The sequence below is a fragment of the Haemaphysalis longicornis genome, unplaced genomic scaffold (genome assembly GCF_048455015.1).
Source record: "Haemaphysalis longicornis isolate Haplotype H1 unplaced genomic scaffold, Haemaphysalis longicornis Haplotype H1 scaffold_10, whole genome shotgun sequence".
Lineage (NCBI taxonomy): Eukaryota > Metazoa > Arthropoda > Arachnida > Ixodida > Ixodidae > Haemaphysalis > Haemaphysalis longicornis.
Window position 1 is genome coordinate 143,319,943 of NW_027526204.1, and position 62,083 is coordinate 143,382,025.

At 45.8% G+C, this 62,083-nt stretch overlaps 3 long non-coding RNA genes across 3 annotated transcripts; 1 reads left to right on the forward strand and 2 right to left on the reverse strand.

The window, feature by feature from the left end:
- Positions 1–5,091: 5,091 nt before the first annotated feature.
- Positions 5,092–23,695, reverse strand: LOC144157982 (uncharacterized). Its single transcript, XR_013319921.1, has 3 exons — positions 23,548–23,695; positions 17,122–17,356; positions 5,092–5,266 (listed from the first exon to the last, which is right to left on the reverse strand). It is a non-coding gene; the product is annotated as an uncharacterized LOC144157982 (long non-coding RNA).
- Positions 23,696–31,357: 7,662 nt separating this feature from the next.
- LOC144157984 (uncharacterized) lies at positions 31,358–51,011 on the reverse strand. Its single transcript, XR_013319922.1, has 3 exons — positions 50,747–51,011; positions 39,011–39,245; positions 31,358–31,671 (listed from the first exon to the last, which is right to left on the reverse strand). It is a non-coding gene; the product is annotated as an uncharacterized LOC144157984 (long non-coding RNA).
- On the forward strand, positions 41,072–46,437 carry LOC144159550 (uncharacterized). Its single transcript, XR_013320326.1, has 4 exons — positions 41,072–41,177; positions 43,944–44,063; positions 46,214–46,290; positions 46,378–46,437. It is a non-coding gene; the product is annotated as an uncharacterized LOC144159550 (long non-coding RNA).
- Positions 51,012–62,083: the final 11,072 nt, after the last annotated feature.

The window sequence follows — 62,083 nt, forward strand, 5'->3', positions numbered from 1 at the left end:
TAAACGAACTGCAGCAGAAAGATCACACGCGCTCAGGAAACTACTTGATATGTATAGAACATTAGTTTTCATACAGCAGTAATATGTCAATAATATACAGCCTACAATCAAACCCGGGTATAAGCAACATGGTGATTCAACGCGATCTGTTCACTATACGAAGTACTTAGAATAACTGAACTTGCTTATAACAAAATTCAGTATCAAATTTGTTATAAACAATATGAATAGTTGATGGAAAACGCGATCACTATAGAAAGACCATGCCACTCATCATGAATAATAATTTACTCCAAAATAATTTTTTTAGGTTTGGTTACGTTCATTGTCCCATGTATCCAACAGTTTCTGCAAAGATAGGGGTGTCTGATATAGCAGAATAACATGGATTGAAGGCACTCCAATTGGTACATAACTGAGTTACAAAACAGAGCGGGAAATGGGACTACAGAAAGGGCAGACAGACACGGCGCGGACTAACAACTGGATTTATTGTCACTAAAAGGAAAATAAATCGGAACAAATAAACAACACGCGATATCGGACTCTAGGAAAGAAATAAAAACAACAAAAGTCTATCAAAGCACAAAAAATGTACACTCAATTTAATGAGGTGCACTACATTGCTCTAATATCATATTTGAAGCAGCTAGCTTGCCATGTATCAAAGCGCCCTTACTCCTCCTTATATCCTTGGCGAATCGGTACTTTTAGAAGTGAATTTGCCCTGTTTGCGGATACGTTCTTATCACTAGCCTAATCGCTACTTCGGGAGGAGCACTCCTAAATAAATTACTTATGTATGCCGAAATATATGCGTCTAACGCAAAAGTCTTAGAAGGCCACGGTGCAATTATTATAGGTCCACATTTATTCGTATGGAAAAAAGGAGCCGTGGTGTTGGGAATGCCTGCACGTTTCGCATTCCGGTGACCCTCGTTTCCATTCCAATCTAGACACATTGATTTGAAATATCTTTATTCAAAAGAAACGACAAAAAGAGGGAGGAAAGAAGGTGGCTATCCCAATTCCAGAATTCCAGTGGACTTCAACGCCGCTATGGCTCTCTCTACCAGCCATCGCTGTAAGGGAGGGTCATCGCTGCGCAGGTTGGCCGCCCAGTGCTCCCTTGACGTGTTGGCGAGTAGGTATACTGTTGGTGTGTACTGGCATGCCCATACTGTGTGGTACACATCCGCCCCGTCCCGGCAGTGCGGGTAAAAAGGAGAATATAGCGTGGGGTACCTGCCGTGTAGTATAGCCAGTGGGGGCAGTGCGTCTCTTTCTAATCTCCTGAGAGTGTGCTCTTCTTCTTTAGTGAGGCTACTGTCCGGGGTGGAAATTTTCCTCTGTTAAGTCTCAATATGGTTAAATATTCGATGAAGGTTACGCTTACCATGTCCGAAGACGGGGATTAGTACAAGGCGGCCAAGATAAGAAGGCCTCCGTCTGTGGAATCGGCGGCCTCGTTCCCCTTTTGACACGCCTGTACTGGCGTCCATATCATGAGTACAATTTCCGGTGGGTGTTTACGAAGAATTTGGTGAGTGATTTTGGAGATTGCCCTGTATGAAGTTTCTGCAGGCCTTTTGCGAATCAGTTAAAATTATTTCTCTGGGGTTGGAAGTGATGGTTGGGGCGATGACTGCTTCTTCCCCCTTAGTGGCGACTTTTGCCTTTAGGTAGCCCAATTTTCAGGTCTTCCATTCGGTGCCATAACTGCCGCTACCATCTTTGTCTTTTTAGGCCCAGCAGCGTCCAAATAAAGGGTGTTCCGGTTGCTGTTCCATAGTCGCCCCAGGGACTCAGCCCTGTCTTTTCTCGTCTCGGCGTTATGTATGGGGTGCATATTCCTCGATATCTGGCTGATTGTAATGTTTGCTCTCATGTCTAGAGGAAGATCTTTTAGCGGCTCTGGCTGCCCGCTGAACATGGTGATACCTAGTTGCTCCAACAGCAACTTTCCATTGGATGTTTGGCTTAGCCGCTATTAATTTGGGCTATCTTCTGAGCTTCCCACAGCTCCTCCATTGTGTTATGAACCCCGAGCTCCAGACGTCTGATGGTAGATGTGGAGTTTGGAATCCCCAGGGCCGTCTTGTACGCTTTTCTAATTTAAATGTTTAGTTTTTCTACCTCGCCATTGGTGAATGTGAGGTACGCCATCCCGCAGATGATACGTGATACAACAAAAGCTTGTACTAGGCGTGTAGCCTCCCGTTCACCAAACCCGTGGTGTTCATTCATGATTCTTCTTATCATCCTGGGGACTGGTTCTGTTGCTACCCCGATTATTTTTAATGTAGCCCCATTTCCCATTCCTTGTGGAATGTGTTGTCCCTGAATTCTGATACAGTTGGGTAGAGGGACCAGCTCGTCATTGATTTGAACTTCGAAGTGATCCCTTGTTTCTCTTCTGGGGCTCTAAGATTAGTAGAGTAGGCTTTTCCGAGGCTAATTGCAAATTCCTGCTTTTAGCATCGGCATCAACAACATTGGAAGCTCTTTGGAAGCTGTCCTCCACTTGTGCGCCGCTCCCTGTTCTGCACCATACCGTGATATAGTTTGCATATATGGCGTGACAAATTTCGGGAGTGCTGTCCAGTGCGGCGGGGCGATCTCTCATTGCCAAGTTGAAGAGAAGGGGAGGGAAAACCGCTCCTTGCGGAATACCCCTAGAACCTAGAGTTATCGGCCCCGATTTGATGTTTTCAAGGGATATAGTAGCTCGTGATGTTGTGAGAAAGCGTCTGATGTACCTGTAAGTCTTCTGCCCGTATGTCATGCCCGTTAGCCCCTGGAGTATACTGCTGTGCAGCACATTATCAAACGCCACCATTAAGTCGAGAGCTAGGATACACCTAGCCTGGACTCTGGTTGGCTTCTCGTAGAGATCTTTGTACACCCACAGCAGTATGTCTTGGGTAGACATGCGTGGCCAAAATCCGAATTGTGTGTTTGGCAATAACGAGTTATTCTCAATAAATTTAGTGATCCTCATGTTTATTATCCTCTCGAATATCTTCCCTAGACACGAGGTAAGTGATATTGGTCTCAGGTTTTCTAGCTTTAGTGCCATGTTGAGCTTCGGCATAAATCTGATTTCGGCTTTCTTCCAGGTCGGTGGTGTGATTCGCAGATCCGAATATTCCCGCTTACAGTGTTCCAAGAGTTGGGCGATCGTGTCCTCATCCTGGTCGAATAGTTGTCGAGCTGTAATAGAGCCCGGTCTAGGAGCTGCCATTTTTTTAATGAGTGTTAGTTCCGCTCTGAATTCTTCAGTGGTTATCAGTTTGTCTAGTTCCTCCTTCGGCTCACCTTCTTATTCGGGCTGATCTTCTGGGGAATCGGTACAGAGGTATTTGCCTGAGGAGCGCTTTATAACATACCTTTTCATCTGACCCTTCTGTTAGATGCATAAGTTTGAGGCTGTCTTTGTTGAGGCTGTCTTGCGTGGCCGTTCTTGTCCCTTTCGGGTATGTCAAGGCCCATAACAGCTTCCTAGTTATTCACACGCTTAATTTTCCTCTAATTTGATCGCAGAGTGCATTCCAGTTTTGTTTCCTTAGGCTGATGCAGTACCTCTCGGATTCTTGATTGAGCACTTCTATTCTCTTCTTCGACTTCTTATGTTCGTGTTTTTCCACCACCTAGCGAGGGTTGTTCTGGCTACCCATATATGCAGGAGAGGGGAATCTACGGCAGAGGTATCCTCCGTAGTATTTGCGATTTTAGTGTATGACTTCATCTCTTCAATTATGTTTCTCATCCATTCTTGGATGCGTCGTATAGAGATCACCTTATTAACTCTAATTTCTCTCCATTTGTCCCATTCAGTGCTTCTGGCTTCTCCAATTATTCTTTTGCATCGAATACTGTCAACACAAACTCCATAATTTTAATGCCAGAGCATTAGGGGACTACGTTGTTCGGAAATGTGGCCTCCACGACGGACAAAATAACCGACAGATGGTACACAAAATAGTCGACGGATAAAAAATGGCCGCATATCTTCTCCTTAGGTTACAAATGTCGACGAAAAACAATACTCGACTGGCGCCCCTGGCAAGTAAAAAACTCCCTTCCTTTTCCCGCTCACCTCTCATGCTTTTCCTCTCCATTCTCATTCCTTCCAAGATAACATGCTAGAGGTTTACTGAAGTCAATTTAAATTTACCATGTTTCAGTGCTCCAAGTCGGGTGTCTTGATACCAGCGACGCCGTACGGCGGAGACGCGCGTGGATTGAGGCATCCTACTACAACGTTTATAGAACCACCTTGACTTACTCCAAGAGAGTTCCAAGAGGTACGTGGATTTTATCTAGTGGAACTTTTCGTTGGTATTACCATTTGATTTTAAATGCCACGAGGGGTTAGCGCGGGAAACACACCCGAAAAGAAAGTATTTCGGGCCTAATAAGCTTTAGTTCATGGCCTAAGCAGCGCTAGTATTAAACCAAGAGTGTAAAACATGGTTATATTAGTCCTTTTTGGTAAGATCACATGTCATCACCTCGCTTCAAAGGGGAAACCAATAGGATTCATCATCATCATCATCACCGGTGGTTTTCTGCAGTTGATCAGTATTTCATTTGCTATCGCAAAAACCAAGCATACATGAATTGTTTAGTAAAGGAAAACTGCAAATGTTACTCATATATTGATTTGCTGCCTTATCCTTATATTTGCGGAATGTCTTGTTCTTGCTCAACAATGTTCACTAGTGTAAACATTGACACCGCACTTAGACGTTTACATTTGGCTGTGGGTATATCAGACTATTGCGCAAATCTTGTTTAACTTTGGCCGGGTGGCTGAATCGAGTCACAGACAGACAAACAGACATACAGACAGACCAAAATAATTGCGTTTTAGTAGCCCAAGACTATCGTCTCTAAAACGGTATCAATGGATACTCCGAATGACGCTATATTTCGTATGGAAACTGATGTGAACAAAGTAACTCATTGAGGTGAAAAAGAAAATTGGTAAATTGTTTTATTTTGCGGGATTCTATACACGGGATTCCAAAAGTTGAAATTGTTTTAATGATTGCAGTATTGTACCTACAAACCAGAGAAGAAGGAAAAACAGGCGCATAATTTCACTTTCTTGAGGACTGTCAATGCTTCGATGGAGGTGTGCATCTGCCGAGTGGAATTTTGTTAAACATGTCTTCCTGCAGCCTCTCTTCTTCATTTTCGGGCTGATACTTTGATGGTGGTGGCCGAGGTTGGGGAGTCTGATCGAGCACGCATTCAAACCCTGAAAAAAAAAGAAGAGGTCTTCCACAATGAATTCAGCAGAAATGAAGAGGCGCATGCCCGAAATTAGAAAGACAAGGAAGAAAATTAATTATAAAAATGTAGCTAATGATTAAGCTACTCCCTAGAGCAGTATTTTAGCGCAGTTGCTTGGCTGTTTGGATTGTTCAAAATTTATTGAGGCAAAGTATTTCAGACAGACATATATGTATGGCTACAGACCACTTTATTCTTCACAGGTTACTCCTTCAAGCAAAACTCCTTTTCCAGTACTTGTTTCTCATGAAGGAGGACTTGTGGTGGGAGAAATAGACGAATATAGTGTGTCCGACATGCTCAACCAATGCTCGGATCTCGAAGACAAGCTCTATGCTTGTCTTCGAGATCCGAATTTAACGAGGTGGTGACAGTCTTTAGAGGCATTGCAACAGAGATTAACGGCATATTCCCGCACACAGGAGTAGGAAATTTTTGTTAGCCTTAATATAAAGTCCCCCACTTCTAACACTGGTTCACAAGAACGGGAAGATAATGCGAGGCACGGGAAGGGCACTACGTCTTTGGTAAGCGCGTTAAGCGAGAAGTAGACAGCCACTATCAGAGAAGACGTGGCCCAACTTTGTGGAACACGGCTCGCCAACTTAATCAGACGTACCAAATACTTTGACGGTGATTGACCCACAAGCAACTAGAAAGCAACTACCTCGGCTCTCTTGTGATCTCTTCGAGGTGCAGAACTGCTGTTTCAGATGAGCTGTTTTTCTTGGTGGTGACCCGGTGGAGACCCGGTGCGAGGCAACACCAGAGTAGCGCGTGCCATCGTGTGCTCGATGATGACGCTATTGATGACTAAGAAATGTTTCATCAGCTGCTGCACCCAAAACAAGCCACCCGAGCAGAGGTTTAGTGCCGCCGACGCCAGAATCGAGGAGTGCGCCCCGCTGAAACAGCAGTTCTGCACCTCGCAGAGACCGCAATAGAGCCGCGGCAGTGGCGATCTATTTGTGTAATGGTCTTCCAGAAATGAGTCCTGTTCCTGCGCTGTTTTTACCTCAGCTATGTAAATACTGGCCCACCTACAATCTGTGTTGGTTTCAGAAATGCCCAGCGAAATCTCTTGTATGTCTAATTAAGTAGAAGAGTTGTGCGCCGCAAAGTGGGACAGCTGCTTGCTTGTAGTGACCGTCTAATTCTCGCATACTGCGCTCACAAAAGACGTAGAGCACTCCCTGCGCCTCCTTACTAACTGCCGATGTCAGTACTGGGGGATTTATATTGGGACAAACAGAGCCAACCTATTGCCTATTGTGTGCGAGAACATCCGGTTCCTCTCCATCGTGACGTTTCCCAAGATTGCCAGCATTTCGTGAAATACATTCATAGACCTCGTCATTGAGAACTAGGCAGTGGGTTCAGGAACCTGGACATATATTCGTCCATGTCTCCGATAACAAGGCCTCCTTCATGATATTCAAGGACTGGGAAAAGAGTGTATCTTGAAGAACGAATAATATGTGAAGAATAAAAGTGGTCTGCGACCTCCATGTATACCTCAAAATTTTTGCCTCAACGTATTTTGCACGGTCAAAACATCTATACTGCTGCGTTCAAATTCCGTGTCAGTCTGTATCGTAATAGACATCCATTTTTTTTTTTGTTTTTTGGGGTCGCAGACCCTCTTGTCAAACACGAAAATTTTAGATGCAGAGCATCTCATTCACTCGCCTTGTCCCTCCAGCGTCGTCGGCGTTGTCCGCCCCTCCCCCATTCTCCTCGCCGCGCCAGCTGCGCTCTCCGCCGCTCACCCCCTCTCCTCTCCGATAGCGAACGCTCTCTCGCGAGGGGCATTGGATTGGATTCGATTGGATTGGCTTGGATTGGATTAGATTGTCTTGGCTTGGCTTGGCTTGGCTTGGATTGGATTGAATTTGAATGGATTTGGATTGGATTGGATTAAAGTGGATTGTGTTGGATTGTGTTGCGTCATAGCCGCGGCACGTTGCGTCATAGCCGCGGCAGACGCGCTGGGGCCGGCGCATGTGCAGTACTCTCTCTTCCGCGGGTTCCTCTCCTTCGGGCGTGCTGCGCATATAACCGGTGTGCCGTTCTCCGGCGAAACAACATCCACGCTTGGCTCAAACACCTAGAGTCCACGCCGCTTTACAAGTACGCCAACGTCGTCGTCGACTGGGATCGGCTTACGCAGTCCCCTCAACGTTATGCGCGCTATAAAACGCGGTCCCTTCGCCGCTCCGCCAATGAGTCGCATCTACACAGGGGTTCCCGCGAGGGGAGGTGGGAGTTTTCTTTTGGTCTACTTGTCACCCGAATAAGTCGGAAAGCTCACATGCGTGCCTGCTGTCTTGTGACTCCTATGCCAAATGGCATTGGTCTGCCAAATGGCAAATGTCAAATGCCAAATGGCATCACTGGTGCCCTAACAGTGATGGCCATGCAGTCAGTGAACCAGAGATTAGTAGTGACCGACCGATGGCACGACCGGGTAACATGTTTTCCACAGGACCACACAGCTCTGAAAACGCGGGGATGAGCTATCTACCCTACCGGCCCTTGGGGACTTCGCCTATGAAACACCACTCGGCCATAATACAGAACGTTGTTGTCTGAGGGTGCAACAACCCCGGCGAGGTATTGACGTTCGCCTCAACGGGCGAATACTGGCTGTTTTTGCCATGGCGAGCATCTTCTTGGGGCCACATCAGAGTTGGAAATTCAGCCCTCAAGCGGCGGATAGTGACAGCCACTATGCCAATTGGAAGGAACACAATAAGCATTATGTAAACTAATGAGAGTAATACAACTCAACGTGTACGACGCCCCTTTGCATCCAGGACACCATACATAGAGACAACTTCACTACAGTCTCACCGCTCTCCACGTAGTACACGAAGGAAACCCCGAAGCGTTATGAGGAAGTACACAGCCTATTCTCAATTTTACTCAACGTTTGTATTTAACTGCGATTCAAAACTGCAGGCCAACAGAAGCCCCATGCATAGCTAATTGTCTAGTGTGCTACTTCACTGTGCATTAAAAAAAATAACATCCAATGTCTTGAAAGAATGCAACGTTTCCACTATTTGTGAATTTCAGTCTATTATATGATTTTCGTCAGAAAATTATGACATTAGACTTCAATATGTTAACGTTTAGTAAATAAATGCCTGGTGACGCTGGCAAGTATACCAATAAAATGGTTTCGCACAGAAGCATAATACTGAAGACTCGCTTGCCTCGTCCGCATAGATGACACAACGGGTTCTGTGTTCAACTTTGCAATGCCTTTCATATGGAGGTTAAATATTCATGGTTCTATTATACTACCCTCATATGCATCACTATACGTGGGTCTTGTAGCGGAATTGACGTTATTTTTCAGAACATACTCTTCAGAGGAACAATAAATATAATCTATTGAGAAACAGAGCTTAGCCTCTACTTTCACACTGATTTAGATTAGAAAGCAAAATGTTGCGGTTTGTACTGTAGAACGTTGGAATAAATATGTATGATTATAACTCAAGCTTTCTTACTGCTCGGGACTTGCTGTTCTTGGCTCAAAAACTTTTGCCTTTCTTTGACAACTTATTTTTACAAACTGTGATTTGTGCTCAATTCTGGAGCAGTGATTTCCTTGTTAATCATGTACCTGCAAGACCATTACGACACCATATGCGCTTCGATGTACCCAGATGCTTCACCTGATTTGGACACTTCGTTAGAAAATATTTTGTTCCCGCCACCTTCAATTCACTTCCTGATACCATATTTGCTGTGCAATCAAAACGATCTTTGAAATTATTTATCCGTGGTAACCTGTTTTGAAATGTGAAATGCTTCCTGTCCTAGGTGTTGGTTCAGTGTTATTATATTTTTGTTCTTGTTACCGGCAGGGATTACAGTGCACTGATGTATACGCCTTCTGTTTCTACCTCTGACTGCCAGGTACAGCCCGACAAGCCTTTCTGGCTTGGGTTGACCCGACAATAACTGTATTACCACTATGGATCAATAAACAAATTATTATTATTATTATTATTATTGTTATTCTTAAAATGCAACAGCTATCTATTTCAAACACTTGGTTCGAGCCACTCTACGGATAGTAGGTCCTCTAGAGAAGTGTTATTCTAATCGTTGATTGTCCGTGGGTAGAAGTAAAATTTGAACGAATCGGTCAGAGCAAAAACAAAATGGGGTGAGAGATAAACCGTGTGAATGACGACTTCGCCGTGTTGATAGAGGGGTTACGAGGCGTAAGGGGTCCGACCGAGCTTGCTGTTTGTAATAGAGTAAATTTAAGGCGAATAAACTTTAGCCGTGATTCTAAGGTTACAACTTCATGTTTTTTATTGCTTCGGTAAGAGACATTTTTGCCACATAATGAATAAATGAAGCGCACCGCACGTCGCTGAATTTTTCAACTGAGTTAGTGTTCTTTTTTGTAGCGAAAGCTAGAGTACGCTACCTCCGGAAGTCTTCGCGGAGTGACCAGTTTTGACCTTGAGAGCTAGAGGTCAAACTACACCCTCTTCTGCAAGGGCCCGGATTGGAGAAGCGCTCGATGGCGGGGAGAAATAGGCGAGGTGGGAACGGAGAAGCGTGCGGGACTTGTGCCGCCACCTGGCGGAGGAAGGCGACAACGCCACCGCCCCAGCGATAAGTGCGCGCAACGAAGGAAGGCGACGTGCGCGCAGAGCCGTGTGCGATGGAGTACGACGAGCATCCAGCTGTGGTCGCTCGTACAGCGGCGACCATTTAACAATGCCGTGAGGCGAAAAAGCGAAAGCACGCTATTGTTGCGTCTAGCTTCACTACCTTCAAGTCTTACGCGTTACTGTGAGCGCCTTTCGTTTTCTGTATGTGGGTCTTAGAAAACGCGCGCGTATGCCATTTTAAAGCAGATGAGTGTGTTGCGCCATAGCCTCCTGTATAACCGACTATTATACAGGAGGCTATGGTTCTGCGCTAGAAGCTTGACCTGTGGCGGAGCTTCTCTAAGTTTATGCCTCAAAAGGCACAATTTGCGAAAAGCGGACGAAGCGACATTAGCAATGTGCGTATTCCAGTTTAGGGTGTTTGTTAACGTTATCCCAAACAAACTATATTCTTTAACTTCAATTAAGGGCTGCTTTGCAACAGAATATTGAGGCAAGAGTAGCTTTTTTTGTTTGAAATGCGAAGAAAGACTGATTTGTCCTAAATAAGTCTCATACCCCATTTATTACACCATGCAAGAACATTGGCAAGTTTTGTATTTAGAGTGAATTGATTATCTTGGGATTGACTATTAGAAAAAAGCATGCTATCGCCAGGAAAGAGGCGGATTTGAACTAAGTCATTAATATTGACCATAATATTTCCGCGCAGCATGCATTGGATTTGTTTATGTTATTGCTTTTACCGCCCGGCTGCGCCGGGCTGGGTTATCTGTGTACCCAGTGAAGCGCATGTTCCATTCTTTCTTTCATATGCCGCACGGATTATCATTTGATAGGTATAACGTCTCCCACTAGCCTAGAATAGTCTTCTTTCATTTACGCTGTTCTCGATGTAACTCGACGGTTCGAGAAACACACGCGCCCAAAGATAAATGTTCTCAGAGCAGATGCCGGGGCATTCGATTCACCGACACTCGCCTGCGCACGTCACTTTATTGACTGCTGCTTCGCCACCTGTGTATTCCTTGAGTTGTTAAGGGAGCGCAAGTTCTCTCCAATAAACTTGTTTTTCCTTCAAGACAACTGCGTGGCCTTTGGCTACGTGAGAATGTACTTGAAATAAATAAAAAAAGCTACGGCCCTGGTACACTCCGCTACGGGATTCCAGAACTGAAATGAAGAGGGTCGCAATATCGCCCATTTACGTCAACATATTTTCTACGGTCCCTTAGATATCTAAAGAAATGAAGAACGGAACTAATTGAGTAACGGTAGAAAGCCCTTTTCTGAAACCATGCTGAAATGGTGATAAGAAGTGATGTGCATCAAGAAAGTAATGTATGTTGCAATTATATGTTGCTGCATTTCACACCAGGAGGAAGCCAAAAAAAATCGGTCGATGGTTCGAAATAGGTTGAGGGTCGCCCTTTTTTAATATCTGCAAAATACGGCCCACTTTCCAGTCTATTAGCAGGGAGGCTGATTTGATGGAACATTTATATATCACCACTAGAAACTTGGACAGGGGTTCGGCGTAGCGCCGCAAAAACGCATTTAGTATGCAATCAGGACAAGGTGGAGGTTTTACTTAAAGTCGCAGGAGCAAACTGAGGACACCATTCTTGGATATAAAGTTTACGTATGGAGTTAAAAAGCGGATTCCGGTGATTTAGTGGCAAGAGGAATTTAAAAAAACACTGCGCAGGTATTGCTTAAAGGAGCCATGAAGACAAAATACAAGTTGGGTTTATTATAAAGACTGCTTAGTTCCGATAACAATAATACGAATATCATCGCGATCGTCGAACAAATAACGGAGATATGAAAGAAAACTTGTGAAGCAGTCGCGACCCCCTAGCCAATTTCCCGCAACTTTTCTGTGACGTCACGGAACCTTGTTTGTGCGATTGGCGGCCGCCTAACTGACATGTCGCGACGACACATGACTGGACGTCTGTAATGGGGCCTCTAGTTCCATTTGACCGCCTCACTTGAATGCTAACGTGTAGCTAACGCACTGAAAATTATGTTTCATTGTTGGCCCGTGTGACGTCATTCTTGCTCATAACACGTCACTGTGGCGCAAAATTTGAAAGTTTTTATATACTTCTTGCTTTTTTTCGTTAAAAAAGCATCTTTTGTGGCTGCAATGGAGCTGACTGAGATACTGAATCCTAGTTCTTTCAAATTAAACAAAGTTGTATTTTCTCTTCATGGCTCCTTGAAGTCATGTGCAGTAGCGTCCGCAGTCACAATGACAAGGTCGTCCAGTGAAACTTGATTTATAGTGGGCTTACGCTCTCTAACAAAGTCCCAAAACTTCTGATGATTCTAAAGTGAAGTGTTAAAGTGAAAGACTTTAGCTTACTCAATGGCTTCTGAAATGGAGACTCGAACTCCGGACATAATGCCAGGGGAGGAACCTTTTTTCCTGAGCCGTTTGGCTTTTTGTTTAAAGTGTATAATTGACCTAGTATATGGCGTCCGATTTACAGGTTTTTTGGAAGAAATAAATTTTTAAATGCAATAAAAAAGGTTTGCTGAAATATATCTCACAACAGAGTAACGTCATTTGCATAAAAATCCCAAATTGTGTTCGAGATTATCTACCATGCTAGTGTCCTCAGCGTGCGAAAAATCTCCAACAGTTTTTCGAGCCTGCGCTGGTTTCGCCGATCTGTCCGGCACCGAAAAAAAACCGTGAAACATTTTATGGTCAAAAATACCAGTCTGTACAAGTATATCGTACGCAGTGACCGTGCGGGGAGTAAAAGCAAGGTCAAGTAAAGAGCATGAGGAGGTATTTAAACGAGTAGGGTGTTGAACAACTTGGGTAAGATTGTGGCAAAGTACAATATGGGGCAGCCCACTAGAACCTACAGGATCGGTCTGAGAAAAAACAATTTGCTCCAATTGATCCCGGGATAATTAAAGTAGCCTGCAATAATTACTTTTTCATTCACATATGCTAGAATATGCGCTTGTAAAATCACCAAACAATCAGTTGCTGCGTTTCGTGCTCTGTAACCTGTGTACGGGACAAAATAACAACCAAATATTGAGTGCCTGAGGCACACACTTTCATTGTCCACCAACTTCAGGGAAGCGGGTGGCTTGAATGGTACTTTTAATTAGGAGGGCAGCTCCGCCACCTCTAGTGGAGCTGTTCTTTCGAAAAAAAAACTTGCAAGAAGGAACCAAGTATTTATCACGAATTTCACCATTTGGCCCAATTACAATGTACTGATTAAAGGTTAAGAGAAGTGCTTCAAGTTGGTCCCTTTTGTTAACAATGCTACGAGCGTTACTGTTGACAATTCTAAGCTGTTTTTGGGTAGCAGTTTAAGACTCGCTATGTTGGCCTCCTGGGACCGTGCTATCGGCACTGTTCCTTAATAGCTCTAATTCACTTCGAAAGCTTTTTAATATTTCATGCGGGTTCGTCACATCATTCCAAAAAAACTGATCATCGTCAACACGCAACTTGTCATGTACCAAAAAAGTGCGGGAAGATCCACCTTGTGGAGGTGGTTGAGGAGCGAAGCGTTTTATAGACCATCTATGACGGGTGACTACGGCCAGGTGGCGTTAATCACACGTTACACTGTGCCTCTAACACGTTCCTTACTATTTCACTTCAACACAAAGTTCTGAAGGCCTGTGATCGGTGTGATACACACTCACACTCACCGCAGTTGTATTGTTCGGGAACGTTAAGTGAATGCACGTTCCACGGATGATAGCCGGCTGTTTGGTATCGGTGCTGCACACGAGTCCAAACTTTTCGAGGAAGAAGTGTACAAAGCACTGCCGCGCACCCTGCCGCTACACTTGCCGTGGGTGGAGTGCGCAGTGGCGCGAGAGGTCGCTTGAGGCTATCACGTGCCATTCAGTGAGAACCCAGGGGTAAACCCGCAGCGGTACACCGTCTGCCTCCCCTTTCTCCGTGTGCCCTCGTAGCTCAATTGGTAAGACAACAGGCTCTCGATACGTTTCTCTATTCGGTGCAGGTTCGATTCGAGGCCGTGCGACTCATTTTTTTATTAGTGGGAGTTTTGTTGGAGTTTTACAGACGCCGATGGTCGCGACAGATCCCTTGGTTCGTAGAGGTACAAAGCGTCGCTTTAAAAGCCTTCTTAGCCTTTGTTTTATCGGCTTTCACGCAATCCCAAAGTAACTTCTGCCGCATTGTTGTTTGTTCTGAGCAATCATTCTGGACGTTCCATTCAGTGCCCCTTAGTTTGCTACAATTTTCTAATCCTGCTTGTTTCTCGGCAAAGTCTTGAAAATACAAGATAACCGGGCGTTTAGGTCCGGGTTTGCCAAGTCTGTAAATTCTGACGACAGATTTTTGCACACCTAGTTTGACTTTAAAAAATTTCGAAATACCTTTTCGTTAAGTTCTAGGTCGGTTTCACGAGCTTCCTCGGAGATACCAAAAACGATTAAATTGGAACACCTTCCTCGATCCTCAGATTATGTTAGTTTCCTGGCCTGAAAGAAAATCAATTTTTGTACAGTTTCGGGAGGTTTTCAATGTCATTCAACCCAGCTGTTTTTGCGCTTAGTTCCGCCACATGTTTTTCCATTTCAGTAAACCTTCTTGTAATGTCAGTAATTGCATTCTTCTAATTTTGTTTTTAAGGCTTGATACTTCCCTATGTCGAAGGTTTTGCCCTTCGAAAAGTTCAGCCAACACTTCCTCGGCAGTAGGACCGGAATTCAGTTCCACGTCACCACATAATATGATTCAAGAACACAAAAAGAATCGTCGGCAGTCTCATACTTCCGTGCTACCAAACAATGAATAATTTTTTGTCTGCTAAAATATCTAGAACTTATGGAGCTGCAATATTTATGAACAGATGTTGCTGTAGACAACGCATTTGTTAAATCCAGCAAACTAACTATCTCCGACTTGTTTCTTAGCCAATATTTTTCTTTAGCGTCTTCTTGTTCGGGCGTGGACACGCACTGATGTTAGTTTTCGAGGTGCTCAATGAAGCCGCTGTTGTTTTCGAATGGCGCCGTGTCTTGCTAACGTCGTACCGAAATACTCTTGGGATGATCACCCAGCGAAGGCATCTACAGTACCGAACGGCGGACGACCTTTGAAGGCGACCGTGATGCCCCTGCTTGACCTTCTGAACACCTCGGCCGGAACCATCATGGATCAGTTGCCTTCAGAAACCGAGGCTGCCTTGGCTCAAAATGGGATGAGTCTGAGTGACTACCCTAGCCTCCATGAACGCATTGGGGCGTTGTGCACAGAGCTGAAGCAAAGAAATTGGGACATCAAGCCTTACTTGTCGGCATTGGACATGTAGTGCCTGCGATTTGATCTAAATGTGGTGTTCTATTAACTAAGACGTTGTAGTCGCAAAATAGTGGTGCCGAAATCACGTAGGATGAGATTAAAACAGTACGTACTCCAGCGGTCGTGTCCAATGCTTGAAAACAATTGCAATTACGTTATCATGCATACACTATGACTGGAGCCTACTGGAGGTCAACTTCACTGCAAGCTAAGAGTTCAACTAGCGAGAGCTTGATGTTGTTCATTCGGTTCGACATGAGTGAAGTGTTCAACACGCCACAGACACGAGTCGGGTCTCACAGTTATTTTGAGCACGGATGCAATAAATGAAAAGGTTTCCGCCACTGGCGGTCGTCTTAACTACGAATCCAGCCAACTACGCAAGACTGGCGGTCGTCTTAACTACGAATCCAGCCAACTACGCAAGACCGATCGCGATATTGAACCCTTGCTGACGGGCGGCTAAGCTGAGCAAGAGTTTGTGTACATTTTTGGGCTTTGTGAAACCATCGTTACTTGGCAATCCCTCTTAAAGTAACCAATGCTGTTTCCACGAACGCAACCTTATGCCGCTTGTCTCAGATATGTGGTACTCGCGTCACAGCTACTTGCGCTTACTGACAAACGAAACATTATTTGACGCAGTGACACATCAGAGGCCAATACGCCATTCCAAGCCTCAAGTAGCTGTGTGACTACATCCAACTGTAGCGAGGACTGCAGCAACGACACCGGCATTCCTAAAACAGCACTTACTGCTACCATCCCACCTGAATCGGATGCGGGAGATATACTTGTGGAGGAGAGTCCACATCCTAATATTGAACCTGATCTCATTGTACTGACCTACACTGACACGGCCGAAACTCAGTTCCAAAGCGAAGTTAAGAGCGCACTGAATCCCGGTATTTCTAGTTGAGGCTTACCCATCCATTTTTAAAGTAGCCACTCTGGACGGAAAGAACCCTTAGCGAAATCGAATCTACACTTTTCTTCTGACAGCAAGAAAAGTTGAGGGAACTGCGCAGAAGAAGAAGACTACCCACTGACCATTGGTTGGATAGCGACAACCGAGCCGGGTGTGCAGACATTATTGATAACGAAGTGCTTTCAAAACAGTTTAAATGTGCTTCTCACTTGAATTGATTCTCATCGACGGATGAATTAAATAAGGGAAGGCCGATAAACCGGATACGGAGAAAGAAAGAACACAAGACCTAAAAACCACATTTACTATGATCTACAGCGTAGCCTGCAAAAAGTTTCAACGCCGACACGCGAACGTGAACGACACATTTGCGCCGCAAAAGCCGTACCTCATTGACACCGGGCTGATCGCCGCGACCGGAACAACATCCACTTCCGCGTGGAAAAGGGTGTAAATGGCGACAACCACAGAAATGCTTTTCCTACACTTAACCATACTTACTGTTGGCCCCAATCGACTGGAAAAGGACCATGCAGGAAACCCTACCGCTTGTGGAAGTAGAACGGAAACAACAAATGCAACAACAATCCCCCAGGCGTTCCCTCTTTTATGTTTTTTGAACCACGGGAGGAGATTTAAGAACTTTTTTTGCCGCGGCGACACAGACATCACAAATATTGGTGTAGACGAGGATGACAGAAAACGGCGGCAGCCAGAGGACCCGTTCAGTATGTAACCTTACGGAAATACAGTCCCTTTCCCATCGCGAAGGCGTTGTAGTCGCGACACTTGGTTTTGCACATTTGCATAAAAGCCATAATTGTTCCCGAAGCAACTTTTGGAGAACAGCATTGCCCAGCTTGATAAAGACGCTTCACCAAATCCTGAACGGAACTGTGGAGAAACAATTCCTGTTAGTAGAACCTTACCTTCGCCACATGGGCAGTATCTAAGATATGGTGGCGTATAAATCGAAGACCTTTCTTCTAATTTTCTGCAGTAAGGAATTGGCACCTCGGGAAGTTCATTCGTGGTTAGCAGCGAGCAGGATTCATGGGCGTATCCAAGAGTGCTGCACACTGTTCCCTCGAAATAGTCATAAAGCACACAGCACAATCCGACGCCGCATTCTTCGTTATTATCGCATGATTCACCAAAGTTCTTCTGTAAGCAAAAAGAGATAGCGCGCTTCTGCCTTAGTCGGAACTTTGCATTTCCAATTGCTGAAAACTTTCACATTGCTGTACATAATTCAGTACCGTCGACACAATGGCAGCGCCGCAATGCTCAGGAAGTACATTTTTTACGAGCAGTGTGTGCTCTGGTGGCGGGGACGTATACCTTTGGCCCCCCAAGGGGCTCCGATTTCTTATAAACGACAATCTTTTTTGGGCATCCTGAACCAGAAAATGTCTGTCTGTCTGTTCGTCTGTCTGCCCTCGATTCAGCCGTGCGGCCTAAAGATAAAATAATTCTTGAACGCGACGTCTATATAGACAACACATTTCGAAACTACTACAGTAAACGCTCATTAATTCTAACCACAAGGGGTTGCCGTCTCAGTTCGAAATAATGAAAGGGAACAATAACTACAGCACTCGGAAGGTGGGAATCAGTAGGGCATGTCAATACTTTGACGCTTGAAAATGCCCGTGATTGCGGCCTGCCTCTTGTCCCTGAAGGCGACTCAGGGTATTTTTTCTCCAAGGAATGTACCGGGTAGCCTCTTATCCACCTATTTGAACACCGAAGAAGAGACGGGCGGAATTCCATGGTTCCAGCCATGACGTCATAACGGACGGGCGCACTGTGCTTCGTTCTTGTCCTCCTTGGCGTCGTTGGCAGCGACAGGTTCGGTGCTTCTGACCTGATATACGCTGCCCTCATCTATAAGCGCACCACACACACCACTGCGTCCTTGTCAAGTAGTTCACAATGAATCCGTCTTCCAAAACGCCCGTTATGTGTGATATAGATTGACTTTACACCATTGTAACTTTCCCGTTCTACACAGCGTCGTGTGTGAGCACATGGTGCGTTTCTCTGGCCGAGTGCCAAACGGCAAGGCGCTTGTGCGGTGGCATTCGTTTTAAAAAGAGTTACAGCGCGAATATAACCCAGGACGCAGATAGACGACGAGACGAGCGCTATCGCTTCGTGTGTTGTTGTTTATATTCGCGCTGTAGCTATTTTTAAAAGTAATTACCAAGTCACCCAACAGTACATCTTGGTGGCATTTAGTTCAAAGGAGCCGTGGTGTAACCTACTCGTGCTTGAATTAACCGGCTTCTTTTTACATAAGCTTCTATGGAGCCTTGGTCTGACCAAATCGTACAGTTCGAATTATCCATAAATTCGAATTAGTGATGTTCGAATTAACGAGATTTCACTGTACTAATGTACTAAATCAGGCGGCAATGTTCATAATCGGTGACATTGTTGAGCAAGATGAAAAAAGTTGGCATATTTGAGGCAAAACGTCAATATATAAGTACTACTTGCAATGCCAATTCATAAAATTGCATGGCTCGTCGATTTTCGCGCTAGGATTTAAAAAAAAATACGCATTGAAAACAACGTTTTCGTCCAAAAATACAAAAACGCCCTCGTTGCGGCAGTACAAGAAGTCCGAAAGTAAGAAAATGTTCCAGTAGACGGAGCGCGAGCCGTGGAAGGCGTGAAAATTGAATTCAATTGAACAAACCTCCTCCGTGTTTATCGCAGGTGCAGCAAGTGCGAGGGAACGAGCGTGAGAGGGGGGGTGGGCGAGACAAAAAAAATTTCACCGTCTTCCCGTAGGGGAACCCTGAGTAGTATGCGAAGCAGCCATGGGGTCGACTCAAGTCGACTGCGTTTAGGTTGTCCGCAGACATCATACTCACCTCGTCTATGATCACGCATTTCACGTTGCGGAAGGCCACGCGGAAGGTGTTCAACTCGCTGGCGCTGAGGCCTCCGTTCTTGTTGGGCCCGGTGGTCTTCCGAGAGAGCTTGAAAGCCTTTCCGGTGCTCGCGCAGATGACGAACGCGTTGCAGGTGGTGGTGTTGCCGGTGTTGCTGTACCGGTTGTAGAGGTCCATGGCAAGCCGGAGGACGAACGTCTTGCCGCAACCGGCCGGTCCGGTGAAGAAAACCCGTAACGCAGGTGCTGATGGCGTCGTCTGGCGGTGGATGATCTCGCGCAGTAGCTCATGTTCCGCGATTGTCATCCTCATCCAGTTGTTGTAGTCGTCCCGGTTCATGATGTCCTGGCGCTTGCGCACGGCCACGCACGGACTCGCGTGTTTGATAAGGCGCACCAAGTCTTGTCTCGGGATGAGGTCGGCGTTTTCTTGTTCCGGGTGGACGATCACGGCAGGAGGAGGTGCTGCTTCTTCGTCTTGTTCTTCTTCTTATTGTGCCCTCTTCGCGTCGTTGTCCGGGACGCTGACACTGGCGTTTACGCTGGCGTTGCACGTGGCGTTACCGGCGGTGTTGCCCGTGGCACTCATCGCGGCGTTGCGGGAGGAGATTCTCCTACGGGAAGATGACGACAGTGGTTGAACGCGAAGCTATCTCGTGACGGATTCTTTGGTTGGCAAATCCCTAGGGGCATCCTGCCACAATCATCATCAGCGGTGACTGGCCAGGCATACGCAGTGGGGGTGTGGACGCCGCACGCCGGAGGGAGGGACATAGCCCCGACCATAAGATGCTTCGCATCTAAAAAGGCATTTATAGATTGCAGGGGGGGTCGAAGACTATCATATTTTGACAGAATTTGCTCCCATATGAGCAGATATGCGGCCAAGTTTTCTTTTAGAAGCAGCGCCTGAAAAAAGGGCTGCTATGAATTTCTAACGAACAGCGGCGACACCACCACCCCCCCCCCCTCTCCCCTCGCTTGGCTCCTCTATGGTGAATTCAAAATCTGGTAGATATAGCTAAATGGCAAGCTCCGAGATCTCAAGCAAAGGTCAACTTTAACGAAACATTGTGCGCATCTTTGTGTGTTCTCTACTCTAAAACCCCTCATGTATACAGAATTTCTCAAAATGAACGCAAGCTCAGGATGCCGCACCACATATAGTACGAGCGCGCTGTTCCACCCGTTCATGACGACGCTTGTGAGGAGAACACAAGCGTGGTAGCCCATAAGCAAAATTTTAAATCATTCACCAGCAGTATTTTTTTAGAGCGAGCGATTTTTTTTAATATTATGATAGCGTCAACCTGTGGGCAGGTCAGAACCTTACATGGCAGAAAGCCGCGAAACAAGTCAGGGTAGATCGCATGCGCAGGCCGATCTTGCCAGTTCAACCGTTGTCTGCTAGGCTGTTCCTGTAAGCACAACACAGCCATCGTCCACTTCTAATCAGCTGTGTATATTCACTGATGTGAGCAAGGCGAACGCAAAGACAGTCTCCTTTAACTACCTGCTTGTCTGCCAACCTTTGCAAAGGCGGCCGTCGTCTGTAAGGTTGCCACAGATGAAATACGGATATGTTTTATCTGTAAATGCTACCTGTCAGGGTACCTTGCTTCGCGCGTTCCTAGCTCTGGGAGTATACACTTAACATTTGCTCACGGAAACACCTCAACCGCGTGTTAGGACATATCAGAATACGCGAAAAGTAAAACAAACAAACCACTCATCAAGACGAACCATCCCGTCAAAACAGCATCGTCGTCGTGTTCGGGAGAAAGCACTGGCGCAGATGTTCGAACTGACCGTTACCGGTTCTTTGAGGAACTAAAGTAAACTATCAGCTTTTACCCAGCGTTAACAAAGTGCGCTTGCAAGGGCTTTCCAGCATGCCGACCGCACGTCGAGTAAAGCGTCAACAGTTAGGCTTGTGAGCGCAAATGAATAACAACCGTAATTACTTACATGGGGCTATATGACACCTCGCTTCTCACCTCGTAGTCTTCCAGAACAAACGTAAAGGCGAAACATCGGCCCCAATAGCCCCGCTTCAGTCGCATGCCATCACCGACTCGAATTCAAAAAAAAAAAAAAAAAAACTCGTTACCGGCTCCGCTGTTCTCACCCGTGTATACAGTTTATGAGTATCTTCCCGTCTAATGAAATAAGACTACTAAACCTCAATTCAAAGTAAACATAACGCACAAGTTGTTTACACGACTAATAATTTATACACTAATCAACAGTAGTTATTCCTCTTGCGTTTCAGAAAAGTACTTTGAGGCAGAGAGAGGGAAACACGTTTTATTCCAGGCCAGGCTTAGTACGGACGGTGGAGCTGCGGAAGCACAGCTTTATAGGCCCGAGCCCTGTCGACCAGGGCGCACTGGGACGAAGCGTCCGAGTGCGCGAGGGCAGACAGCCAGGAGTCGGGGGGGGTTGGTTAGGGGAAGAGAAAGCAGGGTGGGGCAGTGGCAGATGGCGTGGGTGTGTCTTCGTAGTCCCCGCAGTGGGGACAAGTGGGAGTGGGAAAGAGAAATGGCGATATGTGGGTGAGAATTGATCGAGTGGGGAGGGAATGGGTTTGGATCTGTCTCCAGAGGGATGATTCCACGGGGGATAACGAGGGGTGAGGGGGTGGAAGGGTGGTGCTTGAAAGCCTGTGATGGAGGGTGACTTCACGGAAGGTGAGCAGTGGCTCTGGTGAGGAGGGGGATGTGAAGCGAGGAGGGGGCTCTGCTGAGGGGTCCGGTGTATCAAAGCTCGGGCCGCCTCGTGTGCCTTCTCCGCGCCGTCAAAGCCCATATGGCCAGGAGTTCACAAAAGGGAGATGGTGCGGTCAGGAGGGGGGTGGGAGCATAGAATTTTGTGGGCGAGGGGCGAAATGATGCGCCTGCAGAAATGTCTAACGGCGGCTTAGTCGAGCCGAGCTCGAAAATCATGCATCCTTAATGCATGAGCGCCTCAATGGGGGCTGAACCCGCTATTTGGCGGCTGGTATATACACCAACGCCAGTGTCCCCTGTACCGTATATTATCATAAAACTATAGGAAGATTACAGCCTTGCACCGTGCATGCAATGCACCAACAAGGCACCTAGGGTGACACCAGTGAAGCTATTGTAACTAGACATATTTATGACCCATAAGCCAACGCGGGACTCGGCTTCCTGGCACGGTTGGCTATTTATGATCTCAAATTAATGCACTTTTCAAATCGTTTTTCTTGGTCGTGACACAGAACTTGTAGAGCAAAACGCATTTCTAAATGAATGCACAATCTGCACATCTCTGTTTAATGAACTTTTATCTCAGCACGGTATCATTGCGAGTACGGGTATCCGAAAACAGCTTGAATTTGCGTATGCAATAAACCTATTAGCATCCTCGATTAACCGCACCGGTGCGCACCGGTGTGCACCGGGGCGCCTTTTCATCCTCGATAAACCGCACCCGTGCGCACCATCTGTTCTCGATAAACTGGGGCGCCCCGTCGCGGGGCAGTTTTTGGTTGCCCCCTCGCGCACCGTGAGAGTTGACGGTGCGACGGAGTGCAATCCCGAGATGCATCGCGGACGACGCCGGCGAAGTGGCTTCATCCGCCGTCTGCTGCAGCGTCGGCGCATCGGTACAGTGAATTGTAGCAACGGTACACTCGTGTGAAGGCGGAACGGGCTGTATATTGTTGCTGACAAGCATGAATTTCTTGCGAATTAATCAGACAGCGATGCGAAGGACTCATAACGGGTGTTAATAAGGGCCGGAGATTGAAAATGAGGACGCGAACTTCGTGTACTGCAAAGAAGGTTCAATGCATGGCCAGCCAGTTAGAGCTTTGCATTCGTTTTGTTCGATTGAATTACACGAACAGTTACGGGAGTGCATAGACCACGAAGACCTACATGCTTTGCTGTGGCGGAAGGGCGGAACATAACAGGCACTCGCGTTATGGCTTTCAGAACGAAGATGAGAAGCAGCTTGTAGGCAGCTATTCAGTGGAAGCCGTGAAGTGAGTTGTCGCGCATGTGTGACGGATATGGCTTGCGTGTACATATAATCATCAGATTTCAATAAATATCACTTTGTAGTGACGCTGTGTCATATTACGCTGCTTTTTAGCCACTTGTGAACGTTTTGATGAGTTGCTTTCACAGCCTAAGAGATGGCGCTAGGGTAGAACCGCTCAGTTTGTCCTCGATCAATGCACCGTGCCGGTGCGCACCATCGTTGGGCACCGTGCACCGCGCCGGTTTTGGGGGCAACCCCGGTGCGTGTTTATCGAGGATGCTATAAGTTAACATTTGTATGTGTTGCCTGTTTTCTTCCTGCCTCCATCACGATACAGAAATTCCGGGTTGGAACTACAATTACTTATATGCTATTTCCGCAACGTAGAGTAGAACGCGTGCATATCCATGCCTGTAGATATCAAAAATCTTACTGCGCTTACCGATTCGAAAGCTGTGGCTGAAGATTCGTCACAAAAAGGGGACAGAAGCAGAAACGCTGCTGGGAACATGAGCATACGGATGCCATGCATCGTTATGAGGTCCCTGGGATGGAAACTAATAGTACAATAGTCTTACGCTTGGGAAAGGGTACCACAAAACAAAACGTATAGTTATAGCTTCGGAGCAATTAGATTTCTTCTTTGTTTTTGGAAAGTGTCAAAGATCAAATATGATGCGGATTTGGCATCGTTTCCGTGCTTCCAACATCTGTCGAAAAATATGTGGCATATTTTCTTTCGGGCCCTGCGCCAGTACACCTGCTAGTTTTGACACGTGTCAATATTTTAGTGCTGCGAGAAAATAGCCATTGTTTTCCACATGATCTCCCAAACAGGACATAATAGAAAACAATGTGTCGTTTTCTTTTCCTTTTGGCGGGTGCCGTTTTCTGCAACAACACATGCAAGTATCCAACGAGTCAACAGTGCACACCAGCCAACCATCTAATGCGAGTGATAGAAGAAACTGTGGATATGTATCACACTGGAAAGAAAACATGGAACTATATTCTTCATTTCCATTTTGTATTCTAGGAAGCCGTACAGGCACGCTGAACAATTAATAGTAAAGAGCTTAACGGGTGTGCAAAGAGTGGAATGAACCTCGGCCTGTCTCCAAGGAATGGCGTCTTTGAATTCCAAGTTTTATATGTTTGAACAATCAATCTTCTATAATATTGCACTATTTCTCGCATTTCTTGAAATTTTCCGGACGCTATTTTTATCCCTTGAATTTCAGGCGCCGACATTCATTCGTTGCGTACGTGGATTGTTTTAATGTCCAGTTTCAGTAAGAATCAGCGATGGCAAGTAACATCTGTAGGAACCCACTTTGCTAATCTACGCTCGGATACGTGTTTGTGTTTACGTGCGAGTGTGGAAGCAGCGCGAGCGGTGTATCTACAGGATCGCGCCCACGAGGGAGCATTGCGCGATGACTACTGCGCAGAACTATGCGCGGTGGCCCGAAGAATATGTACATTGTCCGGGCAGTATTTATACTGACCAGGGGCTCCCTTATTTCAGAGACAGCTGCTGGCGATTGCACCGGACATCACACCCGCGGAGCACGAGCCACGGACGGCACCCTGCGGTAATTCTGCCTTCTGTAAAGACACCCGGGACTTGGGAGGTCATCTGTGACACGGGTCTACCGCCAGACGGGCTGGGTCGTGGGAGACGCTGTGGACGGTGCCTGTCCTCACGCATGGGTTCCTAACGAGAGCACCGGTGGCCGCAGCTGAAAGTAGCCAGCGTCCGCCGTGGACGAGCTGTTGTCGTTACTCGGGAAGGATCACCCGGTCTTCGAAGACCGTTCCTGGCACCGGTGTTCAACCGGCAGGATTCAATTGTTGCAAGGGGGATGTTAAGGAAAGAGGAGACAGGCAGCGGGGTTCGGTGTCATGGCTAAGAGGAAGGGGGTTCTGCGCTTTAATGACAGGATTATGTACACGATGATGATAATGATGTTGACTGCGCTTACTCCAGCGGGGGATTCAAGATCCTCCCGTGGCCGCAACATGCGTGTGCCACAAACAGCTACAGACATGAAACGGACAGCGAGGTCAGTCTTGCTGGCAGTCGGACCCTTTTTTTTCTGCTGGCGCTGCATATCGGTTATGTCCGGGCGTTTGAGGCTCTTGTAAGCTCTTTTCAGAACGACTCTATAGCCCAGCCAGTTCTGCAGTTCGTCGAAACGCCTGAGTTAAATGTCAGGCTCCTCGTAGCGGCTCGCGCTGATGCACCGCTCTTTATGTGCGCATTGTGTATCTTTCATCGGCAAGCATGCGAGTCACCTTGCTTGTCAAATGAATATCGACGCTGCTGTTTTGGTTAAACGTCTGCTGCTTCTGCTGCTGCATCTTGCGAGTCGAGCTACACCCTGACAAAAGGACGATTGGTTCTTTGTCGACATCTTGAGACACGTTCACCGTTGTCGGCCGCTTCGTCATTGTTCTGTTTGAACAGCCCCAGTAGAAAATCGGCGGTCTTGTTTTGTCACATCTTTTACTTCCAACCGCGAAAAAAAATCGTTCAAGCGATGCACAATTGATCCGAAATATTAAATTTTCTTGTATGTTTTCACGTCGGCAACGTCACGTAACATCAGTGGCATTCTTAGTTCTCGCTTCCATCGGTGCCTCAGCCTTCGTTGCAGCTTCAGAAGGGCCGAGCGGCGTAACGAGGGCGCGAAGGACAGATGATCCACACGACGAGGCGGCAGGTTTTCACGATTTCGATGCCAGTGGGGCATATTCCTAGGAGATGGAAGTTTGGCCTTCTGCAGTTTACATATGAGCCCTCTTGTGCGGCGGTTGGTCTTCATAGGCAGGCTTCGAGTGTAGCGGTGGTTTGCTGGTTTTCTGCTACGCGTTTTGCTCTTGATTTGATTGATTGTAAGGATTAACGCGCCGACACAACGCAGGCGACGAGGCGCGCCGTAGTGGAGGGCTCCGGATTAATTTTGACCACCTGGGCATCTTTAACGTGCGCCGAAATCTCGTACACACGGGCGTTTTCGCTTTTCTCCTCCATCAGAAAAGCGGCCGCCGCGGCCGGGAATCGAACGGTGAACGGTTCCGGGTCTTACTTTCCCGAAACCACTGGCATCCCTGCTGCTCTCCCCGTCAGTCCCTGATCTTCTTCCCGGGTTTGTCGGCACCAAGTGTAGGGCAAGAGGAGACAGGCAGCGGGGTTCGGTGTCATGGCTGACAGGAACGGGGTTCTGCGCTTTAATGACAGGACTTTGTACACGATGATGATAACGATGTTGACATACCCCAGCTTGGGATTCAACACGGGGAATAAACCGCTGAGTAGTTGAACCACTGCTTCAGCGTACGCTGGTTGCCGGTAGCAGCAAGGCCGAACCGCTTCACATAAACGCAGAATTTGCAGCAGGGCCACATCTGGACTTTTCTCGAATTTACCCATGCTTCAATATGAACATTGTATTGTCCGGAAAAGATGAGAAGTAGCCCTCGCATCAATTGTACGAGGCATGTTACATGCCACCTTTTTCCTCCCATCGTCAAAACGCCAATACTTTTGCCTTTTGTGCTTGTCCTACCTTTGGTGTATTCTCCTGTATGCATGGCTGTGTATTGCCCTCGTATTGTCGTTACGTGACTGTATAATACCACACAACAACAAAAAAATGTTGCAGTAGGACAGAAGTCAGACTCCAAACAGGAGAGACCCAAGTTGAACCCCGGCCGGCGGAAGCGATTTACTTTTCACAGCCTCTGCTCGTGCTAGGCTTAGCATTCTGCCTACGTCATTGGTCACTTGAAGGGGTAAGTAATCAATTAGTTAGGACTGTGTTGATCGCAAACTGCACCTCGCCGACACTTCGACAGATGGCGCCACTCTGATTTGAAAGGTTATTTGTACCTGGAGAGGGCACTTGGGTAGGTGAGCTTCTCCCATTCATTTATGGATGGAGCCAGACAGCACTGATCATGATGATTAGCAGCAGTCCCAAGCCAACCTTTTACCGGTTTCAAATTGTCCGCGCACATTCGGGCAAGCATCGCGGCCGGTCGATGGTAATGACTGCTGTGACGTAGCTTCTTGCTCTGAGGTAAAAGGTCACGAGATTCATAAATTGGTACGCATGCCATGACGTAAAACATTTAGGATATTTTAGGGGGAAACATAACGGAACATATTGATACCGACGGACCGTTTATTGTAGTGGAAGTCTCCAACTGCGTGATTTCTTCCCTCGATAACAAAATTAACAAGTCGAATAAAATGCCAGTACTAATTAGTTGACCAAAAGTGGGGCACAATATTGCGTCAACGATGCGGGAGAATACATAAAGCGGAAACATTACGTGCGACGCGTATATTCAAGCCTACAGCCACGCGTGGATGGGACATACGTTTCGTTGAATTTGGTATACGAATGCCAAAGCTATGAAACCAATGCAGTATCTTTTTGCAATAGTTATTTCGTAAAATGCAGAGATAGTGGTAACAAAGAAAAGGTGCCTTTATATTTCAAATTTAATAATCAAATTGTAGACTCTTGCAAGACGAATTAGTTACGATATCTGTTAGAGAGCAAAATGCGAAACTTTGAGGGATAGGTATTAAGTGTCGTGGGGGTCAAGTAAGCAAACAATAAAAAGCAAAAAGTTGAAAAGTGTCGATGCTTTATATAAGATGGCACCCTCAAAAACCTTTAAGGCAACTTAAAAAAGTTATTAGGTGAGGGCAGATTGCCCTCAGCGTTTAACCATGACGTGACGCAGATAAAGCAGAACCTTTAACTTAGCGGCGGAGACGGGAATCGTCGTTAGCTTGTCTGTGCGAGAGCGAAGCAATGAGTCCTAGGGGAGGCGCCCACAAAACGACATTCAAAATATTAAAAAACCCCGTAGTATGCACTGAGACCACGGAAATGCCTTGGATGGGTAGAGTAACGTCTCGGAAAAGTGAAGTCAATCATAGGCTCCTTCCCAGAATACGCTGTCAAAGCCTAAAATATTTCCTGATCCACTTAAACGCGAAACTTTTGGTGCTTGCCTCAAATAAACCGCCTGGCCAAAAGTTAAAAAATATTGAATCGTACGCATATACAGCAAAACAGTTTCAAACTACTAAATTTAGGGACATTCTATATTCTTATCGACATTGTTCAGCAAAACGAGAACATTGGGAATAATTGAGGCCGAACAGTACTGCATAGGCTACTAGCAGGGTTGTTTTAATTTAAAATAGTCGTGTTCGTAACTTTTCGACATCAAACAAAATAATTGTCGCAGCTTGCACTACTGGTGCAATTTTGGAGAAACAGAAGAGCTGCGGTTCATCCTAGCCTCTCGGCACGCTGACAGCGGATCGCAGGAGAGAGGGAGCAGCCAGACCCAAGCAGTGCAAAGGCGTTTTTGACGGCAATGTAAAGCAAGGACTATTTAAACAGAGAGAGAGAGGGGGACAGATAGAATGGAGTTTAATAATACAGACGATGCCTGTTCAGCGGAGAGCCTAATATGCTGCGTCAGGTAGGTGAAATGTGATGAGTGGAAAAAAAGAAAGAAAGAAGAAAAGAAAGGAAAACACGGAGTGGACCGAGTTCAGTTCTGGAGGGAGAGCTCAGTAATTCAGTGCAAAAACTAAATGGTGAAATATACTCGAGAAAAAGCGCGCTTTCAATTTTAAAAGAGTTCTGGAACCGCAGAGTAGCCACACGGGAGCACGGAACGTTCAACTCTGGCGCAGCAAACATACTGAAGACACACACGAAATTCTCACTGTACAGTACACTGTACAGCGTGTTCAGCTTACAGTGAGTTCACTGTACAGCTGAACTCGCTGTACAGTGTACTGTACATTGTTCGCTGTACAGTGATCTGTACGGTGAGCAGTGAGTTCAGTGTACAGTGGACTGTGTACAGTAAGTATGTAGTGTTTATTGAGTAGCAATCTACGGTGTCCCTTTCTTCGTCGTCGCCCGACGGCACAGCCGCTTAGGGTAAATCCTCTTGTAGCGCGTCCTCGCCCCAATGGACCTCCACTTGTCAGCGTGTCCGGTGGCCATCTCAACGTGTAAATTGTGAATAGCTGGCTTCACAGATTTGTTGTTATCTTGTTCGGCGCGGCGGACCCGTGGCGCACCGGTTGCTACATGAGGACGAAGAGGGCGTTTCTCACGTGGCACAAGCCAACGCACAAGCCTGAACGACTTTGGGAGCTCCTAACGAGGCGCACACTCACGTGCGTGCGGCATTTTTTGCTGAGGCCTCTGCACGAAGGTTGTGGCGGGTGCCTCGCACCTGAGGAGTTTTTTTTGTAGTTTTTTGCTAACGCCAACGGACCCAGCTCAAAGCTATACAACTCTGCTGCTAAATAATCACCTTGAAAAACATAAAAATGGCTCGCATTCAATCCTTGGGATTGTGGATACAGCGCCAACAGCAACAGTACCAAACGGTTCTAGGAGATACTGCACGAGCAGTGCGAACACTAAAAAATTTAATTGGATTCCGCAAAGTTGCATTTTGTTTATTATGGGAGGACTAAGGTAGGTGGAGGACAGCGGGGGGGGGGGGGCGGGGGAAAGAGGACAGACACCTAGTTCCAGGGGCTGCAGAAGGCTATGGTCTTTGAAGAATTCTGGGGCGAAGCTATGAGATATACTTTGGTAAAATGATTCTCTGGGGTGTTCTTTATAGGACTCTTCATATAGAATCTTCGCTGAGCCCCCATGGTAGACTTTGTACTTGTGGACAACGAGGGGGCCCACCCTGTGACCTCAATATGTTGCTGACTTCAATATATTGCTGGCCCTACATAATAAATGGCGTTACCGCGTGGCTTGACTCCGCAGTGAAGCGACGTGCGCCCTGTGGGGCAACGGTTTCGGAAATTCATACCGCCGTGTGTTTAAGCCCAGAGTACCACAGTCTGTGTTCCTGACTGGCTGTCAAGAATAGCAGCCTTCCTCATACTTGGGGTTATTAAAGAGACAGCACCAGCTTACACTGGGTTGGTGTATTTTCGCATGATTTGTTATCGTATATAACACGGTGTTCTGGGTTTTTGTTTTGTGTGGAACACCGGCAGTACAGAAGAAGAAACATCCTTTGGCCAGCCTGAACATGTGACTATGGAGCCATACTTGGAAACTGGCCATGGGCAGCAAAGTTTTCTTTCACACCCAGCCCCAGGTCTACGAGCTACCGCGTAACGCGTACGACAAAAGTAATTGGTGAGGAGCTTAAGAGCTTTTCACGTAACCAGCAATAGCACCGAAATGTGACAAGCGTTCTGAGAAACGGCGGAACGCTATTATGATCGCATTTTGGTTGTTGCGGTGCCACGGAAGCCTTGTAGGTCTCGTTAAGCTGATGTGTGAGATAGATTCGCTTTCATGCGGGTGTAATTTCTGTTATTAGACACTTACTTTTCAGAAAGGAACAGTGCCACCCACAGAAAAAGTGTTCATGCAGGAGGTCTTCTGAAACGAGCTGCTGGCATTTGCGATGTTCGTGATGTCTCGTATAATATAAAGCAGATTGCAAATCTAGATGGTACACGCATTATCCTCAGTACCCGCTTCAAGCAAAGTAGCTGCTTTTGTGCCACGTTCGGACTCCGTACAAAGCATGTAGACATTCTGTTACAGAAGTCAAAAAGCGTTGCCTAATGTAATCCGGTTTTATATGACGCCATAGTTTGAAACTGCTATGAACGTAGCGGTAACGCTTTGACCCTAGCTTGAGGCTGGAAATCTTCGTATAGGCCAAATGGGTGGAGGTAACGCTTCCTGTTGGCCCCAAAAAGCTAGTGTCATTCTTCTGGTGATACAAGCGAGGATTTGACATGTTTTCCTTATAAATAGGACAAAAGTAATAAAAATACATAAACACTGTGAAATTCTTTTTAATTAAGAGCTCCTCATGCATGTGCATCATTGTGTACATGCATAAGCAGCAATCTTCGAGAGCGACAAAATTGCTTTTCAGAAAAATACATGAAACATCCAAAGAAGCTCCTCAACTGAATTTTCCACACTTACCACGGCTTTTAATCACGTTAAAACGGTAGACAGTTTGGTTTCTGTACGATTTTACGCCTTGCCTGTACCGACGCCTGTTGCTTTTTTACGTGCTGTGTTGTCGTTCGCTGTTTTGATGCCAGTCCTTCCCAGGCTGTCGAACCAATGAAGGCGATGCTATCAAGTTTGCACAGATGAGTTTTTGGTATAGTTTGAACCAATTGTTTCTGTTAGATGAATTTGCGAAAGGAAATATCTCGGTGTCTGCGCCGTGTGCTCGCTTTAGCGTGGACCCTTAACAATGAAAATTTAATACTTTAATTATTGTACCACTGTATCTACAAACCAGTGAGTAAGGAAAAGCAGTCATGGAAGCTTCTGCCAAGGCGCATGAGTTCCCCTTCCTTAAGACTGTCAATGTCACTCTCGTAGTGAGCATCTGCCGATCGGAAGCTTGTTAAACATGTCTTCTTGCAGTCTCTCTTCTTCATTTTCCGGCGAATACTTTGACGGTCGGGGTCGTGGTTGTGGAGACAGATCGATTATGCAATTATATTCTGAAAAAAAGTTGTTCTATAATCAATTCCGTAGCAATGAAAAGACACAGGCCCGCAATTTATGAAACATACAAGGAAACAATTTTGCGAAGATTGCTAAGAGCAATGTTTATGAAATGAAAGAGAGAAATAATGGCGCTGTGTTCTCTCCAGCAGCTGCCTTCTGCATGTTGAGGTCACGTCCGAGGCGCCTGCTCACCTGTGAGTGCAAGCTGCAAAACTAGCTTTGTGCAAAGTGGTATAGGCGTCACTTTAAGACTTTGTAACTGGTTTCAGCGATGGTTTTTTTGTATTTTTGATGAGGCCGAACATACCGAAAAACCCCGAGAAGCAACGAAATAATTGTGTCGCATTACCTGTTTTTTTACACCCATAGACTCGCAAACGCGGAAATCCTCGTCATTCTTTAACCTAAACCGGTCAGAAACCTTACGGACTGGTCCGCTGGCTTCTGACTCTCTTGCTGACTAACACTGAATTAGTCACTAGTTGCCTTACAGTGGCTGCGGGGAAATCATGGTTCCATAAATTAGCAGTGACCTACAGATGCCCACAAGGGAAGTACACATTGTGCACCTGTTTCTACAAGGCCATGCAGCTATCCAGAACATTGGTGTCCGGCGGTAAAGCCACGACGGAGAGATGTATAATTGTGTCTCACGGACGAATGCTAGCTGTTCTTGCCTCGGCGAGCGTTTCCTAGGACTGCCCCAGAGATACAAACGCTGCCCCAAAGCGACGAATAGTTCCAGCCAGTCTGGCGGTGGGAAGGCGCACAATACGAGTTACGTGAATTAAAAATAGGAATGGAAAACACCCCTGCAACCACCCTTTCCTTTCGGCATACCTTCCCTACGGGAGATGTGATTTTCTTTCAAAAATATACCTCTGTGATCCTCCATTAAAATACCAGTTGATAGTCGGCGCTTGTGCGTCTTTCTTTGCTCAGTCCGCGTGTGTTTGCGTTATTTTACGAGATATTGACCAACTCCACTGCGGTTCCGCGTATTACACGGGAAAAGTACAAACTACCATTTGTAGAATAAGAAGCCCACTGACAATCTTGCTCAACGTTTGCAATTAATTGCGATTTAGAACTACAGGTCAACAAGTGCGTGATGCATGGTTATTCCACTTGAGCAAAACGGAATTCCACTATGACAGTTCATGTGTCAACAATGGTGTACTAGCCGTGCATAATGTTTACACGCATTCTGTCGTTTAAACAAGGAAGTGCCTCTTGAAAAAACCAACAGCAGTTAGCCCACGCAACAGCTTTTTAAAATACCTATAAATAAATGTTTTCTGTTATGCAGGATGTCAGCACATACAGTGACCGACCTCAATAACCAAACGAGTCTTTTCAAGAGAGATGGGACAGGCATGCCCGCGCGACGTGCTCAATTTTGATGAATATTTTATATATAGCTCTTTGTGTACAAGGGGAAACGTGTCTGAAGGTATTTGGTCGAGAAAAACATTTCCCTTTCTCAAAGAGTCCTCAAAGCCGGTTCGGGTCACTGGTGCGTTGCACAGCTCGCGGAAAACGTGAAACTTCTACTAATGTAAAACAAAAACTACTGCATCTATCTTCCTGGGTATTTTATGGAAATACTTTTGATACTCTCTCTCAAACGAGTTAACATACTCGCGTTGGGCTTGCGGAGGTGATTCTTTTTAAATAAAATACCCACCTTAAAAAAAACTTGAAAATTATCCACACGTATGGCGTTTTTCTTTGAATCAGACAAAGTAGGTATTTTAAATTCTTTGGTGGGATTTTTCTATTCTTGTCCACTCTCCGTACCAATTTTGGAATATGTGGTAAAGATGGTTATATTTGAAAAAAGCACTGTTCTGCAGCTAGGTATATAATGGCTAAAGCCTAATGCTTGGCTAGGAATTTTGGTATGTCTTGAAAGCAAATAAAAAAAAAAGGCCATCTTCGAGTTTCTCAACCTTTCCCAATATAAAGCACGGTTGCTCCCTATCAAGGACATCACAAACATGTTGCACTATTCTTCTTGGTTTTGCAGCTACAAAGTTCCAAATGTGGCCTCATTAGCGATACTATGGTGGCATACTCAAGTCGTTTGTAAGAAGCTTATCACACAGATAAAATCAATAAAAAACATTGCGGTGAACATGCTTTGTTGCAATTAAGCGGGAACAAAGTATCCTGCATGCTAACAAGCTTTAGAAAAGCACCCCAATTCAGTCGTTCAAGCTGGCGCACTCGCTCTTCCCTATGCATCTCTTCATGCACTGTTCACCTTTTTGTGTGCGCATTGTGTAGGCCCACTCGCATATACAGAGATGATAAGGTGAGGTCCGGACCTCTCGAGAACGACCGGGGAGCGTAGGCTATGCAAGAGCTGGGTCTAATTTGCAGCGTCGGGAAGCATTGTGTGAAGTAAATGAGTACTGAAGGAAGGCCACCGAACTTCCTGCTCAGTTTCAGTAAGATATGATCTCATGGTTTCCTGCAAAACAGAAAGTATTAAACAAACGTATAACCATCACCTTAGCCGATGCGAGCGGTATCAGGAGGCGGCGGCTTGAAAAAAACGCCCCAGTTAGGAATAGCTTTTGCATAATCACAGCCTCCGAAGATTCGCGCATATCGACGAGCCACAGAAGGATCAATAGTGCTTTGTGCTGATTATCTATTTGTGAGAGCGTAAGAAAAAAAAGTCAAGCATTTCCCAAGTAAGAGGGAAGATGGCAAAGTACGAATGCCCGAGTTTGCCCGAAGTTACCCGAAGTTACCCGATTTGATCCGGAGGGGCGCTATGTTAAAGTCTTTGGCATTCGCACGTTACGTACCTCTCACTTAAGAAATGCTTGGGAAAGCGCCCTCGAGCGTCGGAATGCGGAGCCGACGAGCGAGCGCCCTCACGCGGACGGAACGCGAAGCGAACCGGCACAGCGGCGCGCCGCCCTCAGCTAAGCCGAGCAGGAGACCGTTGCTACGCCGAGACCGTTGCTACGCACGCTCTCTCTCCTCCTCCGCGCCGTTGCTAGGGGAGAGGGGGAGCGCGGACGGCGGGAGAGACGCGCGCGAAGGCGCAGTACCGGCGAGGGGGAGATCTCACGCGAGGGGGAGAGGCACGCGCCGAGGATGAGTGCAAACCTAGCGGGGGGAGAGGCGCGCCAGCTGCAGAGCACGTGATGTCACGGCGCGAGGGGGAGGGGGGAGCAGACGGCAAAGGCGCCAGCGCGCGGTCACGTGGAGTGTGACGTCACGGCGCGAGGAGCGGTGCGGAGCCGGTGCGGGGCACGCGCAGCCACGGCGCGGGAGGGCGGAGCGCGCGCAGTCACGTGGGGTGTGACGTCGCTGCGCCGTTGCTACCGACGCTCCCCTCCGCTCCTCGCGCCGTTGCTAGGGGAGAGGAGGAGGCGCACTGCGGACGGCGGAAGGTTCGGGGTCGCTTATAAAGTACATTCGTACTTAAAATTGTATCAAGAAGACACTTCGTTAGCATGAAACATCTGGACACTCGAACAAAAGATACTGCTCAGCCGAGAAAAGAGCATGCACATCCTGGCCTCTACTTAAATTCGCTAGACGGCTACCACCTTCCGATTGTTAGCACAAAAACGCTTTGGTTGTCGAAAACCGGTTTTGTTCACTTGCATCAGACACTGCCTTGGTGCTTCATGCTCAAAAGAACCGCAGGGAACGCGTACAGTCTCGTCGGTGCCAAGTGATCTGCAGAAACGTGTGGTTCCACAAAGATACTCGGGAACCGGTTCATGTGGATTCAAAACTAGAGGCAACAGGCAATTACACAGAAGTGTTATTCCCGGAGTTAGAAGAAAGCGCGAGTACCAGATCAGGCAACTGAAATTGATATAGTGCGGAAAAAAAACGATAATTTGCAGCCTTCGATCGTAATCCTCACCAGTTCCGTCTGTTTCATATAAAATATTACGGCAATCATTTAAACGCCAGAGGTCCTTAACAGGCACGTCTCGAAATGCGTAGTTGAGACGAAACCGGTCGATAATTACATACACGTAAAAACATGAGCTCGGAAGCCGGAGCTTCAACATGAGATTCAGATGCTTTGTACTTTATACACTTTTAATTCCAGCAAAGCATTGTCACCGCAATGTCTCTTCAATGATTTTATTTTTGTAACGGCCGTATCTCGCCCTACACTGCGGTCATAAGCCTCTTGCAAAGCACTTCAGAATGTCACCGTAATACTGCTATCAAGGTCATATATGGCGCTTTGTAGCTAGAAAACAACAAGAAAGGTGCTACGTGTTTTTGATGTCCGTGATACAAAGAAAACTTGGTTTGTTTTGGGAAAGGTTGAAAGAAAAGGAAGATAGTCTTTTTTTTGCTTTCAAAATACGTCAAAATGCGTCGCCTTTATTCAGTACAGTGTTTTTTTTCGAATATAACCGCCTTGACCACATAAACTAAAATTGGTTCGAAGATGGGACAGCCATAGAAAAATAGCACCAATAATTTGAACTAAATACTTTGTCTAGATGCAGAGAAAACAAAGCTCCACATTCGAGAAATTTCCAAAATTTTTTTCTGATTTGAGAATTTTTATTACAAAGAATTCCTTTTGCAAGCCCAACATGAAAATGTTAACTCATTTGAGAGTATCCAAAGTCTTTACATAAAAATAACTAGGACCACAGATGCAGTAGATTTCTTTTACAGTAGTAGAAGTTCCAAGTTTTCCGCGAGCCGCTGAACGCGCGAGAGACCCTGCCCGAATTTAGGAATTTTTAAGTGCGAATGCACTTCTTAAGCGAGCCTGAATCGTCCGCCGCCGTTGTCCGCATAGCAACAGCTGCGGGTGCGCGCGCTCCTCGTCTTCCTCCTCGTCTTCCCTAGCAACGGGGGGAGATGGGCGCGCGCTACTCTCCTCCTCCTCTCTCCGCTTAGTGACTGCGGGTGTTGGGCGCCTCCTCTCCACTTCGGGCGGGAGAGTTCTCGCTCGCGTAGCGGGCGCTCCGCATTCCGACGCGTGAGGGCGCTCGTGTAGCCTCTCTCCGCTCAGTGACTGCGGGTGTTGGGCGCCTCCTCTCCACTCCAAGATCACGATATCCACCGTAATCGCGCAATCAACAACCGTGCATTCGCACTTACACACTCTCCCCCTCGGGGAAGTGCGAGGGAATTTTTTTCGAGAAAGGGAAAATTTGTCCCACAAAATAACTTCAGATCTTTTTTACCCTGTGCACAAGGAGCTCTGTATAAAACGTATGTCAAAATTAAAGATGTCGACCGGACACACCTGTCCCATCTCTCATAAAAACACCCAACCAGACATTTCGCGACTGAAATTAGCTTCTGCCAAGCAAACTGCTTGAAAGGTAATCTATTATATAAACAATATCAAAGGCCTTCATCAGAGACTTTGTTTATTTTAGTGTGTAATCGAAAGGAAATTCGTGAGGATTGTTTGTGCGCACTGATGGAAATCGCCAATGGGGTTAATGCCGCAGTGGTTATGCTGTTTCAAGGTGTAGTAGTGTCAGCCTAGACAGAGTATTTAGACCTGTTTATATTTTATTTACTGCGGGTTTAATGGATACCAAGACTGTCTGATTGCAGTTACGACGTCAACTTGTAACTAAATGTTTGTTAAAAGCCTGTGTGGTGAAGCATCTATTTTTCTGAAAAGCATCTATGCGGAGCATCCATTTTTCTGAACAGCTCGCCTATCTAAATTTGATGTTGTGGTGGTTTCCCATGCAAGGGTGAAATAAATTAAGTGTGAAGAGAGCAGAGCCTGACTCTTTACCGCAAAATGTTTTGTGTAGCGGAACGTGAAACGTACAAATCAGGAACTTTTCTTCCGTCACATGGCATACCATCATGGGCCAGTGTAAAGCGAACACAAAACGTTTAACCAAAACATGCAAAATTTAAAATTCTGGTTGTTGAGGTACAATAATGACCCGCTATTGCCACATTTCGTTACCCATTTCGTTACCCACATTTCGTTACACATTTCGCTGTAAAGCCACATTTCGCAACTTTGTTTTGTAACTAAGCTACGCGTGATTCTGATTTTCTTCGAAGGAAATCGCTCTCTTTGTTTGTTATGGCTCATAATTTTGTGATAGCGGTTCATTTGTCCATGCTTGTAATTTTATGCCCAGTGTATATTTTCTGATAAAATAGCTACTAGTGTTTTGAAAATTTGATATACTGCTAGTGTTGGTAAATAATAGCAATGTTTATTATGTGTAATCTATTAATTTTTTCGACTGCCATATTTCGCCCTTAGACGACCATCTTAACCGCTGATAAATTAACACCTCACCAAGCTGTTAATTTTGCCTATAATGTATACGCAGTAAGAAGACTCACTAGACACTAAAATACTTGCATAGACCGTATAGATTATGCAAAAACCCTTGGATTTGAGCTGGACAATGAATTAAGACTTCACATTTATATACTCCCGTAGCGGGGGCTCAGTCAATATGGCGTTGTGCTACTGAGCCCGAAGTCGCGGGTTCGATTCTCGACCACGGCGGCCGCTTTTCTGCTAGATGCAAAATCCAAAACGCCCGTGTGTTCGCTATTTCGGTGCACGTTAAACAACCCCAGGTGGTCATAATTAATCCGGAGCCCTTCACTATGGCGCGCCTCATCGCCTGTGTAGCGTCAGCGCGTTAAACCTAATAATATTTCAATTACATTTATATAGTGGGAAATAACGGTACTAAAATACTCCACAGAAGTAAGCCACTATTGTGGATATTGTAGCAGAAATGGTTAAACATTTGAATGTACTGCTTTTGCCATGATATTCACGACGTAATAAAACCTCGAGCTTCGGCTTACATTACATACTGCTTTAACTTATTTCACTGTTTGCAATGCCGGACGCACTACACAATTTAAAAAAAAATTACAATTTCAGCTTTCCCAATATTTGGGACATGATTTTTTAGAGGGGAATTGAAAACAATGTATTTGAATGCGTCAACTGAAGCTGAAAGGTATAAATGGCTTATTTGTTGAAATAAAATGTATGCAGGTGTCCATGGTTTCTGTAATGAATGATGCATTTGATGCTGCAAACAAATTATTATCACCTATCGATTAAAGCTCTATAATTTGCAATACGTATCTACAACTATCCCAGTTGGCCACACATTTGTTAAATCTACCAAACTTTAGCATTCTCCAATTTGTTTTTCGGCCAGATTTCTTTAGGCCGCAAACATAAAAACTCATATTTTTTCCATAAGCAACTTTCTAGACACCAGCTTTTCCAAACTTGGTAAAAACGCTTGATAAGGACCAATTCCTGAACGGAACTGGGATACACAATTCTTCTTGGCAAAATCTTACCAGACCGGCAATCGCAGTATCTCAAATATGGAGAGGTATAAAACGAGGACCTTTCGGATAATTTTCTGCAATAAGGAACAGCCACTTGGGGAAGTTCGTCCATTGTTAGCCGCGAGCAGGATTCATGGAGGTGTCCAAGAACGCTGCACACTGATCCCTCCCAAAAGTCATAAAGCACGCAGCACAATCCGGCGTCGCACTCTTCATTATTATCGCAGGGCTCTCCAAATCCTTTCTGCAAGCAAAATACACCATGTGCAGTTGCATCATTCGAAACTTTGGGGTATAAAGTTTGGGAAACTTTCTTATTCTTATGCATACTTGATAACTTTCTACACAACCCTATTGAAAATTCCATCAACCAACCATCAAGATTCATTGCTGGAAAGGTTGATTGCGTTTGATGGTCGCCTTGGAAAGCTTGATGTACGTAAGAAACTGTAATGGAAGCTGCTGGAAGGAGACGCTGGAAGGTGCTGGCAGGCATGATGGCATGCCTGCCAGCACCTTTCAGCACCTTCCAGCACCTTCCTCCATGCTGGCAGGCTTGCGGCGCAATGGCGGCAGATGTTTGCGTGACGGCAAGCTTGACTGCTGAATTGACGATGGAAAGGCATCTTCTGAATGAATGACGGCAGAAAGCCAAGAAGCGCTTGTAATAACAGAAACATAGCTTTGGCATTGACCGTTGCGAGAAAATTACAAAAGCTGCCTTTTTCAAAAGGTGTTGACGAAAACTTGGCACGCACGCTGCGCGATGACGGCAGATGTTCGCGTGACGGCAAGCTTGACTGCTGTACTGATGATGGAAAGGCATTTTCCGAACGAATGCTGGCAGCAAGCCAAAATTCATTCGATAGCGAAGGACTGATATAATAACAGAAACATAGCGGTGGCATTGGGAATTTCGAGAAGAAAAACAATAACTGCATTTTTGATAAGGTGCTGCTGAAAACTTGGCATATTAGAGAAAAGCTACTTTCATTAGCGCTTCTTGTTTTTAAGCCAGAACTTGGAGGGCTGGTATGAAACTGTATGCCCTTTATTCGCCGTTTTTGGTGTAAGGATGGCAGTGCGGACACTTACGTTGAAAACATGGGCAGCTTTTTTTCGCTGCGACAGGGTCAAACCGTCAAACCGTACGTGTTCATTTTCGCTGCGCTGAGCCCGCGGACAGAACCGTCCGTGGCATGGCTTAAATTGTACGCGGCAGACTACGGGTCTAGCGCTTCGCCGATCCTCCTTAGTTGTAATCAGCTGCCTTGAGACAGATCTAAGCACGGTATTATTACACAACATAATTTTAATTCCGGGCGCGCATGCCATTTCCCTCTATGCCATTTCACTCATAGCTACGTTGGCTTTCGTCGGGGAGAACGGGGATGTGCGATATCTCTTTTAGGTTGAGATAGCTGGCTACACTTCTCAAGGTCAGCCTCGTTTCGGAGACTGGTGCGTGCCCAAGAAGCGGTATGACTGCCGGAATGGGTTATATACGGGAAGCAGTAAACATAACTCACAATAGTTATGCATTCATGGGCGATTTAGATTGACAAACCAACTAAATGGCACTTGTTCGGGCGCGATTTCCGATTGTAGCGGTGGTGCAGTGGTAACGCGCTCGTTTTTTGTTGCAAAGTTGGTGGTTCGATCCTCCGGTGGTCTGTTTCTTCTTTTTTTTTTTTTTTTTTGCTGACAGCACGATATGATTTTTTTTAAAACGAAAAATGTGCCTGTTCTTGGTAGTTTTTAACCAAAAGTGATTTCTCCGAAAGTGATGTCGGAGGTTTATTCCACAACTCAATCGCTCATATACAGGATAGCCCAACAAACTCAACTTTTTGCTGGGTATGGCAACCTTATCTTTCTATTTACATTGCTTTATGTGTCTATGTTCAAGCCAGAATTTGTTTCGACGCATTTTGTTCACTTCGCGCCGTGTATGAACTGCGTTACGAAAACACCAAGGCACAACCGAAACCGAAACCCGGCCTCAGTACTCCACTGCTCCATCCAGCAACATCGCCACGCCATCACGCCGCCGCATTCCTTTCTTCCTGGCCGCCGAGACGGTGGAGTTGAACGCGCTTGTCGAGTGGCTTTGTTGTGGTTGTTTTGAAGACAGCGGATTATTGTTTCGACGAAGATATGTCGCCTGTGATTTAAGGTAAGTGACTAGTCAACTTTTTGCACTTTACTTGTGTATTTAACAGGGCAGGGCTCTTCCGTTCCGTGTTAGACGTTTGCGTCGTCGGTTAGCCCTAATGTTTTTTGACAGCGACTGATTTTGAGGGTTACGTACATCTGCCTTTCGACCGCGGATATTGCGTGAGGGACTAGAAACAGTAGGGCTGTTCGATTTACAGTCCCGGACTCACCGCCGATTTCCTGAAAGCAGTCAGGCATTCGATTTTCTTGTGTATCCTTATGGCTTCGGGGAATCATCGGACTCCGGCGGAATATCCGCGGTGAATTCGAGTCTGTAAATCGAAGAGCCCTATTGTTTGTGCCGTTTGTAGGCTTTTTGTTGAGCGAAGTAGGACCATACTGCTACGTTGGCTAAACGGTTTGGTGCTCGCAACAACCGATCGCCAATACGCGCGGTCGACCGGTCCAGGTTGAGTTCGCAAGTTTTTTTTTTTTTTTTTTTTGGTGGGTAGTTCTTTTTAAGGAATTGCAAATTGTTCTTCGCATCATTTTTCGTACCTGGACTGGAGTGGTACGCTTTAGGTAACTTTTAGCCGAGGCACATAGCAGTCTACACTACACTGCAGGGATTGTCATTTTTCAAAGCGGTCACTCAGAAAAGTGCACTGGTACAAACAAGGCTCTCTGCGTTCAGATTGAGGGTACGATGGCTGAAATTGGCGTCACACTCGCAAGCCCCGCATGTGCAGTGAATGTTTGAGTGTTCCAATCGTTCGATAATCGCATATATGTTTGTGCATGTGCATCAGTAGCACCAAAAACGTTCATTCAACCCGAATTTGCTACCACGTCGAAACTACATGCGTATCGTGCGTCTGGTGCAGAGGTATAAGCAATGCTGGCCGCACGTGGGGAGCGTTTAAGCACTGCAACATTCACTACCGTCTCCGAATAATTCGCGGCCACGCGTGTTGCTCAGTTAAATTTTGTATTGGGCTCTCATTCTGTGGATGAGTGCACCCCGCACAAGAGCAAATGCTTCAAAAAAAAAAAAGTGGGTCTCCTCTGGACTGGTTAAGGCCGAAGGTCTCTTTCTAGTAGCTTGTGTACATAATTGCACAGCAAATAATACACTCTGTTAAAAACACGACTTGATGTAAATAAATATAGTTCTAGAAAATATGCCGCTAGAGAATAGATGGGAGAACAGCCTTTTCTAGATGGTTAGATCACACTGAAAGTTTTTTCTTAATTTTTCAGAAAAGGATAACCTCTTTCTCATCGCAATAATTTTTTAAGCACTGGCTATTGTCATTATTGGCAGTAATGCATTATTGTCATGTTTCAAATTTTGCGGCCTATACCAATGTGTATCATTTTTGAAAATCGTTTCAATGGGTTTGATGTCAATGTGAGCACAACCTTAAATCTGGTTCCCTATGCTTCCCTAAGACATCGCGGCCATTATTAAGGACTAATTAGATTCATGTTTTGAAGGAAAAAAATTGTTGCCATGATATTGACGGTACCAGCTGAAAACATGCACCGACGCATCATGTGGGCTTCAAGCACTGCATGGGAAGAAGAATTGAACCTGGTTTAGCTGCAATCACCTAGAAGAGACTTTAGAAACAAAAAAATTGCTTAACTTGTATTGTTGTTCAGCAGTTCATCACAGCCTTTCCAGCCTCCTTTGGCAGAATTGTTAGGCTGTGTATAGCGTTCCATCTAGACGGAACGGCAACTGTCACTAAAGTTCCGTCCGGAGGAGACACAACTCGCGTTGAGAGCAGTCTTTCTTGATTTTTACCCATCCAGCAAAACAGCTACCGCTCACTGACTAGCCAGAATCACTGATAATTATTAATCATTATTAATAATTACAGATGATCGGACTAACTCTAGCTCAATCTGGACAGATCTCCAAGTCGCCACCCGACGCCTGCTTCACAATATTTCAGCGAGAGCAGTCGGTCTTGATTTTTACCTAACCGGCCAAACCGCTTCCGCTCACTGACTAGCCAGAGTCACTGTTAATTATTAATCACTGGTAATAATTAGAGGAGATTGGGTGTAACTGGCGATGGCTACGTCGGCCTTGGCTCCAGTGAGCGGGAGCGGCTCAGCCGCTTGAGTAAAAAACCAAGACCTACTGCTCTCATCGCGTGAATTGTAAAGCGGGCGGGAAGTTTTGCTGTTACAAAACGCTAACCACGGCCACACACACACACACACACAAAAAATGGTGCGAGAATCGAACCAGGGCCTACAACGTTCGTAGTCAGCCGCGGAACCACTACACCAAATCCCAGAATGAGAAATGGCGGCTAATTGGCTGGTTTTGATTTGGCGTTCAGTCTGGACGGAACTTTAGCAGTTTTTAGCATTCCGGCTGGACGGAACGCTAGGCACTCCCTAATTGTTGGCAACGTTATCATCATTTAGGTCTGCGCTTTGTCACAGAATCGTGGACGCAATTTGCCTTATAGCAATGAGAGAGCTCATCTCGGCACCTTTTTACGCATACATGAACTGGTCATAATGAACGGCATCTACTTCCAAAGAGAGAATTGAGTTAGAAGCTTGATCGTTGACATTGTCACTATGCTGTGATAGTCACTTCGGCCATCCTTACATCCAGGTAATGTGGTATTTTAACGTTCTCATATTTTCGCTTGGAGTGTGAAGAACACCTTGTTCGACACCTTAATATCGCATTTACAACTTTGAAGGATTAAGGCTAACGCAACTTGCTTGTTGTTTGCCACTCACTTCTATTTTGCAGGCTACTGACTGTTACACCTTGCAGTGGAGATCAGCCGGCATGCCCTACTTGGTGGATGGACCTATCTGGATGGACCTCTCATCAGATGTCACTGGCTGTTTTTCGGGTTGGTTACAATAGGTGAGCACCTAGTTCTATACAATTGTAGTGCAATGCTATGACGTGCACTGTGAAATTCAGTTACCAGAACTTGCCTAATTTGACCGAGAGTGCAGTGCTTTGGTCTTCCAATAGCACTGTATATATATGCTGGTCGGCATCTTCATTTCAGCAATTCATTGCTCTCCGAGTTTGGAATCAGTGAATTTGGGTGTATTGTATTTAACGTCTTTATGTATTGTTTAACATGAACCTTTGCTGCCATTGTACATTGGACTGCTGAAACACAAGCACGAAGGTGGGAGTTCTTAGTAAAAAAGAGAACTAGGATGCACATGATGCAACATTTAGAAGTGACACAGCTGCTTGATATCCCCCTTTTCGTGCAGCCCACCGAATGCTCCTCTCCGCCTGTGAGAACGATAGCTCTCTTTTCCTCCGCCGCGTCGCCTGTGGTGCACGCTATCGGTGATGCGGTGGCGTCAATTCGGAAAGTGGCCACACAATCAGCCATCCGCGCTACAGTTCTTGGTTGGGCTGTTGTGTTATTGCGCTTCATGCTTCACTTGAGACACCTTGCTGAACAGGCTGCAATCACATATTTACGTGGAGTAGATGCATGGTCCTTAACATGGGATTGCACTATTCAGCTTGTTTTACTGAAATTTTCGATTCTGTAGCGTATTCGTGACCTTTGGGCTTTTTCTGAAGGAACTTGGGGCTGCTGATGACGACAGGCGAAAATATCAAGGTGGCGTGGGACAGCTTAATTTTTTCCAGGTTCGAATCAATGTGTGATCAGCTTAGGAGCCAAACTGGGTTCACAAGTGACAACTTTTATTGGATCTTAAAGAGGGCCTTGAGAACAAAACAGTCCCTAACTTTCTGCATTCCATCAAACATCCCCCTCTCTCTCTCTAGAAAATTTGTTCTAAGGTTCTTAATGAGGTGGTTTGGTCAAATAAAAGGAACGATGGGTCATTTTGCCGTGCTGGATGTAGCAAAACATGCTGATGTTGTAGTGTGTTGTCAACCGACATGCCTAGGAACATGGCACTGTTTGTCTGGTGGCTGTCTGTGACAATACGGATAATGAAGAACCCTACCTCGTACACAGTTGAGCACACTAAAATTCAGGTTACGGAGCCGGTCATGCTTCCTGTTCCCGGTAAAAAAATACCCTAAGGGGATAACGTCAGCCGTGGAAAGCCCCCGCAGGACAAACCAAAGGAGCCTGCAGGCTAATTCAGTGGCACCACCGGTTCAAGGTTCACAGCTTATATCAAGGCCGAAAATATGTCGACTTGGCAGCCATAAATTACTTTTTCCTGTATTGACATTTCGTCAGTAATCAGGCTGCAGTATGGTTCTTTTAGTGACCGCAAGCTTTGTCCCTCCACTTGAAGCCGTTCCTTTATTAGGTTTATTACTCGAGTCTCTTGCAGAAGGTCCGACAAGATTTTTAGTGTGCTTTGACACGGCAGCTTCAGCAGTTTTTTGCCCCTCACATGCTCGTATCCTTTACAAGAAGTCGCCTTCCACAACACTTTGCCGCAACGTGGGTTCCTGTCTAGTTAGCGCGCCTTATCACTATTGATAATCTGTTCCATGGCAAATTTGGCACACCCGTTCTCCTTCTTGTGTGGCTTCCGAAAGGGTCTTTAGTGCTTGCACAGCTCGGTTGTCCTCATAGTATTGAACTTTCTCTAAATTCATCACAAGTTTGCTGAAGTTTTTGCAAGCGTTCGTTTAGTCTGCACTTTCATCTCAAGACTGTGTGCGTTTCTTTTCGTCACTTCAATGCATCCAACCAGGTTAATGTCATTTGGCCTTCTTCACTTTTCAATTTAACGTGTTCCTAACCTTCAACACACTCGCCTGAAGCTACATTTTTTTGCGCCTGGTATTCGCTGGCTGCGCTTTGAGCATAGAGTTCTTCTAGACGAGGGTGTTTTGCTTCTTTCCCACCAGCTGCTAACGCATGTTCTCTTGAAATTCTCGGTTGCATGCATGCACGCTTGCATCTTACTAAAATCCTTTCCCGGGAAACGCATTGCCACCATGCGATGCCTTTTAGAGCAGTGCCGGTCAAGAGCACCCTTCCATGACCTGAAGGGAGTCCTAGCAGGATGGTTTCCACTTAATTTGTTGAAAATGTTCTTTTTCTGCAGGCTTTCTATTTTTATGGCAAAGAGGAAGGGCAGAAGCAAGGGACCACATCGGAGTGACCATCTCGATGTTTAAGGAGGTATGTGAAATGTGAATATACATTTGTTTTGAGTTGATCTGGATTGTATAAGCTTTAGTGTGTAACTCAGTTTTTTTTTCTTTTCAGCTGCCCACCTGTTCGAAGATAGTCACCGTATTTTAATAATATATTCAACGTTAAAACCAAGTTTGTTTTGTGTAATATTTTTATGCACCCCAGCACACACATCTAAGCTCTCATAAAATGGTTAAGTTTTCAGATCATTGTAGCAGGATAGCAGAAAAATGATCACGACATGACTGGACAGAGCAAAACGCATATGCAAGCTTACTTATTTGCTGCAAATCTTATTTTATAAATTTATTCGCAAGAAATGAAACCAGTTTTTAATTAGCATTGCATAGCATCTTTCCTTTTCATGTCGTCATCATTTTTTGCAATTTCGCATATCTGCCGTCATACTGTCACCCGAGCTGCCAGCATCGACGCTACCATTGCCATCAGCTACCGACGCATGCCGTCATCCATCACCCTGCCAGCATGCAGTCATCTGCCATCATCCATCACCCTGCCAGCATGCAGTCATCTGCCATCATGCCATCATTAATTCCATTACCATAATCCACCATGTTGATTTTTGATGTATTCCATCAACTCCACATTTTCAATAGGGAATGGCAGCCCCCGCAATTCTATGAAATTGCTTCTATAATTGAGTACCCGTGGCAGTCCACCATTGTGGGTAAGGAAAACGGGGGGGGGAGGGTATACGTTTGGCCCCCAAAAGGCCTCCATTTTTTCCCCTAAAGCACTGTTGGAAGAGGGGGCTGCTATGATGTCCTAATACACAGCTGCTATCCCTTTCATTCCCCGATATCTTGATTTACAAAGACATTGTAAGTTTTTGAATAAATTAAACGCATGTAGAGCTTTCGGAGCCCACCAATTTATTGGAAAAACGCTGGAATTCGTACTGTCTAGCTCGTGGACGCCCAATTGTTGCCAGAGGCGCGCTGCGCCTGCTGCCGCGATCATCTCGCTGGCACCTTCTTCGATGCTGAAATTGAAGTTCCGGTTCATTTGCAATCATGTAGAGTCGCGGCCACTGGTGCAGGGAAAACGGAGCGGCTGGCAGCGCTCCGCGGAGCGCCACGACCGGCGCCACAGGAAGTATTGCGGCGCAAGCGCGATCAGGGCCAGCGGCACGTATTGCGGTGAAGTGGGAGGAGCCGTAGGAGGTGACGCACACCCTGGCTCCACCTCTGACTCTGATTGCGCTTGCACCTGAATACTTCGCGCGGCGCCCGCTTGGTAGTCCGAGAAGCGCGGTTACGCGTGCTGTGTTCACTGTATCAGTGGCCGCAACTGTACAATGGCAAAGGAGTCGAAAAAAAAAACTGCAGCACTCTCGATTTGACGGTGCTCTTGCCCCAACCGATACCAACAGCAGGTCATGGATGCAAAAAAAGAGGGAACAAACATAAAAACAAAGGAAAACGAACGAAACACAAGCAGAATAATTTTTTGTTTGAAAAGACTACATTAAATTCGGGCATTTCTGCATTAAATGTAGAAAAATGCTGCGGAGGGTACTGTAACACGTGAAGCGGATCGATGGGTTGTCAAATTCATATCTATGAAGTGCTAAAGGCAAAGTTTACGATGTAGGCAAGAGAACTTAATTTGGGTGAGCAGTTTTTATATGCCGGTTTTCCTGGTGATTCGTCTTTTTTAGGATTTCAATAATTTATTATACATTTTCATAGACACATATTTCATGGACTGTTAGTGCAGAAGCAGGTCCCAAACTAAATATGTAGAGGGCACCTTATAATGATTAGTGAGGAGATGGTCGTGTAAGGTATCACTACAGGACAGAAACGTATCTTCGTTAAGTATTTCATGCGTATAATTAGAGAAGACCACAGTCGTATGACTGGTTCACAATCGTACCACAGAATGTGACAAGCAGCAATCTTGAAGGCGGCAAAGTGGGCACACTAGCAATTGAAGTCCGGCCACTTTCCGTAAACTAAATTTTATGCACATTGGGACTGTTTGGGTCCCCAAAAACATATTACAGTTGTGGAGAGGAAACTGGAATACTGTGTGATCAATCTGAAGTTTCATTTTCTCGGCAGCATTGAGGGCTCTTTATGACTACCTTCTACACCAGCCAAGCCTCACCTGGATTTGCTGAAAAGGATTGTCCCGGAGCATAAATTTATTCAAACGTGCACCCAACTCTCATCAGCATTCGAAATTTCAATTTAGTTATGTCCAAGCCTAAAATAATCAAATAAAATGATAATATAAATATGGCATACTCATTTTTGACGCCTCTCACGCTATTAACCTGCTCTTTTATGAAGCACGCATGAAGTACCCATGGGCTGTAATTGGAAAAGTTCTAAGGCCAGATTTCCAGGTGGCGTGAGAAATCCGAGGACGCCTAAGCACTTCGTTTTGGATTGTAACGCGAAAGCTTGTAATACTGTTCACCTGAACACAGGTGTCTGCTCCCTATTTTGCTACGATAATTCAGGCCGTTACCTACCGATGCCAGTTCAGCGAAGTCCTCGTTCCATAATCCACGGAACACCGCACTCACCGCCGCAGCTGCAACTCTTTCCTTTCTACGTAACTCTGAGCTCCCTAGCATCGAGGTTCTGAAGTTGTGTATTTATTCAATTGTAAGTTCATACTATGCGTGGTATCAAATAACGCTGCCTGTATAACAATGACAGTCTCATCAGCCAGGAATGGTGGAATGTCCACTTCCTAATTTCCTCAACCCAGACCATCATGAGGAGAGGAGAAAAGCCGGAGCAGCGGCACTCGACAAGCGGTATTCCAAAGACTCCACAGCAGTGTACACTGATGCCACCAGCGTTACCGAGGAGCAACGGTTGGAGTTGTCGCCTCAAGATATCAGCCACGCACCAGTCCCACAATCAAGACCGCTTCCATCCAGGAAGCGAAAGAAGTAGCGACCACCTTGGTTATAACAGGAACCACCGTGATTACGATAATCACCGATTGTCAAGCGGCATGCAGATACGCAGCTGGTGCAGTTTCTTCAACAGCACTTCGCCTCCTGAGCAAAACCCCTCCCTCTCGCATGGGCAGAATCGTCTCGACCCCTGCCCACTCCGATCTCCCGGGCAACGACACAGCCCATGCATTGGCCCATGCTCTCACAAACCGGGCCCCAGAGTGGGAGCACAGTCCAACTATGATTGGGACCTTCCAGGGAATAACCCAATAATATAGATTAGGTAGGAGGATTTTTCACCCCGCCCAACGTAGTTAGTGTGAAATACAGGAAAAGAAGTCACGACAATTTAAATAAACACGTTCCCAAATCCAGCACGACTAAATCATCTATTCCCTACACAAACATCCCCGGAGTGTGCATTTTGCGGTAATTTAGGCACACACTACCAAATCGTCTGAGAGTGCGACCATAACCCAGACCTTTCAGCCATTCCCAACCCTTCCCGTGCGCAGTGCGATAACAGGTTATCCAGCTCGAGCCTCGACAACCAGATGATCTTGGTTGACCGAGCGGACACCGCCAGGATTGCCCATGAACTTCCGGCCTAGGAAGCCACCTAGCAATTTATTTTTGCTCAGTAAAGTTTCTTCCTCCTTTTTCTCCTCTCCTACCCTTCCCGGCTTCCTAGGTTTTTCACGTGTTGCCGGCCTGAGTACTCTCCGCCGGGGACTGCGGCTTCATAAGAACTATATGAAACGATTTACAGGGTTTTGAAGCACAGGATCGCCATACTCTCAAGGACGCCAGACCGCAATACTCTCAAGATAGCTGTTCTGCGTCGCGTCCCTATTGGTGTAAGCAGCCATCCCTGAGGCGTCCGTACTGTACCAGTTTTAAACGGCTGACGCGACAAGAAAATACAGGCGGCGTTGCTTGGATATGATGACACTGACCCCCTTTTTGGGGCAACATTTGCCGCTTTCTCAGCGCTGCTCAAGTAAGAGCGCCTGGTAAAATCAGAGCCCTTCATCTCTCACGCAGTTCACCAACGAAGCAGCTACAGCAACGTCAGTCAAGCATAAGGAGCCGTTTTCAGTCCCATAACCCAACGCCAGGCATCGGCTACAGTTTCCAAGGCTTTTTTTTTTGGAATTCAGAACTTTCAGAATACGGCGTATTCCCAAGTGATTTTATTAGCTGGATAATTCGATTCGAAAACCACCTTTTATCTCAGAACCGTATTATTGCGACTTTGCATGGATATTCAAGAAACGCTCTATGAGCTTTTACATTTGCAATAAAAATAAATGAACTTTGTGAATCTTAGGTTCGCGTAGCCTCTTTACAGGCACCTCGTTGCATAATTTTGTCCCGTCCTCCATCACAATAAAGAAATTCGTCGTTAGGGCTATAATTGCTCATATGTGATTTCCGCAATGCAGAGTAAAACGCGGGCAAATCCGTACATGTAGGTATCAAAAACGTTCTTGCGCTTACCGGTTGGACTTCCTTGGCTGAAGATTCTTCACAAAAAGCGGACAGGAGCAAAAACGCAGCCGGAAACATGAGCTGAGGCATGCGATGCACCATTTTCAGGTTCCCGGGATGGAAATTGGTAATACAATGTTCTCACAGTTCGGAAAGGGTACCGAAAAACAAAACGTATGAGTTATTGCTTCGCAGTAACCAACTATCGCCTTTGTTTAGCCAAGTGTCAAAGTTCAACATTAAACGGTTATGATGTCATTTCCGGTGGCCAACATCTGCCCAAAAAGTCTGCTCCACATTTCCTTTCGACCACATGCGCCAGTCGATAGTCATGATACATGCAAATATTCTTAGGGCTGCAAGAAAATAGCCATTGTTTGTCACACGCTTCCCCGATCTGAACATGAAAGAAAACAATGTGTCGTTTTCTTTTCCTTGAGGTGGCCGCAGTTTTCTCCAACAGCACATGCAAGTATCCACCTTGACGACAGTGCCTACCAACCAAGTATCAATTGCGAGTGATTGAAAAAACTCGGGAGTTCTAGCATGCTGCCTAGAAAACCTTTCGTAGATCTGTATTCTTCGTTTCCTTTGTGTTTTCTAGGAACCAGTACAGACACGCCAAACAATTAATACTCGGCAGCTCATCGAATGCGAAAAGAGGGGTGTGAACCCAGCGCTGTCACCAACGAACGGCGTCTCCCGTTTTTATGTTTTATGTATTTGATAAATAAACCCCGTGTCATATTGCACTCTTCCTTGCATTCCTCAAAATGCCGAGCCGTCATATTTAGTCTTTGCATTTTAAGTGGCGGCATTTCAACGGTGCGTGCGTGGATTGTTTTAATGAAGGATAGACGACTGGGCTAGTTGGTGCTAGTTTTTGAACATCTCGAAGAAGTGCACTCTGGACACGGACCCAAGAAGTAGGTAGACAAACCACAGCGGTGAGGTTTCTGTGGCTTGTCTGCTTGCGTCTTGTGTCCGTGTCGGGTGAGCGCTACTTCAAGATCTTTGAGACTGTTTTATTGCCCAACAAATGGTGAGAACGTTAAAGTTGGATTCATTCTAGGTCACACTTCGTTCGTCTCTAAAATTTGGCCATGCTTCAATACAGACATCGTATTATCCGGTAAAAAGAGGTGGCACTTCATGAAACATGCCTGTATTGTCAACCCACGAGCTGTTCTCTTACACAGTAAAAAGTGTGGTCTTCTTACATCAGAAATAACAGGTTTCTTTATATTTCGACTTCTAACCCCTTCAGTTCATTTTCATATCTACTGAGGACCTGAAGACGCGAAGATGTATGGCCGAAAATGAAATGAAGTCTAGTACTCTTTTAAGCTGACAGTACAAACTGCCTCTTTTAAAATGAGCAGCAGCGACACCCAACAGACCAAGTCAACCACTTGATCAGACGTGTAATGGCCAAAACTAGGTTAAGGCCCCAGGAAAGCATACTTCGCCTATTCAAAGCATAAATAATTCCCGCAATTACATAAGTCATACTTTATGCTCTCTAACCGAGGAGGAAATGAAGAAAGTGTATACTATGACCAGGAAAGTCTATCATGCCGTCGGACAGGCCGTCAGCCAGACCACGAACAAGCAGTTAAAGCTGAGCCTGCACAACACGGACGAAGTGCTCATGGAAGTTCATCTTTCGAGTCTAACAAGGAAGCCAGGAGTCACAGGCGTAGGGAAGATTTTGCTGTCTCGTGTGGGGCTCACAGTCACTATTTCGCGTCAGTCTTCTGAAATCCCGAGCCTCTCTTACAAGACACGAACTGAAGGGACGGTATTCACCTTCATAAAAATTAAATAGGGCGCATAGGACGAGGGCGAAGAAACACAAGTAGACTGGATGAGCACTCGTTTCTTGTGGAGGCGAAAAGCAAAAACGCCCGCGTGTACGAGATTTCGACGCAGATTAAGGATCCCCAGGTGGTCAAAATTAATCCGGACACTGCACTACGGCGTGTCTCATCGCCTGCGTTGCGTCGGCGCGTTAAACCCCACAATCAATCAATGGACGAACGCTCTCCCGTCTACTTGCGTTTCTCTGGCGTCATCTTTTGCGTGATTTTTCAGTTTTTTTAATCCATAAACTAACACGCCCAACAAAGCATTTTATAAACTTCATCTTCATGCCACCAGTCCCCGAAACACGCACCTTGCGCATCAGAGTGGGCGCGGGGAAGCAAAAGCCAAGGTCGTCTTCATGCGCTGCGGGAACGAATTAGCCAGGAAATACAGAGGCACAGCTTTTTATCCAGGCGTGAGAGCAATGACCGTCGTTGTCATCCCACCCAATTAACAAACAATCGGCCCAAGGGTACCTAGATAAGGCTCCTTACAAGTATAAAAAGCGCCATCGCTCTCGCCATCAAGCAAACTACAGCCGGAGTCATCATCACTGATTAATTGCTAATGTGCCGTAACTTATCGAGGGGATATTCCACCAAAAAACACCCTTCTTTCGGGTTGTTTAGGGCTGAGAACGCGCCCTACTCCTTTTTATATAATTCATTCTATTCTTACTACTGATTTGGGAGGGGCGCTGACCAGAACCGGCCCCGATGACCAGCCCCTGCTGAGTTAAGGGCGGCTGAAGATAGCTCATACGTTTTGGGTAGTTCACACGTAAGGCAGTTCAGCTCTCATGGTCAACACCCTTTAGCCTTTATATTTTTTAGGTAGTAAGTTCAGTGGCGCCGTTACTAGAGTTGTGCCGAAAACGTGCTTGATTCTTTGCCTTGCTGCTTCATTAAACATTCTTTTCGCCGGTAGCCTTTGAAGGAACTTCTCCATTTCAGCACATGCTTACAGCCTTTTATTGACTTCTTAACTCACGTCGCCTGTTTTGGGGATCATTGTGTTTTTGTGCCAAAGAGGGTTGCTATTTCGTATGCAAAACCCTGAAAACATATAACCTTTCAGTCACCTTTGTATACGTTGTATTACTTGAGCATCTTTTCTAGCCACACTCCTGTGCTATTCCCCAGCTTTTATTGTGTGATAAAAATACCACTTGGGGTGTTTTCGCTGACGCTGGCATGAACAATATTGTGAATTTATATATGTACCCTGTAAAAACGAATTTGCTGTTAGTTCACCGTATTCTTGTCTGCACCTTAACCGCACTTCTGCTATACTGTCTTATGACTTGCCAAAACGTTCATTCAATGATCCAGCTCTATGTTGCACAAGAAAACGCCCTTTGCCTACCCCTCCCCCCCCCCCCCCCACACACACACACAAGGAAACTTTATTACTCATGGTTTGGGTTGTAATCTAGAGGATTCCATAAAAAAGAAAATAGCGATCTCAAAACTGAGCCATCACGCAGCTGTGGGGTCACGGCCTATTTTTTTGAGCATAGTGCGAACCTGCGAAGTTGCAGATAAGCTTCTTGAAGTAAATAAACCTGCCCATTGGGTGCATTTTTTCAGTGAAGGTTGCATGAGATATCCTGCCATAGAGTTATTCACCAAACTTTGCCCACATTAACGAGAACTATATACACTTCTTACCTTTTGTTCTCACACACCCTGCATATTTTTTGCTTGTTGAACATTCCATCTGCACTGCACATTGGTGTAATTATTTGAAACGGTTTCTAACAATGGCCTATGACTGTGTCCTTAGTATCCATTAGAGGGGCTGTAAAAGCATTGCGCCTTACGGGAAATGGGCTCCTCCACCGTGCTTGCAGAGCAGCAATGACTAACGAACTCCATAGGTGTCCTGCGCTACGAATAAAATAAATTTCATCGGGTCCCGTACTTGCGCGAACAGTTGTCTGACTACGCCACGTTGAACACAGAGCTCACTTCAAGGTACCTCTGGATATGAGTACAATGTGAACAAACTAATAAACTTGTTCAAAGAGTAAGCAATATTAAGAGAAATTTCTAAATAAATAAAATTAAAATAAATCAAACACACTAGACTACCAAAAAATTGATTGATTGTGGGGTTTAACGCGCCGACGTAACGCAGGCGATGTGGCGCGCCGTAGTGGAGGGCTCCGGATTAATTTTGACCACCTGGGGATCTTTAACGTGCGCCGAAATCTCGTACACACGGGCGTTTTTGCTTTTCGCCTCCATCAGAAAAGCGGCCGCCGCGGCCGGGAATCGAACCCGCGACCTCGTGCTCAGCAGCGCAACGCCTTAGCCACTGAGCCACCACGGCGGGTATACCAAAAAATAAACTGCACGTTATGCCTTGAATGCCGAGTGTGCTCCGTACTTACAAGAGTGCAGAACGCATCCGAAGAAGAAGCGATAAATGGAAGCTATGCACAGAAGAACGAAGTCAAAGCTATGAAGTTCGTATTCGCTTTAACGCTAAGCTGATATGAGAAAATGAAAGAAGGTCACAAGAACGTGTAAGACTTGAACGTAGCGAAGCTGTAAGAAATCGGTTGCAATAGTGGACTTAAACCTTCCTTATGGTCGTGAAGATTTTCACGACCATAACGGAGGTTTAAGTCCACGATTTCAACCGATTTTCTTCTTCTTCGCTGCCGCAACGACCTTTACTGCATGCTTTCTGCTAAAAGTATCAGCTTTTTTCATTGAAAGAGATAATCATTGGTCATCACCTTGGAGGGCCGTACGCTATGGCGTGCGTTTGTCGTTCTGAGCAAGTGTAGCCATGATTACGGCGAACGGTGGAGTATTTTTTTGTGTGTGCCAATCGCGGCCAATCTCCCTAAGTGGGTGTGCCTGGCTTGAAAAAACGCGCGTCTGAGACGCTGGGCGGTCGCCGCGAGGGTAGGTAGGTAGTGGTTCGGTTTGAAAAGGAAAAGAAATGGACTGGGGATAATTTTGAGCCCATCTGCGGGCTCACTGGCATACAACCCAGTCCGGGGGGTAGGGAATATAGAAGGGGGTGAATAGGATAGGGTAGAGAAAAAGGAGATAGTAAAGAGAGAAAAGATAAAAAGTTAAGGCGCCGCGAAGTAAAGAAGCGTTGCCACAGTCACTGGGAGCCACCGAGCACAGTACACATAACAAACACAGGTCCTGGCGTCATGCTGCGTCCGGGAGAAGTTCTCGACGGGAGCGGTGAAGCGTAGTCGCGGCTGTGCTGCGATGAGTCGTGCACGGCGTCCGAAGTGAGGGGAGCTTGCTGGGTGAAGATCCAGGCCGACGAGCGGTTACTGGCGAGCGGGAACAGGCGCTCGACGGCCCCAGCAGCAGAGACTGCGCCACCCGAAACAATGGCTCGCGACGCGGGGCTGGCATAATCGTGATACCGCCCCGGCCGCCCAGGAGCGAACGAAAAACACGTCCGCACACCACGACGACCGAGGCCAAGCTCCGTCGCCGCGAGGGAGACGCCCATGAGCGCAAGGCAGTTTCTTGGTGCTGTTAACTACCGAGAGGGCGCGGCGAAGCCTGAGCTCACGTACTCGCGCTGGGCAATGTCTTAGTATTTGGAGCTGCGGACACCAAAAATTACGATTCGCTAAACAGCATCGCTGTTAACACAAGATGCTGCCTATGCCGTTGTAAGGCATCCATTTTTGTTTTTATCACTGACCCGAATTCGCCGACGAATATTCAGGTAATCATGTCACCTCACTCATCTCCAAAATAAACAAGCATCGGGATAACAAAAACAATAAAGGGAAAAATGGCGCTATTACCTAGACCTCGGCTTCATAACGCGAGGGACCGAGGTTCGATTGCCACCAAGAAAACGGCTTTTTCTCAAGTGCTTGATGTGCCTTCGCTTATCACCACCGTCATCATCCTTTTTGAAACACCTTGTGTAAATTTCCTGAACATGGGCTTTGTAAGAAAAAGAAAAAGACAGCACATACAGGAACGACCACACCTGTACTCACCTACGGGGCAGAAACTTCGAGGCTCAGTTAAAGGATTCAGTTAAAATTGAGCATGACTGAGCAAGCCATGGAAAAGAAGATGATAGGTGTAATATTAAGGGACAAGAGGAGAGCGGAGTGGGTCAGGGAACAAACGCGTCTTAGGGACATATTAGTAGAAATTAAGAAGAAATGGGCGTGGGCAGGGCATGCAATGCGAAGGGTAGATAATCGTTGGTCATTAGGATAACAGAGTGGATCCCTAGATAAGGGAAGCGTGGCAGGGGACGGCAGCAAGTTAGATGGGCAGATGAGATCAAGAAGTTTGCGGGAATAAATTTGTCGCAGTTAGCACAGGACCGGGATAATTGTAGATTAATGGGAGAGGCCATTGTACTGCAGTGGGCGTAGATAGGCTGGTGATGGTGATGATGAGAGGAACGACAACTTTCTATCGCGAATTCCGTGTTTGTGCACCAAAGATGCACCAACTCGCGCAAAAACAAATTCTTGTAAATTACGTTTCGTCTACATGGGGCGCTGGTATGTATGTTTCCCCCTCTGTAACCCAAGATACCTTTTTCGCATAAACACGCGTATTTGTTATCCCAAAGATGCATTAACTCGCCCTGCAACAACTTATTCTAAACCAGCACTTTTAGTTGACTTTCCAGCAGTGCGTTTTGCTCGGACATCAAACCGATCGGTGAGGCATATAAAGGTTCAATTTAAAAAGCACTTTTTAAACATTAAAAACTTTATGACACATGGGGCCTGCGCTCCTATCCTGCCGATTCTATTGTTCATTTTTTAGGCATAGTGGATAGTGCCTGATCGCTGTGATAAGGGCTGACCTCGAAGTAAAAGTGGCTATCGTTGAGTTAAAAGCGTAAGGGTTCCGGCTAGTTGGTAATTCATTGTCAACACAGCGCGAAAAAGACCAGGGACGAAAAAAGCTTGTTTGTCGTCTTTTTTCGTCCCTGGTCTTTTTCGCGCTGTGTTGACAATGAAAAAATCGTGGTGTGGATTTATGCCAGCCGACTTTATTGGCCTCGTCCGTCCTCCCCTCACTCCCCCTCCACCCTTGCTGAGCCGGATAAATATGGGTGGTCAGTACAAAATGACTAATCGCTTATGTAAGGGCTGACATTGAATGCACCGTACATACATGGGGAGGTATATATCCTCAACTTGCACGATTCATTGTTTCTGATTACAGACTCCGATCATCCGTTACTAATATGTTAAAACAGCTAGAGTTAGAACCCCTCCAGAAGCGTCGGCAGACTGCCAAGCTTAAGTTTTTGTATTTGCTTTATCCCAAAAAAATTGGCTTGAACAGTGATACATATTTACTCCCTGCTCCACACGGTTCAGCCAGACTGAACCACTCAAAAACGATACGACCATTCTTTGCCCACACTACAATATTTCAAAAATCATTTTTTCCTTGTACAATTGAATGCTGGAATGCATTGCCATCTGATTTTGTGGACTGCTGTGATGCAAATTCTTTTGAACGCTTGTTGTCATCTCTGTAACCCTCCCTGCTTGGACAGCATTGCTGTCCACAGTATCTGAAAATAAATAAATAAAATAAATAAACTTATTCCGTTTGTGGTGGCAGCTGCCTTCAATCTCTGCCAAGCACCATAAGGGGGAGGACGAGGGAGTTGGGTCATCATGTGCTTCTGCAGTGCGTCATGGTCGATTCTACTGGGTGATAGGTATCATAAACATCTTTTATTGATAGCAAGAATGCCATAAGGGGAAAGTGGAAAATTGGGTAATCTTGCGGCATCGTTGGTTGGGAGGGGGGGGGGGCATTACTGCACAAAAGGGGAATCGCGGGTTCAATCTTGTCTGATGTGCCACTAACCGATGGGCTGTAAAAGTATCAGAACCTTTAGATACCGCAGACGCTCAAGTGATGCGAATGGTGCGCGAGCAAGTGGAAAAATAACTATTGTTGAAGAAAGTTGAACATATCCTTTAGGAGGTACAGGTGGTAGCACAACTCCCCATATGTCTTGAAAAACGTAATAGCCCTCTCGACCCGCAAGAGTGCGCGATTGCACCACCGCTGATGATCGATAAGTGACGATGTTGTCCATGGTTGGGAAGGCAAGTGCATCGGATGTAGTCCCAGCACCACCGGAAATATAAACCCTCTTCAGGAGCTCTTCCCCCCACCACCAAAGGGCCAGAACAGCTGCGTAGAGATTATGCTCCAAACTTGTCCCCTATTATCCTGTTCCACAAGAAAGGGACGCATTTAGGCAACATTAAGAGGCGCTGGTCGGTCACTGAGTGTCGTGTGTAGTTCGTTGTGACATAATTTGTGTGCACATTTAAGAAGGACTACTGATGTTTGATAAATGGCGGAATTAATAATCAAGTTCGTCACTCTGTAAAACCCTGTTTTTCGTGAATTCCACGAGCTGGAAAATTGCGAACTGGAGGACGCGTCTAAATTTTATAAATTTCCACGTCGAGGTTCCTGTCTTGTGCGAAATTATGCTTTATTGTTGTATACCAGTCCTTGTTGTAAGGCCACGAGCAAACCACCACACACAATAGCACTGATTCAATGGACAACATTTGCCTACAAAACTTTAATTGTAAGCACTTAGGCGCATAGGCGCTATTATTATTACCAGGAGTATACCTTGCAGATCAGCCAGGCCGCTGTAGCGGGTCTTTTTGTGGCCGTTAGCAGACCGAAGCAAATCTTTCGGGTAGTTGCCGTTCAAATGCCGCTCCTAGCTATGGTTGTACGGAGCACGTTGCTACGTGGGTGAGGCATTTTTTCTCAGTTGGCTTCTGGTGCACTTCGACCCCATGGGGCCACGCATATTCCAGTTCTTACTTGGTTGAACTGCTCTTCAGCGATATCATCTTCTTCGCTGTCCGTGTATTCCCTTGATTTAACTTTTGGCTTTTTCTTCCGAAGGCATATGTAGTCTAAGAAAAACACAAGCCGAAAACCTTTAAAATGGTATGAAAAGTTTACGGTAGTTGGTGACATACACACACTATCATATAAGACAACCTATTAACAGGAAGTTCATTTTACGCATTACTCTGCTCCATCAACTGCTTGCTTGCGTGCCCCTTAAAATAGCTGATTTTACGTTTTTTAGCACACCTTTTCTTTAAATGTGACTTATTTTTGCAATTGTAATGCATCGTGAACGCCACGAGCAACTGTAAATTTTTACATGGCCCGAAAGCTTCGTAACTTTTGGGACATAATTTTCTTGTTTTCATTAACTCACCCCCTACAATGATGATGGCAGTACTAAAACCACATTAGGATAAAGCTGAACGCAATTCGTGAAGATGGTGCTCCTTGCCCAGCTGACGATTACACCTCCACTGATTTTGTACTCTGAAAATTATTCGAGTGCCCGAAACTTTTTCTATTTTCGCCCTATGTGCCACGTTAGGTATACACAAGTGGGAACAAGAGCCTGCGGGACGCGCTAACACCGACCAAAACGCACCATGGCGCTTTCTAATTCTTTTGCTCGCGTTTTCAAAGAGCGACCTAGGTGCATGTGTGGCCTACTAAATTGGAAGGCTGTACGTATTGACGTTTTTGCAAACGGGATTAACACTTTTATATGTACCGCACTGGCATGATTTGACCACCATGATTAGTACCATCTGCTGCCCGAACCCTACTTTAGCCTTCGGCAAAGCACCCAGCCAAGCACAACTTTTTATGGAAACCGTCATCAGGAATTCACTACTCGCAGTTAGCGCCTTCACGAATTTTGCAAATTTGGGAGATGGTTTCATAAATTATGACTAAGAACTTAGAAAGAAGAAGCGCCAAACCTAACAGGTAATTATTTGACAGTAGCCGGTGCACCGAGTAGTCCCCTGCCAAGTCTGGTGAGCGGCCCCCGGGCAGCAGGATTGTAAGCAGTAATGGCGTCAAGCGAAAGCAAGAGAACTCAACAGCGTGCAATCTGAATCGGCCGAAACATAAAATGGATATAAAAAAAGAAACTTGAAATAAAGCAACAAAAACTGCAAATGCCCACCGAATCCAGCACCCTAACATGATTTAGGAAAAAATCGAAAACCGGAAGTACATATAAGTTAAAATCTCAAACGTAGTCCTGAAATCCCCAAAAACGTATATAATTGGGCGCCCTCACATGATTAAGTGGAATTTTTTATAGAGTATAGAAAAACTGAGAATAAAATCCCGAAATCGCAACGGTGCTTTTATTTTATCGCGCTCACGCGATTAACTCAACAAAGCAAGGTTATTAAAACGAAGAGGCAGCGTATAAATTCTTACATAAACCCGGTTATAGCCAATTCAAATATGCGCCGTGTTTAGTTCGATATATCCAATAGTTCGATATAGCCGAACCATCTATAACGAAGTTTTTTGTTACGGGTTCGCAACACACGGAACCCCGCTGCCAATCTCACATAGAGAAACGAACACATAAAGTATGCCATTACCTTACACTTATTCCACTTATTTCATTTATTAGATGCAATAAAGCTACGTTCTGCCTTCACTGCCTACTTCGCAAAACAGCGGTGATTTTCGTTTTCACTTTGCTTTTGGCGGAGACATCATTAGCACCACTTCAAGTCTATGTCCTTCAATATTGAAGCACTATTGGCTGAATGGATGGGCTATGTCATGAATCCCGTGCATCGGAAACAGTTACTGAAGGTGTCGGGCGTCACGTCGCTCCACACGAGTCTCAACATCTCTATCGCCGCTCCGGGACCCCAGGCCTTTCGGAGGCAATTGAAGGCGCTCCGAGTTCAATATATCCGATGGGAACTTCGTTATAAGGAATATGTTTAGCATGCATTTTCGCAACATATTTGGTTTTGTTGGATGTACAGCATAATAATTCGCTCTATCCGGGTTCGTTATAATCGGGTTTGACTGTATTACTTGCATGGACCCATTCCTACAGTGTTTCAAACTCTGAGACATCAGTATTCGTAAATAAAATAAACGTAAAATAGAATACTGAGAATATCTGTAGCTTCTTCCTCCGCATTAGAAGCGGAAATAAGAGAGCGCTCAAAATAGTCAGTTTGGCGAATATAGGGCATGAACAATTTATATAATGTTTTGCAACAGCTCATTCCAGTTTCCTATAGAAATAATGCAGATTGCTTTAAGGACCATACTCAAAATTTAAAGAATTTGTTTTGCTCATAAAAGCCATTCTCGGCAGTACTAAAACCACGACGTGACTAAAACACTATTGAATATTTCTTTTCCACTGGCCACGACCAGTCTTAGCTTTAGTGGTATGGTTGAAGCCACAGATTGAAGAAAGATAATTCTCCCGATTGTGAGCGTACCATGTTTGCACGGGCAATGTTTAACGTAGGGAGCTGTGAAAAATGACCAGTCTTTCTTTGTCAGGTCACTGAGTTTCCTGCAGGAAGGTAAGAGAGGCGGAGGCAACTCAGCAATCGTAACGTTCGAGCAAGGTTCTCCAAGCCCATTG